At 45.8% G+C, this 65,886-nt stretch overlaps 10 protein-coding genes and 4 long non-coding RNA genes across 32 annotated transcripts; 5 read left to right on the plus strand and 9 right to left on the minus strand.

Annotated features, from left to right (window-relative positions):
• Positions 1 to 2,145: 2,145 nt before the first annotated feature.
• LOC104583821 lies at positions 2,146 to 10,590 on the minus strand. 5 transcript variants are annotated; one of them, XR_002964735.1, is made up of 9 exons: positions 10,493 to 10,590; positions 10,085 to 10,191; positions 9,712 to 9,925; positions 8,533 to 8,718; positions 6,488 to 6,613; positions 5,137 to 5,854; positions 3,988 to 4,122; positions 2,332 to 3,891; positions 2,146 to 2,160 (listed from the first exon to the last, which is right to left on the minus strand). It is a non-coding gene; the product is annotated as an uncharacterized LOC104583821 (long non-coding RNA). The 5 variants fall into 5 exon arrangements; XR_002964736.1 differs by lacking the exon at positions 10,493 to 10,590 and having other exon boundaries at positions 9,712 to 9,840; XR_002964737.1 differs by lacking the exons at positions 9,712 to 9,925; positions 10,493 to 10,590.
• LOC100825305 (PH, RCC1 and FYVE domains-containing protein 1) lies at positions 5,416 to 11,590 on the plus strand. 3 transcript variants are annotated; one of them, XM_014901051.2, is made up of 9 exons: positions 5,416 to 5,548; positions 6,007 to 6,093; positions 7,307 to 7,396; positions 7,474 to 7,560; positions 7,657 to 7,851; positions 8,321 to 10,327; positions 10,479 to 10,625; positions 10,712 to 11,052; positions 11,153 to 11,576. In XM_014901051.2, exons 1-9 carry the CDS (start codon positions 5,498 to 5,500, stop codon positions 11,250 to 11,252), a joined length of 3,105 nt encoding a protein of 1,034 aa, XP_014756537.1. In that variant the 5' UTR covers positions 5,416 to 5,497; the 3' UTR covers positions 11,253 to 11,576. The 3 variants fall into 3 exon arrangements, with proteins under 3 accessions (XP_014756537.1, XP_014756538.1, XP_024316784.1); XM_014901052.2 differs by having other exon boundaries at positions 8,321 to 10,306; XM_024461016.1 differs by lacking the exon at positions 5,416 to 5,548 and having other exon boundaries at positions 7,291 to 7,396; positions 11,153 to 11,590.
• Positions 11,591 to 12,126: 536 nt separating this feature from the next.
• LOC100829508 (myb-like protein H) lies at positions 12,127 to 15,320 on the minus strand. The gene is made up of 6 exons (XM_003572785.4): positions 15,039 to 15,320; positions 14,773 to 14,907; positions 14,562 to 14,673; positions 14,403 to 14,464; positions 13,879 to 14,286; positions 12,127 to 13,247 (listed from the first exon to the last, which is right to left on the minus strand). The coding sequence occupies exons 1-6, from the start codon at positions 15,051 to 15,053 to the stop codon at positions 12,549 to 12,551; spliced, it is 1,431 nt and encodes a 476-aa protein (XP_003572833.2). The 5' UTR covers positions 15,054 to 15,320; the 3' UTR covers positions 12,127 to 12,548.
• Positions 15,321 to 17,330: 2,010 nt separating this feature from the next.
• LOC112271805 lies at positions 17,331 to 18,647 on the minus strand. Its single transcript, XR_002965260.1, has 2 exons — positions 18,099 to 18,647; positions 17,331 to 17,832 (listed from the first exon to the last, which is right to left on the minus strand). It is a non-coding gene; the product is annotated as an uncharacterized LOC112271805 (long non-coding RNA).
• Positions 18,648 to 22,527: 3,880 nt separating this feature from the next.
• On the plus strand, positions 22,528 to 27,415 carry LOC100825822 (calcium-dependent protein kinase 5). The gene is made up of 7 exons (XM_003570070.4): positions 22,528 to 23,284; positions 23,695 to 23,838; positions 23,954 to 24,106; positions 24,595 to 24,710; positions 25,194 to 25,361; positions 26,193 to 26,417; positions 27,063 to 27,415. The coding sequence occupies exons 1-7, from the start codon at positions 22,528 to 22,530 to the stop codon at positions 27,168 to 27,170; spliced, it is 1,671 nt and encodes a 556-aa protein (XP_003570118.1). The 3' UTR covers positions 27,171 to 27,415.
• Positions 27,416 to 31,088: 3,673 nt separating this feature from the next.
• LOC100829815 (RING-H2 finger protein ATL80) lies at positions 31,089 to 32,251 on the minus strand. The gene has a single exon (XM_003572786.4). The coding sequence runs from the start codon at positions 31,983 to 31,985 to the stop codon at positions 31,404 to 31,406; it is 582 nt and encodes a 193-aa protein (XP_003572834.1). The 5' UTR covers positions 31,986 to 32,251; the 3' UTR covers positions 31,089 to 31,403.
• A 1,846-nt stretch (positions 32,252 to 34,097) lies between these two features.
• On the plus strand, positions 34,098 to 37,900 carry LOC112271582. Of its 2 annotated transcripts, XR_002964795.1 has the most exons (3): positions 34,098 to 34,407; positions 34,545 to 36,863; positions 37,598 to 37,900. It is a non-coding gene; the product is annotated as an uncharacterized LOC112271582 (long non-coding RNA). The 2 variants fall into 2 exon arrangements; XR_002964794.1 differs by having other exon boundaries at positions 34,099 to 34,407; positions 34,545 to 37,850.
• Positions 36,452 to 41,224, minus strand: LOC100826135 (uncharacterized protein At4g15970). Of its 11 annotated transcripts, none has more exons than XR_002964792.1 (7): positions 40,860 to 41,224; positions 39,794 to 40,159; positions 39,150 to 39,631; positions 38,932 to 39,040; positions 38,564 to 38,695; positions 36,881 to 36,945; positions 36,478 to 36,699 (listed from the first exon to the last, which is right to left on the minus strand). XR_002964792.1 is itself a non-coding variant. In XM_003570071.4 (4 exons), the coding sequence occupies exons 1-4, from the start codon at positions 41,166 to 41,168 to the stop codon at positions 39,028 to 39,030; spliced, it is 1,170 nt and encodes a 389-aa protein (XP_003570119.1). In that variant the 5' UTR covers positions 41,169 to 41,224; the 3' UTR covers positions 38,931 to 39,027. The 11 variants fall into 11 exon arrangements, 1 of the variants encoding a protein (XP_003570119.1); XR_731863.3 differs by having other exon boundaries at positions 36,881 to 36,959; XR_002964791.1 differs by having other exon boundaries at positions 36,452 to 36,959; positions 38,564 to 38,755.
• Positions 41,225 to 41,596: 372 nt separating this feature from the next.
• Positions 41,597 to 42,904, plus strand: LOC100826762. Its single transcript, XM_010237529.3, has 3 exons — positions 41,597 to 41,934; positions 42,106 to 42,271; positions 42,406 to 42,904. The coding sequence occupies exons 1-3, from the start codon at positions 41,856 to 41,858 to the stop codon at positions 42,608 to 42,610; spliced, it is 450 nt and encodes a 149-aa protein (XP_010235831.1). The 5' UTR covers positions 41,597 to 41,855; the 3' UTR covers positions 42,611 to 42,904.
• A 138-nt stretch (positions 42,905 to 43,042) lies between these two features.
• Positions 43,043 to 46,909, minus strand: LOC100826446 (UPF0160 protein C694.04c). Its single transcript, XM_003570072.4, has 7 exons — positions 46,548 to 46,909; positions 45,765 to 45,911; positions 45,354 to 45,452; positions 44,564 to 44,755; positions 44,267 to 44,386; positions 43,727 to 43,798; positions 43,043 to 43,465 (listed from the first exon to the last, which is right to left on the minus strand). The coding sequence occupies exons 1-7, from the start codon at positions 46,848 to 46,850 to the stop codon at positions 43,241 to 43,243; spliced, it is 1,158 nt and encodes a 385-aa protein (XP_003570120.1). The 5' UTR covers positions 46,851 to 46,909; the 3' UTR covers positions 43,043 to 43,240.
• Positions 46,910 to 48,006: 1,097 nt separating this feature from the next.
• On the minus strand, positions 48,007 to 49,092 carry LOC100827070. 2 transcript variants are annotated; one of them, XM_024462134.1, is made up of 3 exons: positions 49,076 to 49,092; positions 48,622 to 48,981; positions 48,007 to 48,485 (listed from the first exon to the last, which is right to left on the minus strand). In XM_024462134.1, the coding sequence occupies exons 2-3, from the start codon at positions 48,900 to 48,902 to the stop codon at positions 48,326 to 48,328; spliced, it is 441 nt and encodes a 146-aa protein (XP_024317902.1). In that variant the 5' UTR covers positions 48,903 to 48,981; positions 49,076 to 49,092; the 3' UTR covers positions 48,007 to 48,325. The 2 variants fall into 2 exon arrangements, with proteins under 2 accessions (XP_024317902.1, XP_003570122.1); XM_003570074.3 differs by lacking the exon at positions 49,076 to 49,092 and having other exon boundaries at positions 48,622 to 49,044.
• A 1,787-nt stretch (positions 49,093 to 50,879) lies between these two features.
• Positions 50,880 to 52,539, plus strand: LOC112271902. The gene is made up of 2 exons (XR_002965433.1): positions 50,880 to 51,269; positions 51,755 to 52,539. It is a non-coding gene; the product is annotated as an uncharacterized LOC112271902 (long non-coding RNA).
• A 5,966-nt stretch (positions 52,540 to 58,505) lies between these two features.
• LOC100830122 lies at positions 58,506 to 59,469 on the minus strand. Its single transcript, XM_010237530.3, has 2 exons — positions 59,183 to 59,469; positions 58,506 to 59,075 (listed from the first exon to the last, which is right to left on the minus strand). The coding sequence occupies exons 1-2, from the start codon at positions 59,377 to 59,379 to the stop codon at positions 58,871 to 58,873; spliced, it is 402 nt and encodes a 133-aa protein (XP_010235832.1). The 5' UTR covers positions 59,380 to 59,469; the 3' UTR covers positions 58,506 to 58,870.
• Positions 59,470 to 64,437: 4,968 nt separating this feature from the next.
• Positions 64,438 to 65,652, minus strand: LOC100827581. Its single transcript, XM_003570075.4, has 2 exons — positions 65,113 to 65,652; positions 64,438 to 65,009 (listed from the first exon to the last, which is right to left on the minus strand). Exons 1-2 carry the CDS (start codon positions 65,250 to 65,252, stop codon positions 64,829 to 64,831), a joined length of 321 nt encoding a protein of 106 aa, XP_003570123.1. The 5' UTR covers positions 65,253 to 65,652; the 3' UTR covers positions 64,438 to 64,828.
• Positions 65,653 to 65,886: the final 234 nt, after the last annotated feature.

Raw genomic sequence — 65,886 nt, forward strand, 5'->3', positions numbered from 1 at the left:
CAAATACCGCCAACAAGTCCTCACCGCGACAATCGCCTGTAGCCCACGTCGGCCTATGCCAAACAGTCGGCCCACACGTCGAGGACAAGGCAGCTCCGATTTTGAGGACAAGCTCAGACAGGAAGAACGACAGGTCTTGCGCTGTAGATCGCCGAACATCGAACCACCTTCCACGAGGCACCTTCGCCACCAAACCGCAGGAGGCACCCAGCGCGTCCACCACACAACGTCATCGTCATCGGCAACAACACCCACGACCGGCGACTCCGACTTCACTCAAGCAGACACAGAAGGGAACTCTGCAAGGCTAGAGCTCTGACACTATCTCTTCCACATAGATCGCTGCAAGGACAAACACAAAAGATCACAGACGGTCGACGCTGAAGACCACGCCGAGACCTTGCATCCCACGTCACCATTGTCGTCGCCGCACAAATCGCAACGCAACCACAAGCTTCCATCCACCAGACCCTCCAGCCGGTGTCAACTCCAAAGACGATGCCATCAATATGGGGAACGACGCCGAGCGCCGCCATCATCCGGTCAAGAAAACCTGAACCTGAGGTTTCCCCTGGAGCTCACAACGGGGATGGTTGGGGAGGCCCGCCAGGCCCAAAACAGGCCCGCGGCACCGAGGACGCCGCCTCGCGCCAACACCTCACCGAATCTGGCGCCGCCACCGAAGCAACGACGCCCCGACGGCCGCCATGTGCGTCGCCAGGCCCTGGGCACCTCCACACGTGCCATAGCGGCCTCCCGCGTGCCTCCCCTCGCGCCGCCGCGCCTCGACGGCCTCCCGCACCCCTCCACGCGGGCCGCCGCGCCCCGACGGCAAACCGCGTGCCTCCCCGCGCCCCGGGCGCACAAGAAGGCGAAAATCCGCCCCGCTCGCCACCTTCCCATGATGTGCCCGACTTCGCCGGCCCGTCCTCCGGCGGCGGCGATGCGGGGGAGGGATGATACGGGTGTGGGTGGCCCGATCTTTCGATGAGATTGGTAACTCTCGATTTGGGTAGGAGGTGACGTTGACGATCCGACTATGGCCTAGGAGGCAGCGCCTTAGCAATCGATACACCAACTCCAAAGGATTATTGATCACGCGGGGGCACGATCAACCTGACCACGAAGGTCTTTGTTCCTGCAAGCAATCGAAGAACAAGCAAGAACAAGATAAATAGCGGATGCAATCTAAAATTGCGAATATACTATATCAAACCAATGTCTCAACGAGACGATAAGTTGGGGTTCCGAAAGCGGTAAAACAGGTGGTCTAACCGACACACGCGATTACACGAAGTAGTAGCGATGGCTAACTTTTAACTAAACAAAACCCAAGGCTCCATAGGGGGGGCTCATGGGGTATAAATAGGAGGAGGGAGAGATATTTTCGTCCACCTTGAGTAAGGAGGTCGAAATCCAACTCTATATCTAACTTTCCTAACAAACTACAACTCTTTAGGAAACCGAAAAACAGATCCGTCAGCTTGTTTTGTCCTCCACGGTCAGCACGAGTCGAATCTCTTGATGGGGCCAGATCCGTTGGAAAGGTCTTGTAATTACCTTTCCAACAAGTACTTGTTTGCTTGATTTGGACTCCGGATGCGGCCTGGGTGATTAAAACAAATTCGGGTCTCCTGGCAGCTCGGACCCGAATCGGATTCAACTTTAATTCGTGATATCTTTCTCTAGCAAGCTCCGAATCATGTGCCGTTTGATTTGTTGGAAAGTACACTTGAAATCCTTCCCTCTCAGCTGTATGAATGCTTGATTCTTGTTGGCCCTCCCGTTCGCCTCCATCGTATCTCATCTTGACTTTGGACTTGAAAAGCTCGACAAGATGCCTACGTAATAAAATGAGACAAGATAGTAGTAACTCCGCCTCTTCATAAATATGACAATGAAAACAATTACTACTTGAATTCACCTGATTATAAATCTTGTCAAATATTATAGAACTGAGGGTACCAAAGGTCGTATCCATGGTTAGCATGTCCATATCAAGGGAGGAGGAGGGGAGGTACGGCCGGCGGCGAGGGTTTCCCCCGGGTTGCCAGAGGAGGGGGGCTTGATGTTATCAGGACACAAGATGGATGCGCATAAGCATATAGTCATAGGAGCATACACACACACTGACCCAAGCGCAAGACGCATGGATCTCACCTGCAAGCGCTAGGAGGACACTATTCAGGAGCACCAAAGGATAAATTGGATCCGTTTCAAAAAAAAAAGAAAAAGAAAAGAAAAACAAAAAGAGAGGATAAATTAGACAGGACCAGGACGGTCGTGAAAAGAACACAAACACGCATGGTTGCCGTCCGGCGTGCTTTTTACCTCTTTGGTTCCGCACAAAGCCTTGTGCGGTGGAGCAAACAACAATGGACTTTGTTGCCTAATTTTCAAGCGCTCTATGATGTCACTGTGCCCTAAAGAGGAGGCAGAGTTGAGAGCTGAGAGCAGAAGCAGCATACTCCCGTTCCAAATGCCTGGTGTGGTGTGCTCTGCTCATCTCCCAGCTCGCATCTCATACGTACTACGATACGAGTAATGTACGCTATACGCACGGAGGGGCACTTTTAGTCTCGCAGATGACATAATACTCCGTTGGTCCGAAGAGAAATTCATGTGAGTACGCAAAGTTCGAAAGTTGGTTGCGCCAATAGGGTACACCCAAAGTTGTCCCTCTCACCATCATGTGGGTTCCTACCAACTAATGCATGAGCTCGCTTCTTGCTTGTTAAACTGGTGGGCTCGCAGTTGTAGCCACGGGAAGTTGGTACGTAGCCACGTAGGTTCGATTAACCAAAACGTTACTCCCTCTAATATTAAATTTTTGACTCAAATTTGTCCAAATATCGATGTATCTATTTTTAAAAAACGTCTAGATTTAGGATCGGAGGGAGTAATCAATACTGAAAGCTAACTAGTAGCATGGTTATAACAAGGATCTGTGCTTCATGGAGCTTCTTTATACGAATAACTAGTAAGGCGAAATCCAATTGAATGTATACGCTCAATTGTATTCTCTCCGGGCAAGTTGCGTATTTTCTCCGTTCACACATAAGTGTCTTCTAGGTTTTGTTCTAAGTCAAAACAATTTAAGTTTGGCCAACATTTTTGAAAAAAAAAAGCAGCACATGTTATATCAAATCAATATATTATGAAACTACATTTTAAAACAGATCTAATGGTACTAGTTTAGTGTCATAAATGTTACTATGTTTTCTAATAAAATAGATCAAACTTTTTATTTTAATAGATTTGACTTAGAACAATACCTAAAAATACACTTATATGTGAACCGAGGGAGCAGAACCTTGGCACATGCATATGTCTAGTAGGCCATACAATTACCAATCATCCACTTAGTGCAATTATTCATGACCGTGGCCGAGGACCAGCTAGCTAGGTACGTCGTGCTCCTAGCACTAGTAGGCAGTATGCACCAACCACGACAGTTAATTTCAGGCCAAATCACCCATAAATTAAGGTCCAATCAAAGATACGATTTTTCACCGACCATGGATAAGTGCACCTGGCTAATGAGATATGAGGGGGTAGATCTGTGGTTCTGATCACAAACATTAGCTTCTCTAGTTTCACCTTTCCTGAAGTGCAGATGGATACAGATCAAGAACAGGTATGGATTCAAAAGGCTACTCTCATGCCATATAGGCAATCATAATGTAGGCAAATGCCACCAAAACATTCCAAGAGAGCAAAGGGATGATGAAGAACCGGTTCTAGAGGCAGGACAAGCCTTATCTTTTCCCTTGGCCGTCTCGTCTGTCTCGTTTGTGCTTCGCATCTATGCCCCGACCGTGCGTGGTGCGCCTCGCTCCTTCGGTCTGATAGTAGTCACCAGTGCTGTGCCAAATCAAGACACACCCCTTCCTGAAAAGGAGAGGAAAATAAATTAACCAGTGTTTTAAGCAACCCTGTACTTAGGCAATTATACTAGCTATCCTTTGTGGCAGAAGAGCATTATACATTTAGTTATACAATTCTCTTCTTTTTTGGCAAAAGATGGTAGTAGTAGAAGTTTATGCTGATCTGATCAATCCTGCAGTTGCACACGGCCAAAGAGCAGCAGCAGCAGCAGCAGTACAGTCCGTAACGAATGCACTGCAAACACAATAAATGGGTAATCAATAGGGATGTCGTGGGCAGAGGTAAGTGTCGTGCAAAGGTACCACTACTCCAGTATGTATACACTGGTACATACTAGATGCTGTCATACATACGTACTACGTATTGAACGATCGATACACGCACGCACAGAGCCAGTACAGAGGTAAATTGGGAAAGGATGGATGCAATTCAGGACGTACTAGGTAGCCCTCGCTGCTACTGTTTGCTCAAAACCGTAGCTCGTAGGTCCCGTGGCAACGCAGCAAGCGTCCGAGAACAACATCATTTGCAGCCTTGCAGGCAAGAGAGAGCACCCCGCTGTGCAGGCCCGGGACGAGGGGCAACGCTTGCCTCTGCTTGCGCTGCACACGTGCTGCGTCCTTCTTGCCCGTCTCGTTCTCCCGGGCCATCATTTTGCTGTCCCAGTATCCGGCATATCCTCATCAAGTTTGTACATGTCAAAAGTCACGCCCATGTTAGCATGTTGCATTTGCTCTCCACATGTACAGAACAAGCACGATCATCCTACGCAAGAATGCTGATGAGGATAGTCTCAGAGATCAGATCGTCCAGATCCTATCGTGTTAATTTTTGTCCTAATTAAGGGCAGCAGTACACTGTCAGATGCTAGGGGGAAAAACCAGCAGGGACCGGTTTTTTCGGTGCTTGTAGTGCACAATCGTGACAAATTCTGGGAATTTGACATGCAAATGAAACCAAGATTTCAAAACCGCCTGCAGCAGGCTACGGCAACACATGTACAGGAACAACCGCTTCCTCTACTCTCTCCTCGCACGCCAACAGAAGAAAGCTAAAGGCCATATGGCCGCATGGTAAATGGTAGTACTACACACAAACTAGTAAACTATAGGAAAACAGGTTCTGCGATCAGTAGTAGTACTGCAGCAGCAGCAGTAGTATTATATTTATGATTTATCCCATAGGACATACTTATAATTAGGCAACGGAGCGTGCTGGAATCAAAATGGAGAAATGAATAAGTTTTACCTCTGCAACCGTGCTGCTGGCACAGCAGAAGAGAGTACCGGGAAGCCTTTTTCTTTTCTCTCAGTGCCTGTGCTCTAGTGTCCAGTACCTCCGCTGGTTCTCTTCCTCATCATCTTTAAACACACACGGTTACAGTCGCCGCTGTTCCCTTTTCCCGGATCCCCGAGCTGCGCAGCTCGCCTTCAGTGACACTTCTCCTCCAGTTCTCCCTCAAGCTCTGCTCCCTTTTCTTTCCCGCGTGCTTTCTTTCTGTCGCTTCACTGCCATCTTTTGCTTTCTCCCGCTGCTGATCAAAGGAGGTTTCGAACTTAACCCCAAGGTGTTGTCCTCTGTATCTTTTGCTTGGTCTTCTCTTGCGGCAATGGCTGGGGGCCTTGAGGGGAGGAGCTCTGCGACTAGAGGAGTTGAGCAGGTAAGCAGCAACAAGTAATTTGTCATGCATTCTCTTTTAAAGCACTGTGGTCTCTTTTATGTGCATAATGGTTCTTCTTTGGCGGCCTGTAATTTCACTACGTTCGTTAACATGGATGGATCTGTTCTCCCGATGTTTCTCCTGGGCCAATAAATACTTTGCATTTCACGGAAGAAAAAGGAACAACATTGAACATCATGATCCGTGGTTCTCTTGGACTGCTCTCGTTGTAAAGCTTGACGCCCACAATTTTCCCTCCATTTTGAAATGTCGAAGCACATGTCATATTGTCATTTGCTGTCATGCCTGTCCAAACTCCGATTTGCATACGGTAGCTCATTTAGTATTTTCTTGCCTGGGCCATTTTGTGTTCACTTTACGAGAAATAGCAATGCTGGAAAAGTAACATCTTTGGAGTTTTCAGTTACATGGTTTAATAGATTAGTTCTTTCCTTCAGGCCATAGTTGCTCTGAAGAAGGGCGCACATCTACTGAAATGTGGGAAGAGAGGGAAGCCCAAGTTCTGCCCTTTCAAGCTATCTTCTGTGAGTAGCTCTTTTGTCACTCTAATTATGCTTAACTGAATGCTACAAGATTACAGTTTTACACGTTCTTTCACTTCCCTAATAGATTCATAACTTGTACGATGCAACCTGGCGACACCTAGAGACATGTAGCTCCTAAAAAATTAAAATTGAACACAGAAATGTAGTGATAGCTAACAATGCTGTGCAGTGCTCCAGATTTCTAATGACCAGCCCTATGGGAAATTTGGTCATTCATGTTAAGCTCAATGATCCAGAACATTTTTATACAAAGCACTGAAGTACATATTTATTTACTTTGAATATTTTCTATATCAAAAAATTCGCATAATAGATAATCACTCAAACACTGAAATTGAACACATACAGAAATTAATTCACATGAAACTCATACCTACGTAAATTAACTGATAGTCAAGCTATTGTTTTAGACTCCAAGGCTTTCTCAGTGTCCTCATACCACAGGCCACTCCAATGATCCACCTGTCCTCAGTCTATCCTGCTCCTTCATGCCCTGTTACTGATGACAGACAAACCAAATGTGAACATCTTACATGATATATTTATAATTATGCATACAGTTATGCTAATCATTATCTAAAAGAAATACAGTTACGCTAATAGATAAACTCCAAATCTAGCTTCCAGGATCGGCCATATATTCACTGTTTTCATACCAGGACTGCAATTGTACTGAAGCTTGTAAGAGAATTCAGGCATACAAGAGAAAATGCTTCTCAGACTAGTACGACAAGACCTGAAGTTTGAACAATAAATGTTCTAATAGTATAAAATTAATGTTCTCCAGTCTCCACTTCTCCCCGTTACCCATAGAACAGACATTTGAAGTAAGTTATCATTAGTTCGTACTCCCTCCTTACCATGTTATAAGGCATGCGGTTTTTTCCTAAGTCAAATCTTTTCAAGTTTGACCAAGTTTATAGGACAAAGTTTGAACATCTAAAATACCAAATAAATATATTATGATTTTATTAGTTGACTTATAAGATCTTCCTAAAGAGTTCCTCACCAAAAAACAATCATCCTAAAGAGTTGACCCATAACTGCATTGATTCTCATATGCAGCAAGCTGTGCTACGCTACGCAACCATCCAGCATTTCCAAATTCATAATATCCAGTTTGATATAGGTTTCCCAAGTTCTGGATTCTGAACTTCTGAATAACAGCAACATAAGTTTTTTATGTTTGCAGGATGAAAAAATGCTAATATGGTACTCCAAAGAGAGGGAAAAACATTTGAGCTTGAGTTACGTGTCGAGTGTAGTTCTCGGACAGAAAACAGTAAGCAGTTTCTTTTCCCAAACACATACTATTATTATTTACCCATATTCTAAGAATGTGGTATTGTTATTGTACAGACAAAACTTTTGCGCCTGCATTGGCCAGAAAAGGAATCTCACTCCTTGTCAATCATATACAAGAATGGTCAATGCTCACTGGACTTGGTATTTCATTATTAAGCCTTATACTATTGAGTTTAGAATTTCTTTAATACTCGTATTACTGCCTTTCTAACATTCATTTACAATCATGTCTACCAGATCTGCAAAGATAGGGAGCAAGTGGAATGTTGGTATCTAGGCCTAACAGCCTTACTATCAGCACTATACAGTCCTCTTCTTTTGGTTGATTCAACAAGCAGCCGTCGGATAAACAGTTGCACAAGTAGCCCTCCAAGCTATATTCAGCAAAAGAGCAGGCTATTTTCAGTGCATGACACAAGAAAGTTCACACAGGTTTGTTTTGGAACACAAGCATGCCGTGATTTCTATTTGAGATCATGATAATTTTGTCCAAGTACGAGTTCGACATGACTCATGAATTTTCCTAGATTACAAATAATCTAGTGATTTCTAATCAGCTGTTGTCCGCTGCAAGGAAATTACCAAATTGATGAGGACAACATGTTAGGCTGTGTTAAATTACGGCCATTTGATTAGTTTTCTCAATGTGACAATAATAAAACTTTAAAACACTCTACATTAGATGAAACCCAAACAACAACAATAATACACTTTGTGCACTATTAGATGAAACCCAAACAACAACAATAATACACTTTGTGCACTATTAGATGAAACCCAAACAACAACAATAATAAGGCAATACATCTGATGATTGGTTGTATTGTCTTATTCACATAGTATTTTCATTCCTAACTACAAATATAACGTATGAACTTATCTAGTTAATTTATTCATGAAGGTACACTCACTATATGGCAGTCCTAGGTTGATACAGAACAAATTATCAAAGAGCAATCTGGACTGCTCAGAACCATTTGTCTCTCCAAGGCAGAGAACATGGTCAGACCTAGATTTCTACATGGAAAAGTTTACTCCGGAAATGATAAATAGAGTTAAAAACAGTTTCCAGGATCTAACGGTTGCTGACACAATTAAGGAGCAAGGAATTACCCAGATGCCTAAGCTGAAACCATCTGAAGGATCACACGTGGCATATGGAACAGATTCTCTGAAGGACATCTTTGTCTGGGGAGATGTTCTTGGCAGTGTGTTAGATGACAGAGACACATCAAAAGCCAACGTTTCACTTCCAAGGTTATTGAACTCAACACAGATTCTTGATGTGCAGAATGTCTCCTGTGGAGAGAAACATGCGGCAATAGTTACTAAGCAAGGGGAGGTCTTTTCCTGGGGTAAGGAGGATGGTGGGAGATTGGGACACAAAGTGAGTGTCGGTGTCTTGCATCCTAAGATTATCGAGTCTCTTGCTTTTACCCATGTGAAGGCTATTGCATTTGGGGCAAAGCACACCTGTGCACTTGCGATTTCAGGAGAACTTTTTGAGTGGGGTGAAGGGACACACAGCTTGGGTGTGTGGGATGATCAGTGTCAAAGAAGCCAATGGTACCCACACAAATTGTTTGGTCCTTTGGAAGGCGTATCTGTGGTGAAGATGGCATGTGGCCAATGGCACACGGCTATCATATCTTCCTCTGGTCAGCTGTTTACATATGGCGATGGAACATTTGGTGTTCTTGGACATGGCGACACAAGTAGCGTTGCTCGTCCCAAAGAAGTAGAATCTCTGAAAGGGTTAAGAGTCAAGGCTGTCGCGTGCGGGCCATGGCATACAGCTGCCATTGTGGAAATATTAGGCACTGTCAAGAGCAATGCTCCTAGTGGGAAGCTGTTCACTTGGGGTGATGCGGATAGAGGGAAGCTGGGTCATAGTGATAAAGAATCAAAGCTTGTACCAACCTGTGTCAAGGCACTCACTGATTCTGATTTTGCTCAGGTATCCTGTGCGAAGGCATTAACAGTCGCACTTACAATAACTGGTGTTGTTTTTACCATTGGAAGCAAGGAACACGGACAATTAGGGAGCCACCGATTAGATGATTCATCTATTTGTTCAGTTGAAGGGCCTCTTAAGACTGAGTTTGTCAGAGAGATATCATCTGGCTCTTCCCATGTTGCAGTTTTGACAATGAACGGAAAGGTATTTACGTGGGGCAAAGGCACAGAAGGTCAACTTGGTTTAGGCAACTATGTTGACAGGAGCTCCCCAACTCTAGTGGAGGCCTTGGAAGATAAGCAAGTGGACAGTATAGCTTGCGGTTCCAATTTTACCGTGGCAGTTTGTTTACATAGGTCAATCTCAGGCAAGGATCAATCTGTATGCAGCAGGTGCCGGTTGTCTTTTAGCTTTGCAAGGAAGAAGCACAACTGCTACAACTGTGGTTCCATGTTCTGCAATTCCTGCAGCAACAACAAGGTTTCAAGGGCAGCTCTTGGACCAGATAGGAACAAAAGGTACCGTGTTTGTGATGCATGTTTCACTCAACTGCAGAAAAATGAAGAATGTGGCACAGTAAGTTCACGACTGACTATCGAAAAGGAAGAGGCATTTCCAACAGAAATAAGAGCATATACACCAAAGTTGTCACGTATATTCAAGGAAGCAAATTCCATAATGGAAAAAATGGCATTGGCACAAGGTTACCATCAGAGAAATCAGGACTTGGCTGCCCCAGATCAATTGAGAATACAGAGATGGGGGCAAGTAGAGTGCCCCAGTCAATTTAGATGTGCACGCAATAGCATTCCATGCTGTTCTACATCAAAGGAACAGACAGTTGATGAATCAGTGCCCGCCAAAAGTGCCCAATCAGCTAGTAGTTTGAAAGCAGAACTAGATTCGACGGAAAAGATATTACTAGAAGAGGTGAAACAACTTCAAGCACATGTAATTCATTTAAACACTTTTGTCTGTAATGTTGGGCTTCTGTTGAACTCCTTTAAATCATATACTTTAGTAACTACTGTGCTGTCTTATTTTTTATTCTAAGCTGGAATGAACTGATAGCAGAATAATTGTTTTCTTCTTATCTAAGCAGGTGACCACCCTTACAGAACAATGCCGTTATAGGAGCCTGAAGGTTCAGCTGTGCAAACAAAAAGTCGAGGAAACCTGGCTGATTGTCAGGGATGAAGCAGCAAAGTGCAAAGCTGCAAAAGAAATAATAAAGGTTTTAACCAATCAGGTATAAGTATGACCTATGTCAATCCTCAACCTATTTAGAAATCGAAATTGTCAGACTACTTATGCAAAATAAGTTGTCTTCTGCAGAGGAATATTTTGTCAAGGAAGATTTTAGTTGGTAAGCATTCATACAGCTCCGAAACTGTACCTAGCCACATGACCATTGGACAACCAGTAAAAGCAGAACTACCAGACCCACCGGACAAACACCCTGTCATTGGCAAATTTCGACGGCTGAGCAGCATCAGGGATCATCATCGAAACGGCAGAGGAACATACAACGCCAGCAATATTTATGCTGAGGAGGCAGATGCCACTATTCCTCCTATTGATTCCAATGGTGTGGTCGAGCAAATCGAGCGTGGAGTATACGTAACCATCGTCACATCCCCCAGTGGCAACAAGGGCATCAAGCGCATCCGGTTCAGGTGAAGTCCCCCAAAGCCTTGATGCTACTCATCGGTTGTCACACAAATGTTCTAAATAATTTATTTTTGAAATAACTTGCTCTTCTGATCAATCGTGCAGCCGGAAGCACTTTGGTGAGAAGGAAGCACAAAAATGGTGGGAAGCAAACGAGAGCAGAGTGTTCAAAAAGTACAGCAGCATGGAGAAAATGACGGAGTAACCAGCTGCTACATTGTAGTAAGGGATTCCAAATAGTAGTAGTAGTAAATACACTGAAATATGCTACTGCTCAGTAAAAGACGTAGCAGAGCATATGGAATGATGTGAGCAAAGGAATTCAGGAACCATCCTTTGCTCCCTAGGAAGCAGGCAGTTTGGATAACTGCATTTTCAACATTTGCAGTTCCTCTGCAGAAATAGGAGTAGGCCCCCATGATTAACGCTACACAGTTGTACAGAAGTTTGAGTTGGATTAGGGTTAGGTCAGGATCCGATCATTCAGAATTCGGATGTATTCGTAAATTCGTAGTGTGGATTGCCTTCCTGATCGGAGTCAAACTCAAACAGCGCAAGAGCGAAGACATACCAGAACGGATGCTGTCGTTGAAGCTGCCTGCGCACTTCCCCGTGTTTGGTTGGACAGGAACAATGGCGACTTGGCGTGGCGAGGGCTATCGCTGAAGCTGCCTGCGAGCTTCCCTGCCCCGGGGCGATGCCTCTCCCCTCCCCGTCATCTGCCGCATCTCCGCCGCCGCCGCCGCCGCCGCCGCCGCTCCCCCCCGCCCCCCCTTGTGCTGCCGAAACGAAATTGTGTATCGGCAGCACGAAACTGTACTACCCCGCGCGTCCTTTGCACCCGCCGCCGCCAGCCGCGCGAGCCCCCACCATTGGTCGGGATGCACCCTGTCATCCCCGCCTCGCAGGCCTTCATCCTTTTCGAGCCCCCGCTATTGGTCGGGATGCCGAATTTGAGAGGGGAGGTAGGGGCACCCGAGCCAATTTTTTGGTGTGCTCCTCTGTGTTCAAGCCTGAAGGGAAAGTTTCAATTGTACTTGTACAAGATGAAAGTTGACCGGATGCAGCTTATGGCCAAGTGAACCAAATCAAAGTTATCATATTGTACTGTACTTCAGATTTACAGAGCATTCGACGTTTTGTTCGTCTTCTGCCCATCATATCTTTTACAGAATGCTGACTAGAGAGTGAAACAAGCCTAGCTTACATATAGTTAGACTATGACAACCCTCTCAGACCGGTTGATACAGGCAACAACCACTGAACCCTGAGCCTCCCGATTCGGGGGAAAATTGCAGACACACGCTGCAGAAAAGAAAAACAGGGATACTAATACGGATTCCAACTATATATTCACGAGCAAGAACCAGAATTGCTCAATCTAACGTGGCTTCTAGCTGCTTCCCACTGCAGATCATCTCTCTGGACCAGCTGAAGATATCAGAGCAAAACTAGCAAACATCTAAAATTGTGAGGAGCGTGTGGTGGCTCCCCCCGGCTGTCACAAGCACAGCCTTGTCAACTCACCGTCTGCCTCCTCCCTGGGCGCCTCTGATCGCGGCGACTCGCTCTCGGCGGCGCATCTCTTGTATGGCACAAAACCTCTCTGCAGGCTGACAGAAACCGAGCTCTCGCACTTTGTTAACCGCGGTAGGGGAGTTGTGTCGCTCTCGCTGCTGTTTCCTCGCCCGCGAGAGTCGGCAGCTTCTGAATTCTGAGCTGCTGCTGATCCGGGGGCCGTGTTCGAGCCTGTCCAGGATCCTTCTCTCTGTGTGACCTTGTTGTCTGCAGCCGTTGAATGATGGCGGAGTTGCTGGTTTGGAGCCATGGCCTGCTGGTAGAACAGCGCGCCAGGCAGGGCCCCGTTGTAGCTGAACCATGGCATGGCAGACTGCGTGGTGAAACCATCCGATGGCTGAGGGACGAAATACACGAACTGCTGCATGCTGCTCGGCCATGGATTCCATGATCCTCCTTCTGTGGCGCCAACAGATGGTACGCTTCTGCTTCTTTGCGTAGCTGTCTCGGCTGAAGCTTCCGTTCCCAGGTCTCCGCCGTTATGCAGGGTCCCGGTGCTGGTGTTCGGCTTCTGACATGAATCCTTCAGCACGACGCTCTTGCCAAATAGCTTAAGGACTGATGTCTCTGATCCTGTATATGACGCTTCTTTGACATCACCGTTTGAAATTCGTTCTGACGCCTGAAATTGACATTCCAGAAACAAGTTTTAATTCAAAGGTGGCAATTATGTTAAAGCAGATCACATTGTCACTAGTAAATCAGCATATAAACATACCATGTTTCCTTAATTTCATATACAGACGTCTAAAATTGGTTATCTTCTGAAAAGTGATGCCAGTACTACTACGAGTACTTGTTTATGGCTGCATATGGTGTGCAGTCTCTGTTGTCTGAAACGATCCATCGTTACATTCAGACAAATTCAGTTCCTATTGAGGTCAGAATTTATTTCTTATTTTTCCATGGTTAAATTGATAGACTACCTAGTTCATTATCCACCATTTTTTATATTGCTACCTTGATAGAGTATTGGCCATCACATGTCCCTAACAAATTGGAAGAGCACATTCCAAGGAAGTGTCTATTTTTAGGTCGACCAATTTTATTTTATTTTGTTTCTAAAGCTAAGGGCGTTTAGCTCTTTATCGAACACAAATGATTAGTTGCACAATTTTTAAATTTGCGGTCAATTTTACCTTGTGTTTCTAGAACTACAGTTACACATAAATTTTGTGCAACTTTAAACGTATAAACTTTGACAGACTTAGAAACACTCGCACTACTTCGAAACAGCAAATCCGAAATAATACCTTGGTTTTTGGCACCTGCAGACCCAATTCGTCAGTTGCGATGCTTGACGAGAAGCACCCGTCCACCGACGAGCCGTAGACGTTGTTGTTCCCATGTTCATCCGAACCAGCGGCCGATGGGAGCGGCGACCTGCTGCCGTTGGAGTTGTTGGAGAACCCGCCGCCCAAGACGGACGTCGGCGACCCGTCCTCCTGCTCGCACATGGACTGCATCCGCACGGGAGGGGGCCTCTCCAGCTGCGTGAGCCCCGTGACGCCGTGCTTGCTGGCCGCCGGTGCGCCCTCGTCCGCTTTGCGCGGGTACGGGTGCGCCGGTTTCCTCTTCGGCCGCGGCGGGGGGATCTGGATCGCCGCCGCCGCGACGCTGCCCGAGCCGCCGCCGCTGCTCCCCGACGATTCTTTCGTGACCTGCAGAGCACCACGGTAAAATCCGGGCATCAGGAATCCCGTAATACTCCACTACTGAAATCCAGATAGATGGGAGAATCCGTATACACGAGGGAAGTGGAAGAGACAAGTAGTACCTTGGAGAAGAACTTCTGCGCGTGGCTCCGTATTTGCACGGCGGTCTTGGTGCCTATGTGCTCTGCACGCACGGAGGGAGAAGAGATTGTTTAGTTCAGGTGAACGGACGAATGAACCCTGCGTGTGAATTAATTAAGCTCTCTTTCGCGTATGCGGACCTTGGATACGGCGCCAGGCGCGGCCGTGTAACTGAAGGGCCTCCAAGAACCGCTTGTGCTCTTCCTCGGTCCACTTCTCCCGCTGCTTCGTGATCGTGTAAGGCTTGCGTGCCTGGTGGTGGAGGGGCAAAGCGTGGAGACAAAGAAATTTTTAGGCCGGGGGTCGCGGTTGAAGGCAAAGGCAGGCAAAGATTGCCGGTCGGGGTTGTACCTTCGGTACGTGGTCTTCCCCTGACAAATCCATGTCGTCGGAATTCAGATGGTTCTTGCGATGATGATCCACGGTGTTCTCGCCACCGGCAGCACGATGAGCGACGGCGTTTTCGTCGGTTGCCATCGCGTTCTCCTGCAAGGACGGACCGAGAAGAAGAAGACGAAAAATAAGCATCCCATAATTTGTTTCAGAGAACACCATTTCAGTCCCATCCACAAACGATCTCTCCCGGAGAAGAAACTCGACTGATATCAATGGATTACCTGCAAAGAGGCCATCTACAGTGTGCAAGAGCGAACTAATCCCCAAAACCAAATCACACTGCCCAAGGTCTCCACACCACCAAGACACAGACCGAGCACAGGAGAGGAGACGAGAGGCGGGGAGAAGAGACGAGACGGGAAGAAGAGAACGTTATACATAGGGCCCGGGGGAGGAGGGGAAGCGGAGAAAAAGAGCATGGGCCACGTCGGACGGGATTTTTCCGGGTTCCCTACTAGTCTCTCATGGCGAAGCTGCTTTTCTTCTCTCCTGGGCGCCTCGCGGTCCCGGAGAAATAGATAAATCCTTTGCCTGTGGGAAGAGAAGAGAACTCAGGGAAGCCGCTCGTTCTTGTGGCTGTGGCTCCTCCTCCGGTTCCGTCGCTGTCATGTGCCCCGAGTGCTCCATTAATTTCCTGAGCTGCGGTGAAAACTGCAGCCGCACCCCGCGGTAAAAAAAAAACAAAAAAAAAACGTGTGTGTAAAACTCGCCGTGCATGCAACGTGTGCTCGATCGCGAGGCGAGCGGGCGCGGAGTGTGGACCGGAGAAAATCACAGGGCCGCCTTAAACATAGGGCTCGATGCTCAATTCCGTCCGGTCGTTGGAGTACTTGGCAGCCTTGCAGAAGAATTGAGACACACAAGTAAGTATGTTCGCTCCTTTCGCTAGAAGAGGAAAAACAACGGTTCACAGCATAAAACGCCAGAGCCTTTTTCCTCCCCCCGTGAAAGAAAGAAAGAAAGAAATCTCCCCAAAAAACAGCGAAAATATCCCAGCCACTAAAAATCGGAGCACCACCGGAGGCGATGATGCGTTCCCGTGACAGTGACCGCGTGGACGGGATTAAAATAAGCGGGAGGGAAGGAGAGGATAACAAAAAGCGAGCGACGCAGGTGATCTTTTCCATTGCGCTTTATGACACGTCAACGGGGGATGGGCCTACCACTGGGCCGGGAAGAGGAGGCCGCCTCGGCTGCCCGACACGCGGCGTGGCGCTGGAAGAGGCAAGTAGCAGATAAACGTGGCTTTCGCGCTTGCCGCAAATGGGGCGGCTCCTGGCCACAAGCTGCTCTCTCTCTCTCTTTCTCGGGTCGGGTTGGCGCTACAAAAATCCCCCGAAATGTCCTGGCCATATGTTTCCCCGGGGGGCCTCTCCTGCCCCTCCCGCCTCACGTCGCGTGGCGTCGCCGCGTGAACCGTGATCCATCCATCCATCTCCAACACACGCAAACGCACACGCGACGCATACGAGTCTGCAAAGAGAAGCAGCATGTGGGGCCGCCGCCTTGAGAGTTGAGAGGGGAGCAGAAAAGGAACGAGAAAGGAAGGCGTTCGTGCTTGCAGTCCATGTCAGCAGATTGCTGTTGGTGGTGGTGTAGCGCGCTGCTGGCATTTCTGGATGGATAGGTGGTGGGTCCGCCGGACCTTTTGAGGCGATTTCTGTGGACCGATGAACGGACGGGAAGTGCCAAGGGCGACGAAGAAGGACGCCGGTGCACCTATAGCAGCCTGATACTAGTAGCTGTATCAGCAGCAAAGAGCAACCAGAAAAGTCTGTGCGTCTGCTCACTGCTTAGTGCTCCTTTTGATTCAAAAGAATGGAGTAGAAAATTTGGAGGGTTCTATTCTAAGAATTTTTTTCTTTATTTGCAGGATTTGAAATCATAGAAATATTTTTTATGTACTAGTTTGTATGCAATTCTTAACTTCGATGAGGTCCGATCTCATGAATTTTTTTTCTCTATGACAACAATCAGTAGCACATAATGCTTTAAGCAAATCCTATGTTTTTTCTATTCCTGTGGTGCAATCAAACAACTTCTACTGCACATTCTTGTACTTTGAATTTACATAAAGATTCAACATGCCGTGACATTCAAATCCTATGTTTTTTCTATTTATGTGTTTTTGAAATCCTGCAAATCAAAGAGGCCCTTAGTTTCGCACTCTTGCGCCCGAATTATAGTCTATACTAGAATGATATCCGCTACACAGTTGGGTTATTAATCACAGCTACTCTCTTTTTAATTCGTGTTATGAAATTCCATCAATTCTTAGCATGTACCGCCAAAAATGACTTCTTTGGCATGGCCATGGTCTCATGCATGCGTGTACTTCTAGATACTCATATCTGTCAAATTATGCCGGTTCCACGTCTCATCGCATGAGCTGGTGTGTTCGGAGAGGCACGATGATCAAACGAGGAACAGACGAACAGACAAATCGCTGAACTGCAAGAGCGTGTGCGTGCGGCGTGCTATGTGTGAAATCCTCTTCACTCCCTACAATCGACTTAGGTGAAAATCTGAAAATTCGCGTCGCCAGCCGTTGGATCCGAAACAGACGGCAGAGATTAGACCTGGGAAGCCGAGGCACAACTTAAACCCTTTTTACAGAAAACACCCTGGTAAAACTAGCATACCGAATTTGCACAGCCACGATTCGTCTTCTATCTTCACACCTCCTCAGATCTTCACAGCCGTGGGGAAATCGCTGTCCACCGGCCGCCAGCCCTCGACAAGGGCCGCCTCCCCTCCCTGGACCAGCGCCGGTTGCATGATCAGGACCTCCGCCACTCGTGTGCCATGGCCATCCGCAAGGCCCGTCCTTGAGTGCTCTCCCTCCGGCGGCCGTGAGCCATGGCCTTCCGCCGGCTCCGGCGGCAGTGTCGCAGTGAGCCTGAGCCACTGGCATCCGGTGGATCCGCCCATGATCCATCGCCTTCCACCGGCCATGAATCTCCCTCACAAGCACGCGTCACGACCCGGCCATATGGACATGCTTCGCCGATCAATCTGGATGGATAAGTACCAGCACGTGAAAATTGGACAGGGCATAATCTAGATTAATTTATTCACGAATTCACCAGCTCAATCAGAAGATCTTATGTACATCCACGATTTCAATCAATACAACGACAATACAACAATAGAAGAGAAGCAATCTGCCTGTACATCCATCAATCAAATACGGCAAAGCAAAACACGAGAACATTTTGTTCTTCAGCTACAGGAAAAGTAGACAGCAATTTCTGCAGCAAAGCAAAACAGCAAACCCATACACTGCAGCTTCTGAAGCTTCGAGTGGCCGTCACTTGCATCCAGGCCGCCATTGCATGGGGGCAGCGAGGTTGCCGTCGCGCGGGCAACCAACGTGGCCGCGGGGTCGCCGACGCATGAAGCCTGCACCGCGCCGCTGGGCCTCCGTCATGGAGGGGGGCCGTCTCGGAGTTAACCGTTGCCTGGGGAAGCACCAGGTCGCCGTCGCGGAGAGAGAGAGCATGCACCCGCGCGGCCGAGCTCCAGACCAGGGTCACCCGGCCGCCGGCGCTGGGAGAGGGAGGTCCGCAGGCGCTGGGAGAGGGCGGGTCGCCGACGCTGCTCCATGGCGTGGCGATTCCATCGCTGGTCGAGGGCAGGGGCGATTCCCATCGATTCCCCATGGCTGTGAAATTTGGATATGATAGTTTTAGCAGGGGGTTCTCTGTAAAAGGGGGTTTAAGTTGTGGCTCGGCTTCCACTTCTAATCTGTACCGTATGTTTCGGATCCAACGGCTGGTGACGCAAATTTTCAGATTTTCACCTGATATGTCCCCTTAGTCCCCTTTTTCTACAGCGACACTAATAAGATTTGTTAACGGGATCTAGGCGAATACTTGTGCATCTACACAACCTTTTTGCACAAGCTTAATCTTATTACCGTAAGACGGCATAGTTTTAGCACCGTACAACATCAGTTTGGCAGCCTATGGTTGTCGCCTTCACGAGGAGGATCCATAGATATTATGACACGAATGTCTCCCGTGTCATTCGGCAGGGGTGACGGATGATCATTTGTCGAAGTTGACAAAAGTTGTTGTAGTTGCTGTATCTTTGATACATTGAAATATTGACTTTTTCAATCACTTTGTTTATGATTTGATTATGTAATCTTGCTGAATTGGTGACGAAGACAGGGAACTCGGACGTACCCACGAATAAGTGAAAAACCGTGTGCACGTGCAATGTGAGAAATGCATCTTCACGTCTGAGCCCATGTAAAAGCATCCACACTATTTAGAAATACTGTCTCTATAAATGCCTCTAATGATTAGAGTCAGCCTCCAAGCATTGCAGCTCCCTGCCTCTAAGCTATAGAGGTAGAAAATGTCTCCTTCCATGGAGGTAACCTCTAAGCAATGTAATGCATGTAAAATAAAAGAGAGACTATAGATCACGAGAGAGACTCCAAATACTTTATTCTCGGACGTGGGGTCCATCTTAGAGGTAAAATTGCCTCTAAGGACTACATCATTTGGTGACAAGGTAAGAGGTAGGGGGTGTGTCCCAACTTAGAGGTAAAACTACCTTTAAAGACTGTGGATGCCCTAACCGTTTTCTTAATGTACATACACTACGAAGAGGAGGAGGTACTAGCACAATATTGTGTTTTTTATACGGACTAAAAAAATACATGTTTAAAGAGAATGGTGTGCTATTGGTTATTATCTTACATCATACAATCCATATTCATTCTTTTCTCCAATGATTCGTGTCAAATCAACAAGTGCTTGTTGATGACAAAATCATGCAAAAACAAGTGACACAAACAAAGTGAAGTGACATATTTCAAAAAATGATGAACTGCCGTCACAAACCGAGTTGTGTAGGAGTAAAGATTGTGAGAGTTTCTTTTTCGTTGCTCCACAAGGGTGACCAAGAGAAAACCCTAAGCGCCACTGATGGCCCTCCATCTTCCCTGCATCCCTGCACCGCTTTCACTGACGAATCCAGCTTGCGTGCATGCGGTGCAACTAGGTCTCCATTGGACGACGGACCTGGCGCGCTTTGAGGTGGCTGCATGGAGTGGTATGTGCTTCTTTCACTACTTGTCGCCGAGTTGATGTAAAAAACGAGGAACCAACGAATATTAGAGCGGCATTCATGGACTGCTAGGGTTTGTCACCTGGTGCTTCCTCTCCCTAGTGTACTCTCTCCTTGTACTACCCCCGATTCATATTATTTGTCGAAATATTACATGTATCTAGACGCTTTTTAAACATAGATACATCCATATTTGGATAAATTTGGGAGAAGTAATATGGATTGGAGGGACTACAAATTTTTGTTTCTTTCGGTTGCTCTAATTCCATTTCATCGTCCGTGTGAAAGTTGGCTGAGTTTCCTCTGTGCAACTGGATGGAAGAAGCCCATTGAAGTGTCCTCTGGGGCTGCATTTGAGAGTGGGCTTACTTTTTATTTCTTACTACTGTAGTTTATTTAGCACACTTTGTTAGTAGTCCAGTAAACATATTAGTTAAACGCAAGACATGTTGGGTCTCATGGGAGGACATGTGCTCGCCAAAATTTGCCGGAGGCCTGGGATTCCGTGATATCGAGATGTTTAATTTATCTATGCTGGCGAAACAAGCATGGAGGTTGATGCAAAGCCCAGATACGCTGAGTGCAAGAATTCTCAAGGCGGTCTACTTTCCTCAAGATGACATCCTGACAGCCGGTCTCGGCGCGCACCCGTCACAAATTTGGCGGGCGATCATCGATGGCCGTGATGTACTCAAGCAAGGCCTGATCAGGCGGATAGGTAATGGAGAGAGTACTGATGCTTGGAACGACAATTGGATTCCTCGTGATTCGTTGATGAGGCCGATTGCTTGCCCGAGGGACGATGCTCCGTGTGATGTGTCTGATTTCATTAGCACGTCTGCTTCGTGGAATCATGGGAAACTTGAGGAATTTTTCTTGCCGATGGATGTGGAAATAATTCAGTCGATTCTCATCTGTACCCGTAGTGCTGATGATTTTTGGGCGTGGAATTTTGAGAAGACGGGAGTGTTCTCCGTACGATCTGCCTACCGTATGCTCGTAAGCACCAAGCGAAGAAGGGAGGCGTGGTTGGATGATCGTGCCTCGATCTCTAACCAATCTGCTACGGAGAAAAACTGGACAGCTCTGTGGAAAGTCCGTGTTCCCTCCAAGCTACATGTTTTCCTGTGGCGCCTGGCACACACGTCATTACATACTGGTGATGTTCGCCACCATCGTGGCATGGCCACGTCCAGCTGATGCGGCAATTGTGGCGAGCGGGACTCATGGCGGCATTCTCTCATCAATGCACCATGAGCAGATGCGTTTGGGCGCTTGCACCGGAGGATCTGCGCGAACACCTGGAGGAGACAGCGGAGCCTGATCCTATGCAATGGATTTTTGCGATGATCGAGTCACTTTCTCATGAGGAGTTGATTCGATGCTTCGTGACGCTTTGGGCCATCTGGTATGCCCGAAGGAAGGTTCTTCATGAAGTCCAATTTCAGAGCCCTCTCTTGACGCACTCATTCATCGAAGCCTTCATCCGTGAGCTGGAGATTGCAGAACCGAACCATGTACAGACAGTCCAACCACGCCTGCCACAGCCGGCTGCTCGATGGATCCCTCCACCAGCACTCCATGTCAAGATCAACGTCGATGCGGCTGTTGCAAAACAAGCTGGCTCCGGCACAATTGCAGATGTCTGCCGGGATGCGGACGGCCGTTTTCTTGGTGCTTCTGCCCTGGTGATCGCCGGCATTGTTGACCCAGGTACCTTGGAAGTGCTCGCGTGCAGGGAAGCGCTGTCACTGGCGGAGGATCTCCAAGTGACTCATATCCGGGTTGCATCTGATTGCCTGGAAGTTATCAACGCTCTGAGAGGGGAGAACCTGGGGCGTTTCGCTCTCGTCCTCCAGGAGATTAAGAGCCGGCAGACTCGCTTTTCGTCTGTGAGTTCTATGCAGGAGAAGAGAGTTTCAAATGTGGAAGTGCATAACCTGGCTCGTGCTTCAACCTCCCGACAGGCTGGCCGATTTGTTTGGCTCGTGGAGTGGCCAGACCATATTTGTATCCCCGTTATCTTAGCTAATCACTGTACGGCTGCTTTCTCAAAAGAAAAAAACATATCAGTTTCGCTCAAGAAAAGAAGTGAACATATCAGTGCTGCTGCGTACTATAGTTTGTATAGAAACACGTGTGCATATTTTAAATTATCATGTCACGAGTAGTCAGTAAGTAAAATACGGAGTATATTATTGTGCCAAATTATTCATGGCCTCCCATGAAATTAAGTTTCATAACTTATTTGATTTGCGATTGCATCGGTCCTTGACTGGGCCAAATGCAGTGATCCATCCGTGCGATCTTTCCGCCCCGATTCAAGGGAAAGACAGAACGGAAATCTGCTGCTGCAGCAAGCCTCCGCCTCGCTTTCGCAAACGTGACCGCGAAGCCGCCGTGAAGCCGCCGCTGCCTCATCCAGCTCACTCTCTCCAGGTCGCTGCATCTCTGGCCCGAGACCGTCGCCAATTCACCACTCTCGATCCCAAACTCTCATCAATCAGCCGCGTGTTTCCTACCCAAACCGCGCCGCGACGACCCCGCCCCTAAAACCCCCCAACGGGCGGCGGAGCTTTCGGTAGATGCGAGCAGCATCGCCTCGGCCGCGCCCGCCCACCGTGTGTGATGGGCAACACGTGCGGCGTCACCTTTAGATCCATGTACTTCTCCAGCTTCCGCGGCGCCTCGCAGCGCCACGACCCGGAGTACGCGCCCATCGCCGCCGCCGCCGCCGATGACCCGCCTGGCAAGCGGCCGTCGCGTCCGGCAGCTGCGGGACCTGACGGTTCCCTGGCGGCGGCCGCGGCGGACGATGCGCCGCCGCCTCCCGCCTCCGCCATGCGCAGGGGCGCGCTCGCCCCCGCGGAGCTGACGGCCAACGTGCTCGGCCACCCCACCCCGAGCCTCCACGACCACTACCTGCTCGGCCGAAAGCTCGGGCAGGGGCAGTTCGGCACCACCTACCTCTGCACCCACCGAGCCACGGGGGTGGATTACGCCTGCAAGTCGATCGGCAAGCGCAAGCTCATCACCAAGGAGGACGTCGAGGATGTGCGCCGCGAGATCCAGATCATGCACCACCTCGCCGGCCACCGGAACGTCGTCGCCATCAAGGGCGCCTACGAGGACCAGGCCTACGTCCACATCGTCATGGAGCTCTGCGCGGGCGGCGAGCTGTTCGACCGCATCATAAAGCGGGGGCATTACAGCGAGCGCAAGGCGGCCGAGCTCACGCGCATCGTTGTAGGGGTTGTCGAGGCGTGCCACTCGCTTGGGGTCATGCACAGGGACCTCAAACCTGAAAACTTCTTGCTGGCGAACAAGGATGACGACATGTCGCTTAAGGCCATCGATTTCGGCCTCTCTGTGTTCTTCAAGCCCGGTAAGTCACTTTCAGGGTTCAGGCAACATAAACTTAATTTCCTTCCGTGCCGTTGTGTTCGATGCCCTTACTTTGTCTGCTGTCCTTTGTCCGCTGCTGTGGAAATGATGGTTATAGGTGAAATGCTTTTACATTGGTGGAATCGAGATTACAATCGTTCACAAGATACTAGTATGAAAGGCAAAATTCAATTTAGTGTTACTATGTTAAAAATTCAGAGTTATCTTTGAAGTTCACCGGGAGCAGCTTACAAGGTGGCATTCTCAAGTTTTAAGATATATATGTTCACTTTATTAAGCTGATACTGACTTCCTGTATATTCATTCAAGTAATGTGCATCTAGCTATTGTACTTATTTGCTTCATAATTATCTTATGCACAATTTCTTATGTTGTTTTATTACTTTGTAGGTCAAGTGTTCACAGATGTTGTTGGAAGTCCTTACTACGTAGCTCCAGAAGTGCTGCGCAAATCTTATGGGCCAGAAGCTGATGTATGGACAGCTGGTGTAATTCTTTACATACTACTAAGTGGTGTACCACCATTTTGGGCAGGTAGAGCTTATGTTTTATTTCTTAATTTGATTCATGTTAGAAATCCTCACTTCGTTTTACTATTTGAGAAAAGTTTTTACTATTTGAAGTTTACTTTTTAATGTTTTTATTGCAGAGACACAGCAAGGAATATTTGACGCAGTATTAAAAGGCACTATTGATTTTGACTGCGATCCCTGGCCTGTTATTTCTGAAAGTGCGAAGGATCTTATAAGAAGAATGTTGAATCCTCATCCTGCAGAACGTCTAACTGCTCATGAAGTTCTATGTTAGTTACTTTCACCAGTACTTGAGTTCTTTTTTCTCCAATATTACAGGTGTTTGGTTGAATATGTTGTTCCGATGTGTGTCTACAGTGGTGCAAATATCAGTATATGGTCACTGTGGCTGAAAGAAATACCGCTTTAACTTTATTTTGTAAACTATGAGTGTGAATTTCCTCGATATAAATATCCACGCAAGTACAACATTGTGGTTGATTGATAAGAAATAAGATTATTTTTAGAGGACAGTTTCTCCCAATGACTCGTGTAAGCCTCAATTTCTAGAACTTTTCAGTTGGTAGTATCTACTTTTAGATCAGGGTTGGATTGTTCTGAAATATATACATGTTATTATCTGTTAGTTCACCTCATGCTTGTTCAAAAGGGAAAGAAAATTTAGTACAACCATTTTGTATATGAAAAGAATTTCTAAAAAGATCTGTATAACACTTGTACAAAGATGATAATTTTTTTCATTATCTTGCTTTTTCAGGCCATCCTTGGATTTGTGATCAGGGAGTTGCTCCTGATCGACCACTTGATCCTGCTGTCCTTTCGCGCATTAAGCAGTTCTCAGCAATGAATAAGTTGAAGAAGATGGCTTTGCGAGTGAGTATATCTATTTGTCTTTAGCCGATTTTATAGTTATTGTCATAGCTTTTGTAGTAATCAACCAAGCATGACAATTGAGTTACCTCCATTTTCTTTATATACTCGCTACAATGTTAATTGGTTTTTCTCATTTCATGTTAACTTTTATCACCAGGATTGTCCTTTCTAGACTAGTATTTCTACTGCATCACATGACCAATTCTTCTGGTTACTCTGATTGGCATGATAAATATTTACAGAATTTAACTGGATCCCCATGCCTGTAACTGTTATGCTGTTTCTTACAAGATAATTGATGTGCTGTTGTTACCCCCAAGATTTATCAGTATGGCAGTATCTCTGCTATTTACTCAAGATAACTGCTGTTTCTAGCATAGATCTAATTAGTTATCTGGTGGTGCCAATATTATTTCATCCATATTCTTGTGAGGCATACTCTGTTAGTTTTATATTAATAGAGGATTTATGTGTTTTGACTAGGTAATTGCTGAGAGCCTTTCAGAAGAGGAGATTGCGGGATTAAAAGAAATGTTTGAGGCAATGGACACAGATAACAGCGGTGCAATTACATATGATGAGCTGAAAGAGGGCATGAGAAAGTATGGTTCAACATTAAAAGATACTGAGATTCGTGATCTTATGGAAGCAGTAAGTTGTCTGAACACAGTTGAAATACCTGTTTGAACTTGCTAGCCGAAGTACATTTCCTTTCTTGAGTTCCTTTATGTTAGCTTCTGAATATGAAAGGGTCTTCAGCTTCAGCCACTTGGTTCCTTCATATACAGTTTTCATCATATTCTTGTATGTCAGTCTGTCAGCTGAGTAGGATACATGCAATGTCGTCAATATTGTTCTGCTTCCCGAGTTTTATCATAATTTGCATCATTTGCAAAACTATTCTCAGCTTGAATGAATTGGGTATGAAATCTTTATTAACACAAAACTAGTGCATTTGACTGATTTATTCCAGAATTTTGAAGCTGAATTGACTTGTCTTATTTTTATGTTTACTCTATTTCTTGTGATGTCCCAAAGCCCAAGAAGACTTATGTGTCAGGAATTCTACAGCTAAAAATATTTTTCTTGGAAGCATCAGGCATTATATTACAAGCCAACAAACATGTGCTTATGTGCCTCTAAATGAACTAACATTGCTTATTTGCCTATAAATGATTATGTGACTTCAATTCAGTTTTGCCTCAGAGGCAATGCTACATGGAAGCTGTGGGGTCAACCCCATGACTTTTCCAAAACACCATTTAGTTCTTCAAATTTTTCACATTAGGCCCTGGAAGTTCAGGCACTTGCACCACAGGCCCTAGCTCCTGGCACCGCCACTGTTTTACCTGTTTCATAGTTCAATTTACAGTCTCCTTCATACTGAGCATTTGTTTTCTGATGTAAGATTTAAGAATCACTTCTAAAGCATGTGACCTGTGGCCTTATGTGTATTTTTTGTTTCATTTGAATAAACTTCAGGCAGATGTGGACAACAGTGGAACCATTGATTACATAGAATTCATTGCTGCTACGCTGCATCTCAATAAACTAGAACGAGAGGAACATCTAGTGGCAGCCTTTTCTTATTTTGACAAGGATGGCAGTGGTTACATTACAGTGGATGAGCTCCAGCAAGCTTGCAAAGAGCATAACATGCCAGATGCTTTTCTTGATGATGTCATAATAGAAGCTGATCAGGATAATGTAAGTAAAATAATGCTCACACTTTTGTTACAGACCTGTTGGTTTCATTATATATAATGGAGCCGGGTGGGCTAACCCCTGGTCACTGAAAAAAAAAATAATGCTCGTAATTTTTTACATATATGTAGCTGTTAATGCTATATTGGCTTGTATATGTAGTTCTACTAGTTTTGTATAACCCATACATGCAGTAGGGTAGGGATATACTGAATCTTACTCATGTACTCCCTCTGATCCTAAATTCTTGACTCAAATTTGCCCAAATATGGATGTATCTATTCTTAAAAAGCGTCTAGATACATGTAATATTTCGACAACAATTTAGGATCGGAGAAATATTTCAGTAACCTTAAAAGTGTCGCATGGTATACCTATCCTAGTTTCTAGGAACAAGAATGTAGTAACCTGGGCTGCATAAAGCATTGTAGATCCTTGTTGGAAATTGCTAGAAATGTAGCTCGAGTACAAACATACTCGCCAAATGAGATATGCATTCTTTTAAGCATAGAACGATAAAAAAATTACATTTTATTAATTTGAGACTGCAGAACTTTTGAATTTCGAAGCCCATTGCTGTTTGTCACTCAAAATGTTCGTAACTGTATGCTTTGATCTAATTGTCCCCATTTCCCTCTTTTTCACTAGGATGGTCGAATTGATTATGGGGAGTTCGTCGCCATGATGACAAAGGGCAATATGGGGGTTGGAAGAAGAACAATGAGAAACAGCCTGAATATTAGCATGACTGCATGAGAAATGCACCTGGCTGACGCTGAGCATCCACGAAGTACAGCTTGTGGAGCTGATTTAATCTCCTGCTATACGGAAGCTGCCTACAGTTTTTGTACCCTGTCAGTTGTAGGTGTGGATATGTGTTTTAGGCGATTCTTATTGTTTGTCTAATCTAACTCCTGTTATTTCGTTGATGAAATGTGGGGGAGGTGGTCTCGCAATTCTGCAAATGTTCATAATGTGGTCGCTTGATTTCTGCGATGCTTCGTTCAGTGTTTGCCCATCACGTCACGTCGTTGATATCTGAACTCCTGGACCCGAGCCCCTGGTACAATTTCAGTAGGCCGCTAAGCCTGTCTCTGCATGCCTGTTTGATTTTTACAGTCGTGTAGTATGCTGCAACGCCAGTACGTAGTTACAAAGGGACATATGCTACGTTCATGCTGTAATCAAATTGCAGTTTCTCGTTAGAAAATGAGTGTCCCCTAGGTTTTTCCAACCTCGCCGCCGCCGAGCTTCAGTGCAGCCATTGTGGCACCACTGCCGTCTGCTCATCTACCCCGCAGTCCAGCTCTCTGGTTCCCTGATCCCGTTGTCGCTCTCCAGGGTGACTGTGTCCCCATCACAGCCACCGGCTCAGCACGCGGTCTTCGTACACGCCGTCACCTGCTCTGGCCTTGTGGCGGAGGGTCGAGCTTGTTCGGTTACACGTGATCTGGGGAGGATTGGGGATGAATTGAGCTGCAATCCAGATCGTTCCCCGTTGATACCGGCAGGGTAGGGAATAGCTGTACGAGGCCTTAAATGACTTGGGTTCAAATTTGTGATCAAAGTTGATTTGAAGATTTGGAATTGGTATAGAACCAGGACATACGGAATCTCGTTCTCAACCCTAGTAGCAGCGATCAGAATCTAGAACTAGGCTGCGTATATTGGTTTGTGTTTCGCCTAGTGTAGTGCAGGATGAAGCAGCTGACCTTTGATGAGGATTGCTTGCCTCTGCGTGATGCGGGCGCGTAGCTCGCGTTCATTTCCGGTGGGGTTGCTTCATTAAAAAAGAAAACAATCATCCGACCGGATTCCACTATAGATAACGGAATTCACCCGAGTTCACTCACTTATGTTCACACACACTTGCCACCTAAAGGCCAGCAAGAACACACAGTCACGGCAGGTGGTTGCGAATCGGTTGTTCCATATTGGGGTGAACGAGGGAGCTTTGGGTGAAAGCCCATTTGTTTGTGGCTCTTGTCGGAACCGGCGACGGCAACGCCCATGGGCGTCTAACTTCTTGAGGGCATTGTTGCGTTATCGTTTTCTCTCATTTCCTCTTCCTGAGATCTATGCGCTGAGGAAATCCGTAGATCCACTCCGTACTGGATCACGACGGTGCTCTTGCATCATTGTCCTTTTGGAAGGCATCATCGTGGAGCCAATCTCCGAGGCATGATTGGTGGCATATGGATTGAACCGTGAGTATTGCAAAGGTTTGGGCCGGCTTCTAGCATGTTGTTGGATCTCGATGGTTTTTTCCTCGGATTGCGGTGCTCTTGTGCGATGTAAGCTTACACGCTTCCTTTTCAAAACTCGTCATCAAAATCAGTGGTGTCTGTCTGGCATGGATCAAGTGGGCTTCACGTCGCTACTATGGTCAGACACTAGTAGCGACCTAGCTGGGCATCGCCGAGACGGTGAGATTTGTCTCCCAAGCACCGTCCCATTCTCTGGAAAATGCTTCGGTGCAGTACTGTCCATGACGTTGCCAATGGCGCGCCGCACACTGCTCTCTCGTTTCTCCTGACGATCGCCAATGGCAGCAACGCGCTGTTCTTCAACGGTTGCCAATCGCCGGCCCCGGAGGGCCCCGGACTGTCGCTGCCACACGCCTCGCCGCTCCCACTCCCACGCCCCCGCCGGCCCGACCACGTACACGCGCCACACAAACGCAAATGCCACCGGACGTTGACTCCTCAGGCGGCCAACTCGAACTCTGCCACACGCGCGGCACGTTCGTTCGAAACCGCGGCGCAGCTGCTGCCCCGCCAGCTCGCCCGTTGACCCCCCGAGACCAACTTGGGCCAGGGCGACAAGGGATCCATCGATTACAAGATCGCGCGCACTGCACCCGCGGTTGTCCCTCTCCCGCAACGAAATCGCTCCATTTCCGTGGAGCAAGGGCGGATAAAGATATGATTAACAATCTCGGTGCGCAGGTCAAGATTAAAACCGGTTTGCTTGCCGCTCGATCCATCCAACGGGTGGTTCAGGGGCTCAGGGCTTGAGCTAATGCGGCAACACTAGCAACCGAAGCAAGCCAGCATGTGCGCCTGTCATCACCTCCCCTCTCTCCAGGCGAAGCTTCCGCTCCTCCCATTACCTGGCGCCCTTTCTTTTCTTGCCGTCGTCTTCCGTTCCTTATCGGGCATCATCAAGAAACTTTTCTTGCTTTTACCCATCCGCGAGGAACCATCCCAGTCCCATGGGATTGGAGGGGAACGAAGAAGCTTCAAGAATATCCGCTTCTTAATTCCGCCCAGATGCACTGATTCCGCAACTTTCTGAGATGTATTTTATGGTTTCACGTCATAAAGGTTTAGACGGCGGCAATGTGACTATGAGAAGACCAATGCGCGATTTCGTTCTGTCGTTGCAGAAAGTGAAGAGCTTGACTTGTTTGTGATCGGGATTGGGCTCCAGCCAGCCCACCTCATCTCTGCAGCCTACCCAACTCCACTACTTCGTGCACTGCAATTTATTTTATGCGCAGAGTTATCTTTTGCACTAAACTAGATTTGCTGATTTGACCAACCAGCCGCAGAGTGGCGCTAAGATACTGGTTGACCCGAATAATTTATCAAGTGTTCATGTGGTCCTTTTGCTTGCTTGCTGGGTGCTCTTTCAGCTTTACTACCCCCAAACATGTGCAATTTGTTGACGTCAACGAACTGCAACGTACTCCCGCTTGGGTCATCGTCACGCTCCAACCAATCATGAATAAGGCAGAGGTTAAAACATGCAGGAGATCAAAACATTTCTGTAGTATTTGCATAGTTTAAATTTACTGACACCACAGGGATTCAATTTAGCCTTACAAGCCGATCAGAAACAAATTTCGCGAGCCGGCTATCATTACTTAAAACGACCTTCAACATATGATTTCTATACCACACGATTTGCTGAAGAACCTGAGGTCATACACTACTTTTTTTTACTGGGAAGGTCATACACTACTTGATCCCTCTCAGATTCTTTAACTCGATAAGGATTATCCATGCATCAATGAATCAGTGGAATTGGATTGCTTTATTAATTGTCCATAGCTTTTTTTAAGGAAAGGACGGTCGATCCACATCATTCGATTAGAAGAGAGAAACTGTACAAAGACTTGAAGTATAGTATAGAACCAAAATTTTTGGTTTGATTCCCCTCGCTCTCCTGTCTCGATCGGGACAGACTAATTCCATGATTTACTCTCCAACAAAGACTTGAAGTAAATGCGGTTTGTTGGTTTCATGCCTTTTGCAACCCTGCAATGCAGGCAAAATTGGTTTCACTTTAGTTTAATGGCCAAGGAAGCATGTGCCCTCACTTGACCAATTATCCGGCAAACTTGTGTAAGATGATCTGTAGGTGGCATATTAAAGCAAAGAAGGACAAAAATCCATGGCTGCAAATATTCTGGCAGCTGATTTGGGCAACAATGAACATACCTTGTAGACTCTTACAGTAATTTTAGCAATGCAGACGAAACTGCCTACCTGGTTCTTGCCCAGGCAAATAAAGCTTGCACGGAAATGGAAATTGCACAGCTGGAAAAGCAGGACATTGCCATAGTAGAGTAGGAGGTCATTTGGAAGCTTCAGTGTCAAGTTCAAATTTAAACTAAACATCTAAACTCCCCATAGAAATAGTCCCAACCGGAACATATGACGTAGATTCTGTTTTCTGAATTCAAGCAAGGTGCGTGTTTAATAACTTTTCACATATGTACAATGAGAGGTTGCAATCAGATATCCCCCTCGTGAAATACACACACAAATGACATCTTGATGCTCCTAACTGGCTGCCATTCCTAATTAACTTCCAACTAGTCACACCTAAAAAGAATGAGACCTAGATGGTGAAAGCCAAGAAAGCAAGAAACTGAACCGGTGGCTCCGCATATACACCGGCTAATTTCACTGAACACGCTTTTCACTCAGCTTTCGTCCAGACTCCAGACTCCAGAGTGCGTGTGCCGCCCACGGCCCACCACTACGCCAAGAACGCCGGGCCCTCGCCCCCGCCACACGGCGCCTTCAGGGGCGCGCCGATGCCGATGCCGACGCCGGGGCCCGGGCGCGCGCCGCATCGTCGGCACCGCTCGCCGCGCGGCATCTGGTCGGCGGCGACCAGCACCCGGCGGCACGAGGGGCACGAGGAGTGCGAGCGCAGCCAGGTGTCGACGCAGGCGGCGTGGAACCCGTGGCCGCACTGCGGCAGCACGCGCATCTCCTGCCCGTCCTCGAACTCGGCCAGGCAGATGGCGCACTCGTCGGCCTCCGCCTCGGACTCCGACGAATCAGCCTTGCCGCCGCGGCCGTCGGAGACGTACGTGACGGTCGGGAGGGAGCGCAGAACTTCCTTCTTGACGCCCTTGTTCGCGCCCGGCGGAGAAGACGACGCGCCCGCGGCCCGGGCCCAGCGCCGGGTGCACGCGCACCGGGCCACGAGGCCCAGGCCCAGGACGCAGACCAGCGCGCAGAGGAGGCCCGCGAGGATGACGACCAGGTCCGAGTTGAGCGAGTCCTGCGGCGGCATGCCTTCGACGGCGGCCTCAAGGAGCCTTCTTGCCATGGCTTCTGGCTGGAAAACTAGCTGCGGAGTTCACGATCGAGCTGCGCTGCTGCTGCTGCTGACTTGTGCGCGCGGAGGAATGGAACGGGGGAGGAGTGTGTGCGAGTGTCAAGCGTGTGTTGTGAGCTAGGAGGGGGTTGGTTCACTTGCTTATATAGAGCTCCTGCCTGGCGTTGATGGACGACTTTTGGTCTTTGGAAATCTGAAGAAATGAACACGGGTCATAGTAAGGTCAGTGGAGTCGTTTGGTTGGAAGTTGGAGCTTGAAAGTGAGTCCTCCTTTGGTCCGCGTTTGAGCAGTTGTTCACCGTTGCACACCGCTTAAAATGGTTAGCCCTAGTGCTCTCTTTTAGCACATGTCTTAACCCAAAAGCATATCTATGTATGACTCTTTTTTAAAAAACCTTTCAAGGTCAACATGATCAAAATCGCCAGGAATTTAGGATATCGCCATGAACATGATGACGATGATCATTAAAATTTTCCTGCATAATATAGGAGAAAGGAATCGTAAAAGTGAAAAAATTGCGAAGCTTTAGTACTCCCTTCATCCCGAAATAAGTGACTTGGATTTGTATAGATTCTTATACAAATTGACGTCACTTATTTCCGGACAGAAGGAGTATGTCCTTTTCTTTTGGAAAAATCAGTTTTTGTGAGTATAATAAATCGATTTATCAAAGCCGCACCATAGTCAATTCAGGAAAAAGAAACGTAACCTCAGAAAATAAAATACTCTCTCCATCCAACAAAGGATGTCTCAATTTTAACTAAATTTGAATGCATCTATACACTAACTCATGTCTAGATACATTCAAATTTTGAGAAACTTGAAAAATCTTTTGTTGGACGGAGGGAGTATAATAAAAATCCTTGACTTATCCGAGTGAGGAAGCATACATGAGCATTCTCCCAAGTTATCCTTGTGGCACGAAACACCTTGATCTACCAAAGGGATTAGAGAAGGGACAGGTGGCCGCGTTTGGAGCCGCACGAAGAGCACTTGGATACGGTGCAATGGACTTTCGGTTGTTGTCTGCTACCTGTCACTCAGCTACGGCCTCCATGTTCCATTCCACCGTATTGACCTTTTTTGCGTTGAGCGTGTTGCTCAGTGGTCACCGTTTTCGAACACACACCTCTTCTCCTCCGTTCTTTTCACGCTCGTAGTACTTATTTCCGCGCGGGCGCAGGTCGAAACTGAAAGAGGTTCCCGCAGGACGCACAATCTCCGAAATCCCGGCTCGCATGGAACCATTCTTGTTTCCACGACAAACAAGAAAAAAGAACTTAACTTCGTGGAAACATTCTACTCCGTTGTGACATAGGGAAGCGATGCTAGGATTTCGATTTCATATCGCCGCGGCCGCGGAGGAGGAGAAATTTTTGCGTGAAACGGCCGGAGATGCTGGGGAATCCATCTTTCCATGAGCGGGCCGCGGAGCTGCCTCTTTTAGGAGCCATAGTGGTGAACCGACGCACCCACCCACGCAGGCACATGGCAGGCACTGCACCTTTGCGCAGCACTGATCACATGTATGTAACCGACGGATCGCACAGCAGCAGCTCGCCGTGAACATGCACTACGTAGTCTCGACGCGACGTGTAGAGTTCACGGGCTTGACACGACGAAAGCAGTTCTGGGAAGTGTCCCGGGTACGACGGCTCGGATGATTTGAGCGATGGATGTCACGCTTTCTGTTGTGGCTTCCTGCATTTGTCACGGATCGTGCCTCAGTTGTGAAGTGAGAGCAAAAGTGAGACCCACACTGTCGTCTCGGTTGCAGCTCCAAAGATGTTTATGGACGAGAAACACAGGCGCAGAGACTGTACATGTGTTGCACTGCCAGAACTCAGAAAAGAGAAGAAAAGAACAGCACTGGAGTACATACAAATGTGAGACGCAGAAACAGATTTTTCACCTACGTCCAAACATGCATACGTCTGAATTTTTTTTTGATGCTGTTTTGGATTTGTCCCACAGGAATTGAGTGCCATGTGTTGGTTGATCTTGGCTTAGACAGAGTCAGAAGAGATTAGGATAAGGGTGGGGCCCACGAACCAACGTTCGTGGCCTTATCCCAACGAACGATACGCACCCTGATCGGCGGTGCCAAAACCAATCGATGATTCTGGTCTCCTGTCGTGCAGTGCTATATAAGAAAAGAAATCGGCAACAGACGTTGACGTGACTCTCCTTCTTATTTTGCCCACGAAACCCCGAAATCCTAAATCCAAATCGATCTCAGAAGCACTGTCTACGACGGGAAGACTCGAGCTTTCTGCTTGCAGGTGGCGGCCGGAAGGAAGGAGGAGCTTCACCAGGACCCGTCCGTCGACTACTTCCCCTACTTCCTCTACGGCGTCATCACAGCTTCACCTCTCCACCGACCCACGACAATGGCATCGTCCTCCATCGCACGTATGAACCTCCCTATTTTCTCTACTGTTAGTGCTCTAATTAATTGCCAGTGCATGTTTAGGCTTAGCCTAATGAATCTTAGGATCTAACACCATGCCCTCTGAAAGACCAATAACCACTCCAGTTTTTGACGACAGCGTGGAATTCAGCAGGAAAAGACTGCGTCCCCCCCGCTCGGATGCGGCTTGCCTGCTCCCGGCAAAGCTGAAGTGTTCATGTTTTTTCTATGCTGGACCCACTTTCCCTGTTCCTGCTCGCAATTATGAAGGCCTTTCTACTCACAGCCCCTCTGTTCCATAGCTGCGCAAGCGCAGCCAGATCTGGTTCACCTGATTTCTAGCTGACCACCGTTCGGCCGTTCGGCTGCACGAGTTACGCCGGTTGGGTTTCGTTGGACGGGCCATTCAAGATGAGAACACACCTGAGAGATCAAGCAGAACATGAGAGGGCGCTCCGGCGCTGGCGTTCCATCATTGCAACCCGCAAGCCCCTGATGCATGTAGCAGTAACATGATGCACAGTGGGAGGAAGAAGAGCCCTGGGCCCAGCCAGGAAAACCAGAACCGTCAGATGGACGGGAGAACAGATGTGAGTATACTGATTTACTGAATGACAAGAGGTGCGATCAATCCATTGCCATGGCCACTGCAATCTGAGTGCATGCCTTTTCAACGCTTTTCGTCGATAGTTGGATTATGATTCCTATGCTGAAAGCTACTCCTACACGCAGAGCGTATATATCATGGCATGGATATGTTATCGGCTTTCAGTAAAGCCGGGCGAAAAAGCCCTCGCTCTGAAGAAAACATATGATGTTGCATGCATGGTATCATATCCACCGTGATTTATTCGAAGGGACCGATCGGCCTGCACATTCGTTGCATGGTACGCTAGTTCCGGCCAGATTCCGCTTGATAGGCGCTTTGCAGGACCTCATACCTGACTGCAACGAAAAAAGAGCTTTGCACAAGCTTAAAGCGCAACCTGGAGACGTGGTTTCTCTTCAGACACAACATGCTCTCTGCCTTCCTGATCCCGATGTGGCGACGATGTCAAGAAAAGCTCCTTGGTTCTCAGTTTTTCGGTTCGCCGGCTATGCTCCATTGCCATGGTAGGACTCGGCACATAATGGCTGATCGGTTTGATCACTGACGAAGGATGATCAAGTGAACTAACATTCAACAGTTGAAGCAACATTTGCTATGGTGCAAGTCCCAAGTATGGGACCATTTCCTCCAGGGCACAGAAGGAATCAAAAACATGCGCAAAAGGAACTTTCAGGAAAAGTGCAAATGAGTGCAACTTTAGATAGAACGTGATTTCGACTGGAAAAGCGTGAGCTTCAAACATGCAAGAGTAACGTGGATAAGACCCTGGTGTCATGATAAGATAAGATCTATCGATCCAGATGATATGATATGGCGATTTTACTCACTGTTTCGAAGTAGAAGCCATTATCTGAACAACTGAATGCCTCTTGTGAAGAAAGGTGTATGTGTGCTTCGGTAGGTTGCATCAACAAGAAAATGTCGCAAAAGATCCCACCAAAAGAAATTTAGCTGATCAGTTTGGTACTCCCTCTAATTCATAATAAGCGTCGGAGATGTAGTACAAAGTTGTACTAATGTTAGTACAAATCCCCGACACTTATGGATCGGAGAGAGTAGTAAATTCTCGACCATATTTTAGCATGAATTTTGGCAGGTGCACAAGTTTTAGCGTGATGCGTTCTTAGTCTTTTTCAAAATGTACAAGCAGGTAAACCCAAAACCCGAGCACCCACCCAGCATGTAGATTTGCTTTTCCCTTATGAGTATGCATACTGTGTCCTCTAAGAAAATACTCCATTGTGTTTTGATCGGAAAAAAAAGTGTCATCGTTTGTTTGACCTTATTAAATTTCTCCATTGCTCAAACGGAATACATGGAATGGATAACATATTCTTCGGCAATCTGGAAACATGGTAAGATATTGCTAAAACTTATCGTCAAATCATAGTACGAGGACAGTCCTGAATGAATATAATGCTATCATGGACTTTAGATAAAAATGCACAGAAAGATTTATTCAAATGTTACACACTCATATATATACAACAAATAAATCCATGCTTGGTATTTAAAACATTAATTTACTTTCTTACTTGTACATTGTACATTTAAGTTCGATGCCTTTAATCTTACAATGTCATCAACAATATCTTCTCCAATTGGCAGGGCATTCCAATCTCCTCTGGAATGCATTTCAAGTTTGTCTCGGAGGTCTTCACTGAGATCGGGTTTAAGAATTAGCCTGGCAAAAACACTTAAGAAATAAGCATTCTGTTCTAATTCGTGATTTCGTTACCTATTTTCTGAGGTCAATGACCCCATATCATAGCATTTCCTACAGTCCCTGACACGGCTGGTTACGGTGAGAGTTGCCGGCCTGGCTGAGTAGCTGTGGATGATACGCTGGTAAGTGGTAACCTCACCTCTTCTTTTCCTTTGTGCTGTTGCTGTCAAGCTTAAAATTGGAATATTCCTGTATTGACAGCAGCTGCAACCTTGAATCTGTTACAACTTACAACAACTTAAGATTTGCTATCTCATAAAAAATGAAGTTTATTCTTGGACATCAGGACAAATACAGTATCTGTGCATCACACTGCTTTTCAGACTATCAATATGTAGTAGTACACAGGGATGTGGAATCTACATAACAACAATTAGCTTTGAAGCATGCTAAACAGAGCACGACAGTAGGGATTATCTTATTTACCTTCATATCAACTGTTCTTTTAAAACAAAATTGTGAGACTATAATTTATTTAAGTACTCCCTCTGATCCATAATAAGTGTCCCAGACTTAGTGCAACTTTGTACTAAGTTAGTACAAAATCTGAGACACTTATTATGGATCGGAGGGAGTATATATTTCTGTACAACGTTATAGGCAATAATATAAATAGACATAAATTATAAATATTGGAAAAACAAATGTAATCCCAACTATCTCAGCTGTGTTTCGCAACGACAATACCGTTTCCTTAAGAAGGTGACAACATAATGTATTTTTGTGTTTAGCCTATTTATGGTATACTCGACATATTACAAAACCATCTCTTGGCTAACATAGAAACAATTTAAAAACATCCTATGTTGTTTGTTAAAAAGTGCTCACCTTTTCTGCACCTACTTTTCTACTGCAGAGATAAAGTTCAGCAAGCCTACACGATGTGGCAATGCCCGAATGAGAGAAAAATACTCTAATCGTATAAAAAAATGTCAAAGAAGGTTTTGCATGCAACCAGACCAAATGGTGGAATAATCTATATAATTAATGTAATATTGCATGCTACATGTAGGGAGAAAAGAGAGATGCAGTGTAGAACAGACATGACAGTGAAGGGAATGCACACAGAATAAAAGGAGATTTAAACATTGGAAAAAGGGTCATCTGTAGAGAGAAAGTGAAGCATCCATGGAATTACAGTGTCCGCATGCCTTCTCTAGACACCAGAATACTTTCTGTTCTCCCCAGGCTCCGTAAAAATGTCGTTGAAAAAATATTCAACTGCAAAATATATTGACAGGAGTGGGCCAAGGCCCGACAGGGTGATTGACTGCAAATCCCTGAAATGTCAGCCATCGGACTCCGACATCCAATGGCTCGTATATAGAACGTATCTATTTAACCTGAACCATTTCATTGGAAAGATCCAACAGTTCATATACAAAGATATTGGTACGCTATATAGAAGTTCTAATGAGGAGAAAAAGTTGGATGGTTGAACATAGGACGGAAGACTACGCACTGGGCTTCTCGAAATCACCAGCAGTTGGGATTAACCAGCGTATTGACATACATGCAGTGCTGATCACGCAGATGAAACTTCTACCAGTGGATGAAATTCAGCAACTGAGCCTAACTGGTTAGTTCACTTGGTTGGGAGAGTGGATGTACACAGCACCTGAGTTCAACTCCTCATGGACATGGATTTGGGTTCCTATTCATACTGTATGGATTTTCTTTACAGTTTTTATATAAAAAATAAATAAATAAGAAAATTCACACATATGGCTGCAGCTCCACTTTTCCAGATCAACCAACATCCTAGAACCCAAATAAGGAGATGAAAACTACATACAGAAAAGGAGAAAATGAACATCCGTACCTTCACATTGGTTAATTTTCCAAAGTTCAGATGAAACAGTACTGAAGGCATCAAATTGACAGTGTCATTAAGATATAATCCAGTCATGACAGGTCTTTAGAAAAGTCAGACTTTGTCATGAACCAGTTTTTCCTGAAAGACCATAAACTGAATGTGAGTTTCATATCCAGCAGTCCAGTGGCAGTGTCTAACCTGTAATTTCAACCAGCTATTTTATTAATACTATTATAAATAGTCCACAAGTCCTAAGTATAACTTACAATAGCGATTGTTGAGCACGCCAACTAGGCTAGTGGCAAAATAAGTAAATACATCATTTCCATAATCTGACACTGACAGAAACAGAAGGCGTAACAAAGTAAACGAACCTTTCAAGTAATTTTCTGTTTCCAGTTTACAACAATGATTTCTTGGAAGTTGCATGTTTGGTAATGGTAATATCACAGTGACATGTTTCACTGGTCTTATAATGAAAGACTGCATAAAGAAACCAAACATTATTAAAAATGTCAGAAGCAGTAAGCCATTGATAATTTAACCTTTTTTATTAACAATGACCTCAATTTTATTCCAAGTAACATCACACCTGCAATTTTGTGGCACCCTCCATGAAAGTGCCCCTAATATTTTTAAGCCTGGTGGCATAGACATATAATCCCTCCAATCTTCCATTAGGATTCTTAAATCATGAAGTTTGCTCTGCAATCCAATGCAGCAGTTTGCATGCATAGTGCAAACCTTGTTTAAATTTCTGCTTGGCTCACAAATACCACCGAAGTATGTCGTACTTAAAAACTTAATTGTTAATCCAATTTCCGTAACGTAAGGATCATGCTTTATAAAATTAAACACATCCTGATCATGATAACCAGGATATCTTAGTCGGGAAGAATGCCAAAACTTGTAGAACTCTATGCTTTGATTGTTGGATTTCACATAGTTGAATCCTCCGTTAGCTATGTTTCTCAAGTCAGTTGCATTGCCTACATAATGATCACACGCACTCTGAAAATCTCCATCTGGATAAAGATATGGAAATGGATTGCGGAACCACATAACGTCTGCATCCTGAAAACGCATATAAAAGAAACGCTGTATCAGTTTATAGTAAGTGACTCTGTTTGTCTTTTCCAAATTTGTTATTTAATAGGAAGAAGGTATATTTTGTCTCAGCGCCAAATTGGAATATTGATGCATTGGAACAGGAAGTAAAGTATACACAAAATTTACCGAGAAAATGAAGCTGTAACCTTTTTCAAGAACTAGGCGCAAGAAATCCAGCCTTTTCCACATCAACTCCAGATATCCAGCAGTCAGAAACCTCTTCTCTTGAGAAAAGTCCACATCATCAGTTACAAGGGCAAAACAGTAGGGATGGATCTCAGTACATCGTCTATATGCTGTCCGATCGAATGCTATTATCACAAGGTGTTTGAGTAGTGAATTTGTTCTAATACCACGACGGAAACTATCAATGAAAAGATCTATAACTGAGCCTGGAGAAGCCCATGCAGCATTCAGTGTTGTTAATATAATGGTCTTGTTGTCCATAGAAGCCTCTTGTAGAACTTGCTCAAGTTTGGGATATTCTCTTTCCTACAACAATGATCGTATCAATTGACACACAAAGTCACGAAATGCCTCAGAAAGAAATTTGATAGCATATCAACTACCTGTTAAATTGAACCAAATATCATCACGTGCACATACTAACTAAGAACTAAAAGCATCTGCCTAATCATTGAAAAAACCAAATTTTGAAAAATTCAATTAAAAACAGGCTGGATTATACAAATAAGAAGGGGAAAGTTTTGGCATTCCACCAGGAAGCATTAATATCCACTGTAAAGCATAAAAGTAAGCATCTGGCATACTGCACAGATTTCCATTTAAGTTTAGAATACTGATGATGCCATACAAATCAGCAGCTATAAGTACATTCATTCCCTCCTTTTTCATGTGCACATATTAACATCGAAAGTCATGCTCATGCTCATCAAATTGAACTGCTTGACCCCAATGGGAAACTTCCCTAATAGACACTCTACCACGGGCTAAGCGATTGCTTGATCCTCACGGGTAAATGAATAAAATTAGGAATGTTCAAGGACACAGTTCAAGGTACTATTAACAACACAAATGAAGGCTACACAAATAGACAAAGCATGCTGACAGCCAAAGACAGTTTCCGGTACCCAGGCCGCCGGAATTCACAAGTCACTAGGAGACGACAAACTGCAACATTAAGGAGAAGGAGGTGAAGCAGGAGGAGGGGGAGGGGGGGAGAAAAGCACACCATATCGCCTGCGGCAACGGCGTCGAGGTCGCCGTCCTCCTCGGGGACCATAACCGGAGCACGCAGCGTGCCCTGCTCCTGCCAGGGCCGGAAACCCCACCCAACCTGCACCGGCGGGGGAGAATTCAACACGACGGCTCGGTACAGCACGGCGCAGGGCAGCGCCACGGCCGCGACGAGGAGGAGCGCCGCCGCGGCTTTCCGGAACGGCGCCGAGGCGTGCGGGGGACGATGCTGCGAGTTTCCAGGGAAGCGGCGGAGTGAGGTGGCGGACGCCGGGGCCAGGGTTTGACGCGTCGGCCTCGACATTGCTGGAGCGGCGGCGGTAGCGGCAGATGGCCACCGACGCGGAGAGGAGAAAGGGCGAATCGAGTGGGTCCGCGTCCTCCCTCGCGCAGTGTAACGGTCCTCCAACTCCAAGGCTCCAAGGCGGAACCTCACGAAAGTCCGTAAACCTTCCCCGAAGGCGTAAACCAAGTGGCAAAGACGGAAACCATGTACCGGTGTCAAACACGATCAGGCGAAGGTAAGCGGTGCACGTGAGATGTGACCGCCAGACGACATTGCCACCGCATGCGAGGTGTCACTTGGGCGTGCGTTCCACCGCCCGCCGCTCAATCCACAAGCTGACCGTCCGGGTCACAAATTGCCGGGAGCTATGGGACCCACCTGTCAGCCGCCAAGCAGGGTCCGTCCGAGTCGACGCAGGGACCGCAAGAGGTTGCATCTAACTACCGCGGGCCGGCCAACGACCTTTGCTTCCTCTTCCCGCATGTTCCTCTCCTCACCCTCTTGGCCTCTTCCTGCCCGCTCGACGCTCGTCATCGAGCTCTCTGCGGATCCGGACCTGAGCGATTCGGTCGGTCGCGCGCAAGCTCAAGAAAAAGCAGCTGGTTCTCGGTGGTCTGTGAGAATTCGGTGCAGAAAGACCTGAAGAATTCGAAGAAACAGACAGGGCGTGGAGAATTCCAGACTTGCAGGGTTGTATCGTATCGTATGGATGGGTTGCCTGAGGAGCTGTGCATCAAGATCTTCCGCCTGCTGGATCACCCGTCCCTCGCCGCTGCTCCACAAGGTTCGCTGCCTTCTTCCAAAGCGATCAAAAGTGTTATATTTCGGCGTATCAGCTGTATTAGTACTAGTAACTTCTGGTGGCCTGAATTGTTCCATCCAAGCTTTCCGAATTACAGGCCTTGAAAACCGTTGATCAGTTCCTGCTTACAAGCCCAATTTTTCCATGTACTAGTTTGCAGGAAATGGAACGCGTTGACCTGCGACAACGAGCTCTGGCGGAAGCTGTTTGAGGATAGATGGGGAGCGGATGCTACGGCATTCTACGCGCCAGAGCCAGAGGCTTCCAAGCCATGGAAGGATGTCTTTGTTGTGCAGGACAGATGCGACCGATACGGGCTGTAAGTCAACGTAGAATTCACGGAAACGGCCCCGTCTGGACATTTGTTTTCTGTTTTTAGGGGAGCATTGCATGCCTAGTACTTTGAGAGTGTGACTTGAAAGTTTACCCCTCTGTTCTTTGACTTCTTTCCAGGGGTGTCAGGATTATCAGAGAAGGAAATGACTACTACCTGATTCACCAAGGTGAGATCCAGAGCTACCTGGGTACGAGCTGCGGTGCCAAAGATGCACAGCTGCAGAGTGCTGATGCCGAGAAGAGGCAGATATCTGATCGAATCCTCTTCTTCCTGGGGGACCTGGAGGCTGCTTGTGCAAATGCCAAACGTGTCAAGGCATGACGGTTTCGTTTAGGAAGAAACTAACTGTCGAATGTCCGTGTATCATTCCTCTTCTTGTTTTGCATACCTCGTGCATAGGTCTGTATTGAGTATGTATCTTACGCTCCTGCTCCATTGTGTTTCGCCTTCGACTCGCATATTCTTACTGTGTAAGGCATGACGGTGTGGTTCAGAAAGAAACTAACCCTCGAATGTCCACATAATTCCTGTTCTTGCTTTGCATACCCCGTGCATAGGGCTACATTGTATTGTATCTTAAACTCCTGTTTCCATTGTGTTTGCCTTTGCCTCGAATATTCTTCGTTTGGAAACTAAAACTCACATTGGCATTGCATTTCATTCTCATATTTGAACGCAGGCATGGTATAGTCATTTAATTGCTTATGCATACAAAATGCTAACTGCAGTAATAAATCAATTGGGAAGGGCAACAAATTAATGAGTTTCATCATCTTTTATCAAATGCAACTCTTCTTGTCTATCTTCATACAAATAACCTACCTCTGGTATCAGGTGGATGTTTTAAGCAACAGACAAAAATCCGAGCTAAGTTAATCATAAACTTGGTCCAAGTACAACAATCCAACTCTGTTACTTCGACTCAATGATCTGCGTAGTGCTTCGGCTGAATCAGCATTGGACAGCAGCTCTTGCCATTTCCAATGCTCCTTCATAGGTCTTATTCCCCCCAATAAAGCCACTCATATGAATAAACACACAGCCAGGGATGCCAGTTTCCTTTGACAGTTCATCATCTCTCAAGCCCCTCCACCTTTCTGGGAGAGCCTTTCGGCTCTCGAATCTGTCTGGAGCAACAGAGACAGCTTGCACTCGCCAGGTTTTGCTCCTCTCATCCTACAATTATGCGGCCGAAGTCAATATACAGATGAAAATCTGGATGAGAATGCTATCAAGAAACAAGTTGCAACAACAACAAAACGCATGTGAAGAGACTTGACTGCGATGCTGGTTGCTAAAACGACTTCTACAACTTGCAAGCATTACATTATTTCTCTTCCAGATTACCCTTTTGGTGATAGCTATACAAACACACAAAACTATAACTGCTGCATGAAATTCAAATAGCATGACTGAGAAGGGGGCAACATTTCTTACCTGGTACAGCACATACTTAGTCAGAGGGTCAGTCTTCAGCTCCTGTTCAAGCTCAAATAGATGAAGTTTCCACTGCAATAATGGAGAAGGGTTCAGGTTACATGCTTGGTACTCTTAGTACAACTGCAATTCGGTATGATAATAATGGAGAATGTTCAGGTTACATGCTTGGTAGTCTTAGTACAATCCCAACTCAATACTTCAGGAAATTATTAATTAAACAAAGTACTTTCTTAAGGAAGTTTAAAGAACAGATATAATGTTAGTATAAATTGAGTGGCTAATGAAATCGACAAATCATCCCAAAGAAAATCAAGTCCCAGTACATAGAATGTATTGACTGCAGTTCTTATTGTACAGCAAATTTCAATGTCACTACAACATGATCAATATGTATGTGATGGTTTCAAGCCGATAATGCAAAAATATTGAGCACAACGAAGATTCACACAGCCAGCTATACGAATCATCTCTTCAATGCTGACACCCGACAGGCCAAAACCACCAAAGTTGATATAGTGCAAAAAACAAAGATCTTACCGGGCAGAATCTATCTAAAACCATGATTTCTCCACTTGGATCAACATTTCCTCTTGACAGCAAACACTCCATGACAATAGATCTTGCAGGTAACCATGACTTGACATGAAAGCGGACACTCTGTGTGGAAGTAGAAAAATAGTGTCATAGAGAAAGACGAGATACTCTATTTGAGGGTAATAGAACCCAGGAGAACAGGAGAACCCTGTTTGGAAACAAAAAATCAACGAGCACATACAGCAAAGACATAATTTGGCAACAAAATCCTGAAGCAACGCCTGAACAGCAAAGTCATACCTCCATAAATTCACTTCCGGCAAGCATCATTGCCTGTTGAAATGCGGCATTTTCTTTCTCGGGTGATTGATCTGGGTCAGTCCAGTCAGGATTAAACCGCCCAACACGTGAAGATAAGTGTGTATTGTTCACATACTTTGGTGGTTGGTCTGTGTCATATTGATTGATTCCATTATCAATTGCATCAAGTGCCTGTCATATGAAAGATATATTGCCTCACTGACACATTCATGTGGAAAAATACTGTCTTGGGAAATTAATGAATAATTGGTCGGAGGTAAAGATATTAATGAATAAGGAGGGACAAATGGAAGTGTCTCTAAAAATTGATGTCAGATGACAGTTTATAAACTGAAGTTCTCTACACTTTGTTAACTTCTACTATATGGAACTTGTCAATTCATTGATTGCATAGGCCCATCTTACCTCTTTTTTGCCAGCAAAACCTTCTCTAAACCTCACAGCTGGCTCCAAACAGCCAACTGCATAGCAATCACGTTTTACCAACATACAGTGTATCTTTCCATGCCAAACCCACTAAAGCAAGATCTCATATGTATGTTGCATTCAAGTACCAAACTCAACACAAGAAACAGTTCAGGAAAAAGTGCAGATTCTGGAACTCAGTCCCTACATCAGTACCGCTATATTCAGGCCACCCTATATTTGTCCAAGGCTGGTATTGTTGATCTCTATTTAACATAGTCATTTTTTTATCTTTGAATCAAGGTTTCCATATTACAAAAGTACTAATGTAAATTTCATGGCTGCTATGAGTTTAGATTCACACCTCAACAAAGCTTTTGTATATTGCAAGATACACGCGATGAACATCTTCATGGTCCTCATTAAGCTCAAGTTCCTTTGCAATTATCTCCTTACCAAAATGCTGCAAAATCAGGGCAATTTTAGGTCATTAACAAACCACCTTTCAATAAATGGAAAGACATAAACAATTACTGGAGACTGGAGCAGCTATTACAATTGCAAATTGGAACTTGTGAACTTGGATACACTATCCATACATAAGACAAGGTGTGCTACAAATTTCACAACATCCACTGATAAATGGCTCAATGAACCCACCTAGTAATGCAGTGCAATTGGGGACCCAGTTTATCAGATGTTATCAAAAAAAATTCTATATAGCTTCAATGAAATGAATTATTATTTCAGGATTTGCAGTGTCTATGGGACATACCTTGTAAACAAGGCCAGCACTGCTAAGTTTTGTGTGAAAGCCATATCCAAAGACCTCGTTGAAGCCCTTCTGGTGATGATCATAGCGATGCCGACTGGGATCATAGACACCACCAACATCAAGCACTGCATCCAGCGAATCAAGGATCTGTAGTGAATTTACATAAGAAATGGGGGCATACAGGTAAGTGTGGAACATGATATGCCAATTGCCAAATCACAAAGCATATGTCTAATACTTTTGCTACAACATATACAAGTAAGATTTCTTAAGCAAATCACTCAGTAAAATGAAGCAGAGGTTAACAAAAATTGATAGTCTCACTCAACCCTAATGGTTGCACTGACACGAACTACATGTTGAAGGGGGCAAGAGGTAGACATCGTCCTGTCATGGGTAAGAAAACAACGTCTTAAACTATATGGCATTTTTAGCAAGATGTGAACGGCCGGAGTTCATAGCTTCCTGTACCAGGTGATAAGAAGTTGTACCACACAAAACAGCAAACTCTAAGGGCTTCAGTTCACAGATTCACATTCTTGCAGCAGTACGAATCCACTATCCAGATATTAAAAAAGTAAGCTCAGTACTAATTCAAATTAGTACACCTAGGCCTAATTGAAAACCAATACGTTCGTCAATTTTACGAGTGCTGGCATGCAATACCGTAATCCAATCCTCACACCAAGGCAAAACAAAACCGAAACAACCAGCACAAAATCGGCTGAAACTTTTTTGGGGAGGAATTGGCAGACCTATCGAGACAGTGACGAGGCAGCATACCTGGGAATCGCGGGTGCGGACGACGTCAGCGCCTGCGAACTGGGATGTGAGGCGGATGAGGAAGCAGCCGAGCGCCTCGTCGCAGTGGAAGCTGCCATTGTGTGTCCCCACGCGCTTTCCGCTCCCCGTGCCGTTCGAGGAGTCGCCGTCGGCGGCGGCTGACGAGTAGATCCTCAGTCGCTTGGGCGAGGCGGCGCCTGCGGCGGCGGCGGCCATGGAGAAAGGGTTTGGGATTTGGGATCGCACGGGAGGACTGAACTTGACGGCTCGCTGCGACAGCCTCCAGGTGCAGGCGGCGAGCATTAGGGTCTGCGGAAGATGGGCTGAGGTTGTGTGGAGACTGGAGACGTAGGGTTCTGACGGGAGAGGTTTTGGGCTTTGGGCAGATTCCAGCAAAATTGCCTTTAACCTGCAGTAGAAGGTTCCGAATTTATTTTTCTTTTCCATATTTGTAATTTCAAGATTTTCAACGTGCTTAGGATTGGAGATTTTTTCTATGTGAGAAATACTCCTGGCACGGGCGCATTCACAAATTGACTTTACAAAAAAGTCCTACAGTTTGAAATTATTACATCCAAGCGAGTTCCTAAATCCCAGCCGCAATTTCAGATCTCCCGATGCCATCGCACGCCGCCGTCGCCTCTTGCATGTCGACAAGCTCCGCCACCCAACATCTCCGTCAACGGGCGAGCATCACCGCGGCAATTCTTGGCAAGGGGAGCGCAGCACAGGGGAAGACGGAGAGCGGCACAAGAGAGGGTAGACGGCGCGCGGCACAGGGGAGGAGAGCGAGGAGAGGCGGAGGCGAGGGGGAGCGCGGCGGAGAAGAGCTGGGAAGTGAGGGGAGGCGGAGCGCGGCGTCGGAAGTGGAGCCAGAGAGTCGAGACGGGACAAGAGGCTGGAGGGCAGATGAGAGGGGAGGAGGAGAGAAGAAACAAATGGCAGGGGTGTTTTTGTAAGAAGTCCGGCACGCCAAAGCAAATTGGCTTATCTTTTTCCGAAGAAATTAGTATGCAATTAATCTAAATTGAAGGTGTTAGCTCGAATCTTTGGTTTGCGATTATAATCTCATGTTTGACGTGATTGGTTAGATTCGATAGTGGACACATACGGATGAATGTCCCATCTTGAAGGCAATCTTGAAGTACATACATATGGTGGTCTTATCTTGAAGACTACCACATGTTGTGTCAATCCAATGATGTCCCTGCTGGAGGATTTGGTGCCCGATAATTGGCTTGTGGCAAGCGATGGAAAACATGGTTGTCATGAGGCACCAAACTAAAAGGAGGTGAGTAAACTTTTTCCGAAACAAAATCCTCATTCGTATTTGTTGGGTTAACCAGTTTATGACTGAAACATCGATGATATTAATTTTAGAAATGTATAGTGATTCTAAACCCACGGTGACACGGTCGTCGGAAGTAATACAAGAGGCGCAGAGCAGTAGAAGAAGAGAGAAAGAAAAAAGGCTCATATGCTGTTCAAAATGAACGTGATCTCAATCAGGAAGCAAACAAAAAGAGGAGCAGTTTTCCCTAGAGATTACAAAAAGTGGGAATGAACAATACCGACTCGTGGTTCATCGCAGGGATAGATCGACCCTTCGACATGTATATAGTAGTACGACGTGGCAGTATACCACTCCCGATCTCCCATCGTGTATGTAACAACTAGGATATGTGCTCTTCCTCTGTCCGTAGGTAGAGAAGCTCACGCTCTCCTGCAGCAGGCGTGCTGGTCCAAAGCGTGAAAACGGCGAGGCCCTGCAGCTCGATCTACCGTGGCTGCGGTCGCCGCAGCTGGGGCGCGTTCTCCCTCTGCGCCAGCGCCTGCGCCAGCGCCTTGGGGGAGTTTTGCTTCTTCCTCCGGTGCCTCGTCTTTTCCGTCTCGATATGCCTCCTCCTGCACTCCTCGCTGCAGAATGGCGTGTCCCCTCTGAACGACCAAATTTACGCAATGCAACGCGCAATGTGTCTCAATTTCTTTGTAAACAATGGAATAATCACAAGTTCACAACGCGTAGCTAAGTTCTATGAATCGACCATGACAACGGTTGGTTGTGTGATGTGACCTGTACATGAAGATGTCGCCGGTGAGCGACCTGCGACAGCGGGAGCACTCGTTGAGGAAGTGCTGCGCCTCCCCACCCAGCTGATCCTCGTCCGGGACAAACGACGCCACGGGCGAGTTTGTGGGGCTCTGCCTCGCCGCTCCCTTCTCCGCCTTCGCGGCTGCTCCGGCTCCGGCCCCGTCGCCGGGGGACGGCCGGAGGGCCTGCGCGCTGCCGCCGGAGAAGACGGCCGCGAAGTCGGGGTTGCCGAACGCGTGGAAGTAGGACGAGTTGAACTCCATCGGCCCCGTCAGCCGGCACGCGCCCACGCAAGCTGCCGGGGGTCGATCGGGAGCCGGCCGGGAAGGAGGCCAAGGAAACCTGCAAGATGGCGCGCTAGCTTTGAGAGGCAAAAGAAAGAAGCCAAACGGAGGCCGATTAATACACGGCGAGAGCGCGCTTAACGGTTTTCAACCGATTTTTAGTTAAGCTTTTAGCTGTTCTTCGTTTCCAGGGAGAACCACCCGATAGGTGCACGTGGCCTTGATCTGGCCATGGACGATGGAGCGAGGGAGGTTCATTACGAAGCATGCCAAAAAGGTAAGCTGTGTCCTGTCCTGGCATATGGGTCGTTTAGTACGATGTGTCATTGCCTCACATGTTTGTGTTGGTTAGATGGACCTAAAGATAGGTACTACTAATGTGCTTGTGTATATACAGCATCACTCTGGATTTCAAGTCAAGGAGATGCGTCAGTTATTTAACCTCTGCTAGCCTGTCATCTGAGGTTAGTGGCAAACGATGGATTTGGCTTCCTAGAGTTAGCTAATACTCCCTCCGTTCCATAATTCTTGTCTCAAATTTGTCTAAAAATGGATATATCTATTCCTAAAAGCGTCTAGATACATTTCACAGAAATTATGGAACGGAGGTAGTATAAAAGTTTCAACCTCCTGGTTGTAAATTCACCGAGGCTCAATTGCACAGATAACTGGAGTTTTGTACTAAATCATGAAACCCTCTTTCCCGACCTTCCTTGACAATAGACAAAGACGTGGAAAACCAAAGATTTGGTTCTTATTGGTGACCAAACTTTTGACCCTACCAAAGTTTATCATACTCCCTCCGATCCATAGTGATTCACATTTCCTCAAATATGAATGTATCTATGTTTAAAAGACGTCTAGATACATGTAATATTTCGACAAGTAATTCCGGCCGGAGGTAGTAGCAAATTTCTGATCGTTAACTTTTGGCAATTCAATGTCCCACTACAAACTCTTGTACTCCCTCCAACCCATATTATTTGTCGCTGTTGTACTAAATCAATGACAAGTAATATTGGTCGGAGTGATGTATATTTTTGGGCCAAAGTTGGTTGGAGGGAGAAATATTTTGGCTACTAAATTTTTAACAGGACATTTGTGGGCTCATAGGGTGGTTGGTTTGGTGCCAACACTAGCCAAGTCAAAAAGTTGGCAACTGATATTATTTTGGCACTTGTTCGTTTTATGGTAAATAATTAGCAGCCAACATGAACAACTTCATCTCTGTCAATTGGTTGCCAAAGTGAGAGCTGAGAAATCCTTGACCAAAAAATCAGCAAACCAATTATTGTCCTCATTTGGTAGGGTTTTATGGGGCCCACTAAACACACCCTCAAACCAAACAGACCCAAAGTACACATCAAAACACAAAAAAGATAACTAGAAGCAAGGGCATGGTTTAGAACTAACCACACATATAAGACCTCTTTGCTTCACGGGATTGAAAAATACAGGAATTAATAGAAAAAAAAGGAGGATTGCAATGACATATCCACTTGATCCATTTAATATTTTGTTTGCACCAAAGTTTGCTTGATTGCACCATTTCTTCCAAGAAATTGAACTGGATGGAAAAATTCCAATGAAATGTATTACAAATGAATTCTTAGAAAAAGTTCCTATATGATGCAATCTACAAATCAAACGACCAATGTACGAAAAATTCTAAGAATTTCAAGCCTCCAAAATTTCCTATGAAATCTTTTTTTTAACGAAACAACAGCGCCGATTCAATTAATTGAGAGTTGGAATTTACAGAAACGCTTTCGCGCATGAAAAAAAACAAGATGAGTTCAGGAGGAGAACATCAGGAAGAGAGAATACTAGAGACGTTAGAGCGACTAGAAGAAATCTATTACCTCTATGAAAGGGCGAAGAATCTACGCCCTGTCCGTGCGTTTACGCGTCCTTATCCTTGCCGTTCATGTGCTCTGATCCTTGCCGTTAATTTTTTATCGACCTGGTGCGGCCGTGTGGGTTCTCCTCCACCTCCACGGCTCCACCTTCTCTCATCTCCGCCGCTTCCCCATAGCTCGGGACATCTCTCCCCCGTGGGAGTCCAGGGACGACGGAGTCCGGCGCCCTCGCTCCGCCCTCCCCAACCTGCTCTGCTCCGCCCCTCAATCCTTGAAGCTTCCTCCTGCCCCTCCCACAGCGACCATCCCCTCCAAGCTTCCTCCACCCTATGGCGACTCCTCCCTGCTGCTCCCACCTAGCCCCCATGGCGACCACTCGCTGGCCCGTTTGTCTTGCTCTGAATTTTGCCCTTTGAATCCCCTCCGAGTCCTCTTCATTTTGCAGGTTTCTGGACAAGTATATGGAGCCCCATCATTATGGAACTTGGTGAGACTTTGATTGATATTATGTTGTTGGTCTGATTGCCACAAAAGTGTTACTGTTATGTACATTTTTCCTTTTTTTCCGACGGTGCAGGTTCTGTAACCATTTTCTATCATATTAGCATATCTAGACTACCTTCCGTATCGTAGTCAGTGATTATTCAATTAGCCTCCAAACTTGCTATGCTATATGTACAGCTGAATATTTAGCTGTATAATGATGTTTAGATCCCTTTAGAATTAAGAGCCACACAACAAAAAGAATGGTGATAGAACGCCCCCTATGCCCACATACCATCAAACAGTCTTTCTACTTGGGCACTTGGCATATCAAGACATATAAAGAATTAACCCAACAAGATAAACAGCCAAAGTCACACAAGATGCTACTTATGTATGGATAGTCATTTCATCTATTTTCTAGAGCAAACCAAATAAGTTTCAAATGTCGTACATGCTAATTTTCTTTTTATGCATAATTGCATATAGGTAAGAAGGTTATACGTAGTAATTTTGGAAAATGGTGGTCACTCACACCAATTTGAACTATGGCAGTAGAAGTGCTTCGAAGGTTCTCATGCACATGTACCTGCGATTTTCTACGACTTGCTTCATTTGAGGTACATACTTGTGAAATCATAGGTGATGTGTAACATTGGCAAGTGTTTGAGGTGAAACATTGATGTGGATACTTTGGTAATATGGATACTTATGTGATGACATGTATCTTGTTTGGACGTAGTGCTTTGCTAGTGGTGTGTTAATCCATTAGTTTCTTATGTGAAAACATGGCGTGAGTTGTGTGAAACTTACCCTGAGTCAAGTCGCGGACTTGTGCTCGTACTGGTTATTTGTGTGTTCACTTTTAGGTGTTGCCGGAGGTAGAGGAATGTGGTCGATGAGGGGATCGAGGGATGAAGCTTGGGAGGAGCTGAGGTTGAGGGATCAAGGTCATGCGGGATGTTCGTGCGAAGAAACAATGAAAGTGAAGGCTACGATGATCCCGGAGGGCACCGGTTTGTCGTACGTTGTTTATACCGGAGATGTACAGTATTGGAGATATTCGACACGTGATGGTCGAGTTTTGAAGACATCACAAGAAGAGTTGATGGCATGAAGTGGCATCGACGTGAAGACCTGTAGGTCCAGCCGTGACTGAATAAGAGCTGTGTAAAGATTACACAGTAGTATCATCAAGATGGCGTCCGATGGAAAAGTGGTCCACATGAAAGTTGTGCGATTCGTCGAGGTGAACAATTTTGATTTTGGAGTCATCTCAATCCGAGGTCGTCTGTGGGCCCCACGGGCAGAATAACGACCGGGACAGAGGAGTTCGTGTTGGATTCGGACTCGGTTTAGGGTCGCGAATTTTCCCTTATAAATAGATGTCGTCCTAGCTAGGGTTTTAGCAAGGACGTGAGAAAACTCAGAGGTTTGGATCTAGATCAATTCTTGGAGAGTTCTTGGATGCATGGTTGCATCTTTTGTAATCGATCGACATCGTTGCAATTAAGAGATTCGTTGGCGGTGTCATCTTTGTTCTTCTCGGATCTTCGTGAATTATTCGTGCTAAATCTTTCTAACACTTTGCTGCAGATTTATCACGAGTTCATAATACTTTGCTGCAGGTTTATCACGAGATCAGGGAAAGATCGCGATTATTTCATCTTTCTTGTTATTCCTCGAAATCGATTATAGATTAATTCTCGTAACTTTCTGTCAACTGTTACTGTTTTGATCATATCTTTTGATTCGTATGTCCGATTGAGCTGATTCTTGTTGCGTTGGTTAGATAATTTCAATACCTTTTTTTTTTTGCATACTCGTACGTTTTTTTGGGTTCATCCAACCAAAAATTACGGCTGTTTTATTATCACGGACAGAAAGGTGATTTAGGGTTTGAACTTTCGGGAAAAGTTTTAATTTGCTTCCGCGCAATCATTCACCCCCTCTCTGATTGCCTATCTCGATCTCATGGTACTTCCACTGAAATGTTTGACACTGTTTGCTGGTAAAATCTAACTTCGGTGCACTCAAATTATTCTACCGAACATAATAAACTAAAGATAAAATTGGGTCAATCAATGTGACGATAGTATGCAAATTAATTCCCTGGTCAGTTGAAGAGATAAATAGTTATTGTGATTTACAGTAATTTCTTGCCTGCTCGTGTATCTAGACATGGAGATGCACAATTGCTCAATCCTAAACAAAGAGCATGGCCCAAAAAATCTGCAAGCACTGTCAAGTTTAGTGTTTATATAAATGTAAGGAGAAAAAACATATCAACAACAGAACTAAATAAAGCCATTCTAAAATGCTGCTTATGTTTGGTGGATCTGCTAGCATGGAGTTTCGTGGTGAGAGACGAACAATAACGCTACTTCCCTTAATTGTGTTGCTGCCGCCGTTGTTGGATGAAGCATTGAGAGGAATTGAGCCGCCGCCGCTGGTTTCAGTAGGATACATTAAGAAGAGAAAATTGAGGAAGCTTAATTGCGCAATAAGATGCCACCGGTGGCTGAACTGTCGGGGGGATGACCCCGGGTAGGGTCATGGCGACACAACTCTAGCCGAGATGACGGAGGCGAAGCCAGCATAGTTACGTATGCCGGCATCGTAAAGTTAAACTAACACTAAACCGGCATTCCGGGCGTATGCCGGCATGGCTATCTTGTTTTATGAGTTTGCAGGATAAGGACGAGCACTTTGATCTCGGCGATAACGAGATCTCTCAACGGTCTTATCCTGACCACGCGGTACAAAGTAAAGTAAAGCCATCATCATCACAGAAAAGCGGTCAGCGCCTGCGTACCGGTGTCAGGTGACCACGCTAGAGAAGCACCGAAAGAGAATTTCTGACGGAAGCCGGCAGAGGATAGCTGTACCCACTGCAGACTGGCAGGGAAAAGTAAAGTTGTCTTGTCCCCTACGGTACTGCCTGGAGGGAACCAAGCCACGTTCCCGGTGGGGCCCAAGGAAGATGACGTTAGACTTGGCCCACATGTCAGTATGACATGGGCGGCCTATAAATAGAACCTTACCCCTCTGTAGATAGGGACGAGAGCACTTAGGGAGAAGAGCACTTAGGCATCTAGGATTTTCCTTTCTTCTTCTTCCTCAAGAATACAGCTCAAGGAGCGCCATTGTAGAGCTTGTCTATCTCGACTAATACAACAAAGCAGGAGTAGGAGTCTTATCTCGACAAGAGGGCTCCGAACCTAGGTAAATTTGTGTGTGCTTGTGTGTTTTGTGTGTGTTTCTCTTCACGTCCTCCCTCATCCGGATCCTCCTACGTCCATCGGTTTCAAGTTAAGCCATCCTATGGCATCTGCCGTGACACCACCATGACATGAACGGAAGGACCGAAGGAGGCAATGGCTTTTTTTCAGGTTAGGCTGCAGTAATAGTTAGGTCAGGTGGACTTTTTCGTTTGAGAATTCTGGGCCGGAAAGGTTGTGAATTGGAATGTCCCGGTTGAGGACAAGACATCCAGGTTGATTTCGGGAGCAGCGGCCCTACTTTGACAGGCCCTGATGCTCATGGACCACGGTTGAAACAAGCAGGGTCACTTGGGAGGACCGGAGTACGACTGAACATCTGAGACGTTGTTGATAGATCAATAACAACATTAGATGGTTTCTAAATAATTTCCATTATTCAGGTTCTGATCTCTGCTATATTTAGATTTTGGGGGATAAGAAAAACACTTAGTGAGGTCCAATAAAATTATGGTCACTTTGTTGTAGACTGTAGAGAATCATGGCGTTGATCAGATGATTTCTTTAAGAATCAAGTTTGATTGTGAAGTAATAAATGTTCATGTCGTGTCCTATAGCTTTGTTCTTAATTTTTTTTCCTTTTTCATGTTGCATCAAGCACATGGTAAGTAAGAGGTATCACTATCAATGTGCAATTTTAATTTCTATGTGGATTCTAGAATGCTAAATGAGTTGTCGACTTGTCGTTGCTTCAATATTACTCCAGCAGAATATGTGTTCTTTAATAGGAACCTGTAGCTTTGTTGTGTATTTAGTTCGACTTGTTTCTTTTTCTAAAGCCTTTGCCCAGATGATAGTTAACACCTAGATTGTGGTAGTCTAGCTAGGGACTGTATACACCTACTTAGTAGTGTGAATTGAGATGCTGCATCACTTAAAAAATAAGAAAAAAAATTCTCATTCTGCAAGTGCATGGCAGCCTTGGAGCAAATATAATGGCTATCAACCTTTGGCAGGTCATTGCCTGTTCGTTACCTTGGACATATGCTTGCGACGAACTGGCGAGGTATGTTTTAGGTATTTGCCGTGACAGGTGATGCTACAAATGTGGTTGCCGTGAAAGGTGATGGTACAAATGATGCTCCTGCACTACAGGAAGAAGCTGATATCGGGCTTGTTATGGGCATTGCAGGCACCGAGGTATTATTTTCTTATGTTGTTTGGACCTTATGGACATATGCGTCAGTAGGAATTACAGAACTTAAGATGTTGAAGATGAATATGGTGATATTGATTCTGACTGAAGTGGTCAGAATGGAAGGTGTCGATGATGACATATTTAGTTATCCTGTATTTTTTCTTCTTAACTGTTGAAGTAATTGTTGTGTCCTGACACAAGTTATCATCTGAAAGTTTCATTTGTCCTCTCCTTACTGCAATAATTTGGTATTTTCTGGATCCTGCAATTGTTGTTTCTGTTAGCACTGTGACTTAGAAAGTTTGTGACAGTATGTTGCATTTCTGCAGGTTGCCAAGCAGAGTGTCGGATGTCAATAGTACTCGATTACAATTTCACAACTACTCCCTCCGTTTCTTAAATTAGGGCGTATATTGTTTTCTTTAACCGAGCCTTTGATCAATAATTAGTATTCCTTGGTCAAACGCTCGGTCAAAGAAAACAATATAGGCCTTAATTTAAGAAACGAAGGGAGCATAATAAATGTTGCAAGGTGGGGTTGTGCAGTTCACATAAACATTTATAGTGATCAACTTTGTAACCAGTGTTCTGTTTGATATACTCATTTACTACTCGCCTTACTAATTGAGTAAAGAGAAACTATCCCATGTTTACTACATGTCTGATCCGAATAATACAAACTATGCACTGCCTTTTTTATTGGCGTGAGATAACCAACCAAAACAGCAAAAAATCACGAAAAAAGAAAGTCAATGAAACATTGATAACATGACGGATAATATAGAAAATCCTTCGGCGCAGCAAAGCGCGCATGCCCTTCTAGTTAGAACAAAGTATAAAGAAATTCGGGGGGTGGAGGTGGGGGCGGGGGATCAAAGGAGGAAGGAGGTCATAGAGTTTCCTCTGCACGAACTAAACTATTGCTCCTCTTCTATCAATTTCATTACCAAATGGCACCGGACGTATCAACTTTAAACCTCAGCTGCGTAAAGGGCACAACTGACGAGATCGCCAGGTGTGCATTTGTTTGTTTCTGAGGAGCTCTGCGTGGATCTGCAGCCAGCAGAGGGAGCAGCAGCCGCCAGTACATGGCCAGCGCCGCATAGGCTGCACCACCAAAGCACGACGATCGATCTAACATGTGCGAGCGTGCTCTGCTCACGTGTGCCCCCCGAACAACCTGCAGAGACCTGCCTCTGCATGCTACCGAGAAATACCGGAGTAGTACTAAATTGGGCGTGCTAAATTAGATGTCGTAACGTGTCAAGAATCTTGCACGGGGAGGCGATGTCAAGTGTGCGCTTTCTTTCGAGGGACTCCTAGCGCTAACCTGCCTAGAACGATTCCCTCTCTCTTGGAGCATGCAATGTGGGGCACATGGTTGCAACTTGCGAGCATCAACCGTATGAAATCCAATGCCCAGCCAACAAGTGGTTTTGCTGAAATCAAAAGGAGAAACAAGTGGTTTTGTTAGTAGACCTTTGGCCGGATTGTTAACTCAAAAGGTCCACCTTGGTAAGTATTACTTTATGTAAGTGTCTAGCCATAAAATTACGCAGGCCGATGGTGTGCCCTCCGTACAAATCATACGGGCTTGCTGTCTCTTTCGTTCTTCTAAACCGTCCAAACCACAAAGTACTCAATTTTTGGCTCAAAGTGGGATTCTTTGTCCGTACCTCTCCAATAGCTAGCTAGGCCGGGTGTTGCTGTAAGTTTAAAGTAGTAGCAGAAAATTGATCTCATTTATAAGTGGCACGGGACAAACAAAAAATGGCAATGTTGCGTTAAGCCGTTAATTAGAGTAAGATTATCCCGATGTTGAGCCCGATTAGGAGATAATGACGGTGGCGACTTGCTTGGCAGTAAAGATATGATCAGGGCTTCTCATCATTAAAGCAGAATGACCGCACATTCAAACGCATCCCACCCCAACCAGATCCATATATGAGGGCAGGGCAGATCAACTTGCCGTCATAGCCGCATGTACCATAGGCACGAGCAATGCAAGGTGGCATCGTCAGACGCACCTGAAGCGGCAGGTTGATATCTCCTGTAAAATCTCAGTCAGACATCCTTTGCATTGCTTCTCACTCGTCTGTATGCCTGCTTAATGAGAAATTTTCAGTTGAACTCATGAAGTGACATATGCCAGCTAAACAACGTGGCAGAGGATATGAATAATATCATTAGGTGATCAGACCTCCTGTACGTATACTTGTATACAACGAGCACGAATCTCGGCCATGTTCATTCAAAAAAAAAAAAGGTGAGAATTCCAGTCTGGGCATGATACGAATCGAAGGTGACACAGGTGAGAGAATAATTGCTGGATTTCGTCAACTTGGTACTTGTTGCGAAGATACGTTTCTCCGACCAGTAAGTTCGTCATGCTTGTGAGATTGTATGAACTAGTAATTCGTCTAGACGTTTGGAAACTCAAAATAAATCTAGCTCACGCGGGCCAGCTTGTCAGGACGGGCCAGAAAATCCTCGCTCGAGAGGAAGAGCCGGATCGGCTCGTCTTCGACGGCAAGACCGTTTCAAACAGAAAAAAACATCCAACTCCTCAGTAATTCACGACCTCAACCTTCAGCGGCTCACCCTGATTTTCTTGGTCCAAATAGCTAGCAGGTGGGCAAGAGCAATCAACCAAACATACAGCCAAGCAAGGCTAGCAAAGCTTAGACCAGCTAGCTGGGCTAGCTCAGCTACGGACGAGCTGAGCAACAGAACCAAATGCACCCATTTGTTGTGCGAGATCAAAGATCAACCAATCAACGGAATGATAGAAAACCTTACGACGACACGCACGTACGAGAGATAATCAACGGAATCCATGGGAACACACATCGGTGATCTCTTATTTTCTTCCATGCCAAAATGTTGGACCCACAATCGCACCAGCATACGAGAAAAACACACATACCAGTTGCACGGGCTTGCCCTGTGCAACGGAAAACAGCATAGGAAAAGCATATATATACTGATGCACACACCATGTCATGGCCTCTGTCCATCTGATCCGACCTTGGCCCTGCCTCCAATTAAGAGCTGGATTCGAATATATATTGAGGCCTGATCGGCTCGCTCCAGCTGCTCATTACGCCGCCCGGTTCGTTCGATCAAAACATTCACAATGGACCATCTCGAGAGCTGGCGCCATATATGGATGCACAACACTGAAGTTTATATATTGTGGAGTACTATTTGGTATTGCCATTCGATCGATTGATCGAATCCTTCTTCTACCGAGCCCAAACGGGCGCTCTGCCGCTGCCGCTGCTGCTCCCTGGACCTCGCGGCCGCGGACTGCTTGGATCTCTTCTCCGCCGCCTCGTCGCTGTCGATCTGCTGCTGCCGGCACTCCGCGCTGCAGAACGGGGTGTCGCCTCTGCGAGCGCAAAGAAAAGAACCACGGTTAATTATATATATGCCGGACATCATCACAAAACACAAACCGGTACAGAGTGTATTAGTCAGTGTGCGATGTTTAATTACCTGTACATGAAGATGTCCTTGTTTCCCTCGAGTATCCGCTGGCAGCGGAAGCAGGCGTCGAGGTAGTGGTCTCGGGACACCCGGCGGGGCCTCGGCGACGGCGAGCTCCGGTTGCGGGCGGAGACCGGGTGTACGGCGACGGCAGCGAAGGTCGAAGCGGTGTCCAAGAAGGTGGGGAAGCAGTAGTAGTCCTCCATTTCTTGGTTCGGTCAGGTTCCGCTTAACTTCCTTGCTACTACTTGGTTGGCTGGCTCGGAAGAAGGAAGGACCGAAGGAGAAGGAAGGAGGGTAGTGGATTTTGCCGGGGGAGAAGAGCGCGGATATATAAAAGGAGGGGAAGAGTGAGTGTGCTTTTCGTTTTGGACCCTCTGTTTCGTGTGCGATTCCACCTTGGTCCTGTACGGGTACGGCTGCGTTCTTTGAGGTATAGTGGTAATATCTTTATGAATCCGTGCGTGTATAGTCGTGTACTCAAAGCTGAATTCGAATTAATAAAGTAGGTTGATACTTATACAGCTATGGCGGAGAGGTGTTAAGAAAAACATTTTGCTATTTCTTAGGCGACCGAGGAATAACTATTTTTAGTCAATGATAACAACATTTTCATTCAATCATTGAGATTCGTGTAAGATTAATGTACGTCCGATGGATAAGAAAATCTTAGTTGGATGGTTACAATTGTTTTGTTGACTGAGAAATAAATATTTCTGAGACAACTGAAAAATAGACACTCTCTAAGAAAAATACAGCTATGACCGAGATAGCTCATGAAATCCGAACTTTTTGGATACTATTAATAAAAAAAGTTGAATCAAACCTGGTTTGCTATGGGTTTTGTTTATCATTCGTGGCATTTGATCGATCCAGGCATATCAAACCGATCAATCGGGGCAAGTTTTTTTTGTCGCTTTCTGACGGTTCCAACACTTCTGATGCATCATGAACGAAACGGAAGCCTAAAGAAACTTTGTTCCCATAAAAGACTCAATTGGTGACGGCAATCGGCGGTATGTCACTTGGCATTTTTTTTTATCACTTGTTGATTTAGGGCAATCATTAGGATGATTACTAATAAGGATAATACTACAGTACAATCTAAGAAAATCAAAAAATAAGAGTAAAACATTTAAAAAATGATTTGGTGTGGCAACATGCTATTAGTCAGACACGCCCTTAAATCTCAATCTCCGCTTTTTGAGAAGGCAAAAAACATATCTTGAAATGCCAAGCCAATCATAGAACAAGAACTAAAGCCGGGGGTTCTTACATGCCGGGAGTACCAATAGGTGGATACTTCAAAGAGAACAATAAAAAGGCCGTTGGGCAACTGGCCAAGTTGTTACAAAATCTAGAGCTTGGCTCCTTTGAGTGCTTGTGTGGCTAATAGTCTGGTGGCCGAGCAAAAGCCGGCGCATGGTGGCATACTCCCTCGACATTATACGGACAGCAGCTCCTCGTCACCTCGTGGGATCAAGCTCTTCATATTCTATATGGCGATTTTCCCCTTCTCCTACGATCTGGTGTTTTAATTAGTAAAGACCGGTTCAATTTTAGATATGATAATCTGGCAACTGGAGCGCAGTTGGCTGCTTCTTTTGAGGCGGTTACATCGTGCCTTAAATAAAGCACTGGCGAATTGGCATGCCCTTGCTTGATCTTGTACCAATCTGTTCTATTAGTATGCCACCTGCAAGTTAAAATTTTGTTTTGAGTAATGTAAGAGATTGTGCCAGCCCTGTCAAATATAAAAGGGTTATCAAGGTCTGACAAACGAGGCGTGTTTCTAAAATTTAAAATTATTCATATGTCGATCCATAATTAGGTGAAGTACATTAATTGCTGGAATCGTGATCTCCCTTGAAGATGGTCTAATTCGCCTTTGCCTAACGCAAGGACTGCACGTAAAATGATACTGCAATCTTAAGAAAAACTAGGATACATACAATACAATCATACAAGTACGTATTTTCAATGTATATTTGTGTGGACGAAAATGCAGTATTATTTTATCAATCCATAAGTGGGTACAGTACTCGTGCATTATGCATAGGATATGTCCTTGTCTTCTCTTTTTTTAGTTGGCGAAGGCCATGTCCTTGTCAGTGGTCATTTTCATGACACTCAATACACTGGGGCGACTTCCTCGACTTAAAGAATACACACTTGCTCCAGAAGTCCAAAATTAATGGAAGTCACAATAACACTATTCGGAGAGAATGCTGGCCCAATACTGCATACTACAAAAACACGCAGCACCTTGCAATTTTTAACGAGCGCGTGGGGACGCACGCGTTTTTGTCAGTGGCCCATCGACGATCTCGGTGAAAAAGCACACGCGTCTAGTTCCATCCGTGTTCCCCGACTCGTGGTCGTGGGCGTCGCCTTCGTTGGGCCATTTGATCTTACAATCGCAGTTTACTTGGACGTGTTGGAACTTTACTTGGAACAGCACCTTGCCGGCCGGCATGGGCTGAAACGTTGCGGTGGGGGCAATGGTTAGATTGGCTACAAATTAAGAGAGACGGTAGCTGCCTAGCTGTGCCTTGGTGGCCAATCCAATCTAAGCTGAGTAGGTGGCATATATCATCAGATGAAATACAGGCGGCACACCGGGATGCGATAGAGAAACACGGCAACACGCTGCGACGGGAGCCCGCCCGATGAAGTAAAATCGGCATGGGAGGGGAGATGTGTGATCCGTATCTCGCCACGAAGCCTATCTATCTGCGTATGTCCCTAGACGTCTCGAACGTCCCCTGTTTTCCTCTCGTTTCGTGCTATAGGATGGTCCGATTGCTTCGTCAGTCCCTAGTCCAGTCCGGATAGCTGTTTTGCTCCATAACTATATCCACTCGAAGGCTCGAAAAAGCTCCAGCGCTGAGGCACAGTCTGCTGACGAAGGGGCAGTCGCCTGTAGTGATCGATGGATCGCTCCTGACCCTTTAACAAGTCTTGAGCTCTCTTTTTTTTTTTCTGACAGCAAGTCTTGAACTCTCTTAAATTGCCCACATCCCGAGTAGACAGCCACATCACATGGTTAGGCACGATAATTATACTCCATATCATATCTCCAACAGAGTCGATTGTTCCATCGCCACCCACTCCCATGACTCCTTTCCCTCTCAAGTTAAAAGGAACCTCCTCTTAATTTCATTCAGGATCGGTTCTCCTTTTCCGTGTCGGGAACTCGGCGCGGTGCGTGCCAAGTAGCGCCCTGTGATTTGCGTACAGTGGCCAGCTGATCGACGATTCGGGTGCTCCTGTTAGGTACACTTGAGCTGTGGTGGCCGGCGTTCGATTGACAAGGAACCGGTACGAATTAATTCTGCAACTGTGCTGCTGCACTTTTTACTGACGGGGCGATGCCAGGCAAGGAGGTGTGTTGCTACGTTTGCGTGTCTCCAATTGAGCGGATGAGCAGTTGCAGCAAGGACGACACGGACAAGCTCGTACCTAGACTCTTTTATTTGCGGAGAAACACGATCAGGCAGACCTTTATGACCGCCACCGTGTCGACTTGTACATGCCCAAGTTGGAGCACGACAGGTTGCACCTTCAGAACAGTGGATTCCGGAAATAAGGTGGTACAGTTCGCATGAAGGTCCCGTCCCCCCCCCCCCCCCCCCCTTCAATAGGGTACCTTCTACAAAAATCTTCTTTCCCCTCAAAATATACACGCAAGTGCAAGTGTGACAATCTGTACAATTACATGTGTTGTCTGCGGAATTTTCATTAGTCACTGGGCCAATGCATATCACCGTGCAGAAATTTTGATCCTATTATTCCTATAGCATCAAGAGCTCTTAGATACAGCTATGACTCCTTACAACGTTTATCTGACTGTCCATCCTCGCCACAAATGTGGTGGGATCCCTTTTGCCAGAGCCGGGGATGATCACAAAAACGAAAGAATTGACAAATTTTGAACCAACTTTTGGTAATTTTCAAGACAATTTTTGTGGGAACTCAATGAAATTTAGGACTTCCAAAAACGCCGTAGTGATCCAATTTTCAAATAACTCAATATGGATTTCAACCACAAACGTGGAGAAGTTTTGTGAGAACTTGCGGAAAATAGAACTTTCAAAAAGACCAGAGTGATCTTTTATATATACTACCACAAATACAATCTTCAAATAATTCAATCACGAGTTTAACCACATTTACCCAATCTCTGAAAATCTAAACCGTCCATTGTATGTTTTTGAACTTTCCACAAGTTGCGTCTCATGTTTCAATCCATCAGCAAATCTAAAAATGAGAAAAAGACTCCCCAAATCTGATAGCAGCACTTGTCCACATTAGAGGTCTCGGTGGTGAGCATAGGTTTGTGACGGACTAGCCGTGATTGGTTGTCCCACAGCGTTCAAGAAAACATGAAGAAGAAAATAACTTGTATATGACACAAACTTAACCTTCTTTAGCCAATATTTTAATTTGCCAGTTCACTAGTTGTCCGTGTCATATAAAATGTCAATATATATTGTTCATCCAGTATCAATTGCCATGCAAAAAAAAATACCGATCAGGGCTTTGAGAGTGGATTTTGTGCCCATACCCGCTGGTTGATTTCAAATAACCAAACACACACTTTTATAAGATTTTAAAAAATCAAAGAAAAAAATTGTGGATACAGACCATTGGATACTGGATGTTGTAAGACAAAAAAAAAACAAAGGAATGTCTAGAATAAACTTTGTCATTGTACTTGATTAATATTTTTCATGGAGCATATCCATGAACACATTGTTGGACGGAATTTCGCATGCCGTCATGCATGAGATAACCTACAACCAGAAATTAGTGCATAATTTTTTTGAAATTTGGAAATGGAAAGAGTTAATTCCAATTCGAATCATATGTTTTTAATGAGTTGATAGTTTGCAGCGTATTTTAGATTTTGATCATTTTGCACCATTTTTTTTTGGCTTTATAACTCCGATTTGCATCGTATTTTGTTCTACAACCGATCTGACAAGGTGAACTTGCATTTTTTAGCTAAATGGAAAGTGGTGCAAATCTAAATTGTAGATCCTAGATGTGGTGCAAAGTGGCCCGAATTCTAAAATGTGGCGCAAATGGTAAACTCATGACAGTGGAGATGTCCAAATTGTGGGAAGACGATGATATCTAGGTGCAACGTCGACGACGACCTTTTTTCGATTTTGTGTATCGAGTGTGCATGGGTAGCCAGGTGTTCCAGTTGTCCTCAGTGCGGCCGTGTTCCATGATGGCATTGAGGGCGTTTGCAATGGTTTTTGGCTGATTGCCCGCTAATATGCTGAGCAACTCTTTTCTTCTTAATTAACATCAATTCTTTTGGACTCTGCTTCGAAAAAAATAGAGTAAATGGGAAAACTCTGTACCATAGTGCACCTTAGCATTTTTTTTTTCTTCTACTTCCCGAGTGTCCCCTATGTACATCGAGTTCTCTTGCATTTTCGCACGCATATACGCACGAAAAGCGGGCATCTAAAAGGCCGAAGCAACTCCAGCTACAGCTTGGCTGTTTCCTCAGACAACATGTCGATCGGTTCATCTCAATCGGACGATAGTCTTGAAAGAAAAGAGTTTCTTGATCGAATAATCTATCAATATGTATCGCCTTTTTATTTCCGCAGGGGAGCTAATGCTTCTCTGTACCATTTAGCTCGCAACGGGCACATTTGCCGCGCAGGTGATGTTGGATTCAGAGGTAGACGTCCCGTGGCCCTGCTCTTTTCTCGCAGCGCGCTCCTTCAAAATCTTTGCGTTAGTCCTCTCACGTACCTCGTCCTCTTCCATCTGCACACCCCTGCACTCCTCGCTGCAGAATGGAGTGTCCCCTCTGTTGTGATCGGAGTGGAGAAAAGTGATCAGAATACAACTGAACATAAATGGCTGATCTGAGAGCCAAGTTAATTAACTAAAGGAGCAGACTTGGCACAAACCTATACATGAAGATGTCGCAGATTCTGGAGAGCGGCTTTCCGCAGAGGTAGCAGGCGTCCATGGCGTGGCGGCATGTCTCGCCGCCGTCGAGGGGCACAATTGCAAAGAACGAATTAGTAGAGGCAGACGACGACGGCATCTCGGCTATAAAGTTAGGGCTTTGAAGCCTCAACAAGTCTTTGCTTAATTTTGGAGCTGGGGTCAAGGGGGGTGGGCTACTATACTAGACTGAACTCAAGAAAGCTGCTCACAATCAATACGAGACCAAGGAGTCTTTCTTCTTATAAAGGGCAGCAGAGAGGGAGAACACAGTACCACAGTGCAGGGCGCAAAGAAACCAGGGGCTACATTTCCAGGAACTACTACTCTCTCTTGCCTTCTCTTGTAGTACTACAAAGCGCGGCCCAAAATCGCCAGCACGACATGGCCGAACCGGCGCTGCTAGGGGCAACAACAACAAGAAGAAACTCTGCATGCAGCGCCGGTTTTTGTTTTTGCTTATTCTGCATGTCAGTCCCAATTGGTGCCTCGTTCCTGCCGGTGTTGGTAACTGCGATGCGGCCGGATCCACAGGGAATATATGCAAATTAAAACGGAGATCGAATTCCTTATTCACAAACTCGATTCCATGGGGACTTCTTGTACCGTTGCCGTGTGGCCACGTGTTGGACACGCGAGATTAGGACAGTTTAGATTACAGCGTACCAGTACTGCTGAATATACTGGTTTTTCCTGGACCTTGGCCTCCCCTGCGACCCAGGGGGCGTTTCCTC

Source organism: Brachypodium distachyon, chromosome 3 (assembly GCF_000005505.3).
Source record: "Brachypodium distachyon strain Bd21 chromosome 3, Brachypodium_distachyon_v3.0, whole genome shotgun sequence".
In the NCBI taxonomy this organism is placed as follows: Eukaryota; Viridiplantae; Streptophyta; class Magnoliopsida; order Poales; family Poaceae; genus Brachypodium; species Brachypodium distachyon.

What these genes read in the sequence shown, in the direction of transcription:
- LOC100825305 (XM_014901051.2), top strand. Translation starts at nt 5,498, where the DNA reads ATGGCTGGGGGCCTTGAGGGGAGGAGCTCTGCGACTAGAGGAGTTGAG. An exon ending in GTCAATGCTCACTGGACTTG is followed by an intron (nt 7,561 to 7,656) that starts GTATTTCATTAT and finishes CATGTCTACCAG; the next exon opens with ATCTGCAAAGATAGGGAGCA. An exon ending in TAAAGGTTTTAACCAATCAG is followed by an intron (nt 10,626 to 10,711) that starts GTATAAGTATGA and finishes TGTCTTCTGCAG; the next exon opens with AGGAATATTTTGTCAAGGAA.
- LOC100826135 (XM_003570071.4), bottom strand. Translation starts at nt 41,168, where the DNA reads ATGTCGAGGCCGACGCGTCAAACCCTGGCCCCGGCGTCCGCCACCTCA. An exon ending in CCGTTGCCGCAGGCGATATG is followed by an intron (nt 40,160 to 40,859) that starts GTGTGCTTTTCT and finishes TCATTGTTGTAG; the next exon opens with GAAAGAGAATATCCCAAACT. An exon ending in GTTACAGCTTCATTTTCTCG is followed by an intron (nt 39,632 to 39,793) that starts GTAAATTTTGTG and finishes ATGCGTTTTCAG; the next exon opens with GATGCAGACGTTATGTGGTT.
- LOC100826762 (XM_010237529.3), top strand. Translation starts at nt 41,856, where the DNA reads ATGGATGGGTTGCCTGAGGAGCTGTGCATCAAGATCTTCCGCCTGCTG. An exon ending in CCTCGCCGCTGCTCCACAAG is followed by an intron (nt 41,935 to 42,105) that starts GTTCGCTGCCTT and finishes TCCATGTACTAG; the next exon opens with TTTGCAGGAAATGGAACGCG. An exon ending in AGATGCGACCGATACGGGCT is followed by an intron (nt 42,272 to 42,405) that starts GTAAGTCAACGT and finishes ACTTCTTTCCAG; the next exon opens with GGGTGTCAGGATTATCAGAG.
- LOC100830122 (XM_010237530.3), bottom strand. Translation starts at nt 59,379, where the DNA reads ATGGAGGACTACTACTGCTTCCCCACCTTCTTGGACACCGCTTCGACC. An exon ending in AAGGACATCTTCATGTACAG is followed by an intron (nt 59,076 to 59,182) that starts GTAATTAAACAT and finishes TTGCGCTCGCAG; the next exon opens with AGGCGACACCCCGTTCTGCA.
- LOC100829815 (XM_003572786.4), bottom strand. Translation starts at nt 31,985, where the DNA reads ATGGCAAGAAGGCTCCTTGAGGCCGCCGTCGAAGGCATGCCGCCGCAG.
- LOC100827070 (XM_024462134.1), bottom strand. Translation starts at nt 48,902, where the DNA reads ATGGAGTTCAACTCGTCCTACTTCCACGCGTTCGGCAACCCCGACTTC. An exon ending in GGCGACATCTTCATGTACAG is followed by an intron (nt 48,486 to 48,621) that starts GTCACATCACAC and finishes TTGGTCGTTCAG; the next exon opens with AGGGGACACGCCATTCTGCA.
- LOC100829508 (XM_003572785.4), bottom strand. An exon ending in GGGAAGACCACGTACCGAAG is followed by an intron (nt 14,674 to 14,772) that starts GTACAACCCCGA and finishes CTCCACCACCAG; the next exon opens with GCACGCAAGCCTTACACGAT. An exon ending in CGCAGAAGTTCTTCTCCAAG is followed by an intron (nt 14,287 to 14,402) that starts GTACTACTTGTC and finishes GGTGCTCTGCAG; the next exon opens with GTCACGAAAGAATCGTCGGG.
- LOC100825822 (XM_003570070.4), top strand. Translation starts at nt 22,528, where the DNA reads ATGGGCAACACGTGCGGCGTCACCTTTAGATCCATGTACTTCTCCAGC. An exon ending in AACTGCTCATGAAGTTCTAT is followed by an intron (nt 24,107 to 24,594) that starts GTTAGTTACTTT and finishes TTGCTTTTTCAG; the next exon opens with GCCATCCTTGGATTTGTGAT. An exon ending in TAGAAGCTGATCAGGATAAT is followed by an intron (nt 26,418 to 27,062) that starts GTAAGTAAAATA and finishes CTTTTTCACTAG; the next exon opens with GATGGTCGAATTGATTATGG.
- LOC100826446 (XM_003570072.4), bottom strand. Translation starts at nt 46,850, where the DNA reads ATGCTCGCCGCCTGCACCTGGAGGCTGTCGCAGCGAGCCGTCAAGTTC. An exon ending in GTGCTGGCCTTGTTTACAAG is followed by an intron (nt 45,453 to 45,764) that starts GTATGTCCCATA and finishes CTGATTTTGCAG; the next exon opens with CATTTTGGTAAGGAGATAAT. An exon ending in TTTTAGATAGATTCTGCCCG is followed by an intron (nt 43,799 to 44,266) that starts GTAAGATCTTTG and finishes CCATTATTGCAG; the next exon opens with TGGAAACTTCATCTATTTGA.
- LOC100827581 (XM_003570075.4), bottom strand. Translation starts at nt 65,252, where the DNA reads ATGCCGTCGTCGTCTGCCTCTACTAATTCGTTCTTTGCAATTGTGCCC. An exon ending in TGCGACATCTTCATGTATAG is followed by an intron (nt 65,010 to 65,112) that starts GTTTGTGCCAAG and finishes CGATCACAACAG; the next exon opens with AGGGGACACTCCATTCTGCA.